Source organism: Urocitellus parryii, chromosome Y (assembly GCF_045843805.1).
Source record: "Urocitellus parryii isolate mUroPar1 chromosome Y, mUroPar1.hap1, whole genome shotgun sequence".
Taxonomy (NCBI): Eukaryota; Metazoa; Chordata; class Mammalia; order Rodentia; family Sciuridae; genus Urocitellus; species Urocitellus parryii.
The window spans coordinates 38387326-38459414 of record NC_135548.1 but is presented as its reverse complement, the minus strand read 5'-3'; positions in this window follow the sequence as shown (position 1 = coordinate 38459414).

Genomic DNA, 72089 nt, shown 5'->3' with positions numbered 1-72089 from the left:
TAGCGTGTCTACTGCACATCCATAGAAATTCTGCCAAGAACCCCTTTAGCTCCGTATTTACATACATGCAAAGCCTAACATTCCGAAGCTTTGGCATGACCCCCCAGGTGATCCGACCCCAAATTCCTACACCTAGTCATGCTAAGGAGGTTCTCTTCCCTGCCACCAGGAACACATCCCCTCCTACACATGTGACAAGTCACTGCCACCTCCTCTGCTCCAACTTCACTCATTGAGAATACCAAGTTCTAGGCACTGCAGCCTGCACCCTGGACATATCTCTGCCTTCATCTGTCCACAGCACTTCCGTCTGCACTTCTGGCCTGCAAAACCCACAATACACAGGCCCACTCACCACTGAAGCTGGGCATGCTGATGCTCTCCCTCCTCAGGTCAAGCCCTTAAGACGGACCTCTCTCTTCTTTATTTCCCACCATAGCCCTGGGGTTGGCTGTGTCTCCTGCCTTCCACTGTGTGGACACCCAGGAGGCAGCCCTGCTGTCGGGCTTACCGGGATGCGCTTTGTCTCCCTCAGGCTCTGTCCCTCTAGGAGGACGTGAACAACGCGGCTGTCTTCCACCTGCTCGCTGGAGTGAAGCAGTGAGGAGCTGCTACTCACAGCTGCTGGGGTCCTGGATGCCACTGCCACAGAAGGTTCCAAGAACTGTGGGGGATGACAACATCAGCAAAGCCCAGCAACTGCACCCCACCCAGCCTGGCAGTTGGCTCTGTGGGCATTCTACAACATCCATCCAGAACCTGAGGTTCTTGTCCCCTTGGAGGATGTGGAGTGGCACCAGGAGTAAAGACTGAAGAAGGTGGCTGTTTTGGGAACAAGAGATCCAGCACCTGCTGGGTGGGGATGAAATCCCAGGAGATTAACCCCATGTTGCTGCTGAAATGTAGGTTCCTCCCACAAATGACAGGCAGGAGCTCATTCCTAAGCTGGTCCTGCCTGTAAGGTTCAAGGCTCTGAACCCTGAAAGGCTCCTCCATGTTCTGATCATTTTCACCCTGGGTTGGGACCAAGAATGGTGGGTTCAAAATGGAAATGGTGACAAACAGAAAAATGACTTGTGCCAATACACTAGAGTCAAAGCACAATGGGACAGTTCCCATCAGTACAAACACACACACACACACACACACACACACACACACACACACACACAGAGTCAGAAGAGGAGTCCTGGGCCATTCATCAGGGATCAGACTAGAGGGCCTGCTGGGCTCACCTGCCCTGTGCTACTCACTGTAACTCTTGAGCTCCTCTGCGACAATCGCCAGAGGCTCTGTCGTCTAAGATGAATCCTCACCCAGTGTATCCACAAAAGGGCTAGTTGGCCCCCGTGAGATCCCTGGGAGCCTGAGGCTCGGCATTGTCTGCAACCACAGGAGAACATCCTTCTCCCTCCAGTGGCTCCAACCAAGTGAGCTCGGATGGCTTGGTCAGTGAAGTGGGTGCCTGGATACCAGGGTTCCATGTTCTGTTTGATCCATTGTCAAGGCAATGATGTCATTTCCTGTGCCCATACCTGAGCCTCTTTTCACATAAGACCACTTTCAACAGCCCTATGGGCTGCCGATTTCTCCTCCATGCCTACCCATCTCAGGTGCGCAGGTGTTCACCAACAACTACCCAAACATCCCCACCAGCATCTGCCCTGCTTGGTGCCACTAGAGTTCCAGCTTGGAGCCTTCAAAAATGCATTCACAACCAGTCCTTCCCTCTCAGCAGCTTTTGGACCCTGGTCCCATCATTGTGCAACTCATGGTGTGCCCAGTCTTTTCTGGAAAGTAGGGTAGCATCTAATCTCTAGGGTTTATTGTGTCTATTGGCCCATAACACCCTCTGTTCTCTCTGAAACCAGAGATGGGACTCACAGGTGGCTAAAGCACAAATGTAGAGATGGGATAATCACAAGAAAGGGAGAGACAAAGAATGCACCCTAACTCCATCAGGCCTGTGTCCCACACAGGGACATGGCCAATGTCCGTCCCATCGTGGCTGCAGTTCCCTCTCTACACCATGGCAAGTTGGAGGGGACTGAGATGCAGAGGCTGCTCCCCTCTGCCATACAACTTCCCAAGGCTTCTCCTAAGATTTCAAAAGGGCCAAGTGTGACTAGTGTTGGGGTCTCACAGAGACTCCGAGGTACCACAGCATCCTGCTGCCCAGAACCGGTTCACCCCTCACCTCAAGGGGGCTCAGCCTCTGGATTCATGGGAATTGAAGTGGGTACAGGTGATGGGATATCACCTCCAAGACTGAGTTATGCCAAGTCCATGACCCCTGTCTGCATCCCTGTCTCCAGCACCACTCCCCCCTCTCTCTTTCCTCCTCAGAGCCAACAAATCCATTTAGCAAGTGTGTCCTGTGATAAAGACATGACGGTCACCCATCCTCTCATTACAAAAACACTGAGGCTCAGCCAACATGGATCCTACAGGGAACACAGGCATAAACTCAGACTCCGATCCTCCCAGCCGAGCCTCAGTGGAGCCTGGACTCCCAGCCTCCTGAGTCAAGGAAACAGAGGTTCCTAGCCGAGCCACCTTGGATGCAGCCGCACACAAACTGAACTCATCAATGCCCCTTGCTCTCAGTTGTGAGTAAGAGGGGAAGTGGTGTTTCACAACCCTGGACATCAAGTGCAGTCTCCAGGCTTTGGGGTGTGCCCTGGCCTCTGTCTATCTGCCCAGGCTCTCCAACCCACACTGGCCTCTTACCCAACCTCCTCCTAGGGCCAAACTCAATCCTGCCTCTCAATTTCTGCTGCCTTCCCCAACACACTGCTCCCCAAAATGAGCAGGGCTGGCTCTCGGTTATCATGCTGGTGCCAGCAGCAATGCCACCCCACTGACATAATTCTGAGTCCCAACCTAGGCACTCCAGCTGTCTTTGCCACACCTGGCCTGTTTGGGCTCTGGCTCTTGCTCTTTTCTTTCATGTGCATGTGTTTTGAGGTTTTGAGTTTCTCCCACTGCAGAACTGCAGCTGTGGCAGGGTAGAGCTCATGAGGGTGACATTCTGAGCCACATCCAATCCCATCAGGACTGTTCACTGGGGTGACTGCTGGAACACAGTGATGAGTGAACACATGGGAGGTGGTTGGACCCACCTTGCCTCTGAGTGGCTTCCTTTCAAGACAGGAATGTAGGCATGGGAGCCCCTGGCGTGGGATGCTTTGCACAAGGCGTGACCATGGGCTCTCTTTCCTGGCAAAAATGGCTCCACTCAGCATGGAGAGCACTGTCATTCCTGGTGGCTAACAACAGCCCTGGACCCCAGAAAGGAACCCACACTCAAGATTAACGTCTGAGTGTGCGTGTCCTCGAGGAAATGAGGTCTCCTGATCCCAGGTGCAAAGGGGTAAGTCCTCTAACTCCAGGGGCCATGAAGGGACATCTGAGTTTCCCTCGTCCTTCTTTCCCTCTCTAACTAACCACAGTTATGACCCTGGCCTCATTCCCCAGTGAGGATCATTAGGCTCCATAAAGGACAGTCTCTAAGATGCTCAGTGGACCAACACCCTCTGCACAACCCATAACCCTATTCACCCAAGAGGCAAGAGGATTTCTATTCAGGAAAACCAGGAAAGGGAGAGCCTTTCTCAAGGACACAAGGACATTAATGAGTGAGGGAGTGATTAATGGATGGAGAACTATTTCCAACACCAACTTCCAGGAGCATATATGGCCCCCTGGAGAATTGTGCAGTGTGTTGGTGATTAAGGAGAACGTGTGAATTCAGGGGTCACTAGGTCCTCTCAGCCATAAGGAGGGAAACTGCCATAAAGGGACTAGGACAAGGGTGCGAGAAATGCTCACTGGTGGGAGATCGGAAGGAAGGAAAGTGTACTCATTAGAAAAGTGTCGCCTGAAAATTCTTAGCCAGCCAAAAGTCGTGCGAACTTGTGTGGGAAAAGAGTCTTTGCACAGTGATGAAACTAAGAGCTCACATGATGGAACACAGCATCAACTGGGACCAAATCCAATATCTGATATTCTTGTAGGAAGAGGAGAGTCTGGACCCAGATACCAGGGAGACTGGGGGATACCGGATATGTGAGGTTGGAGCCAGGGCGGGATGCCCATATGGGAACCACAGATCGTGGGCAGCAATAGGAGAGTGGGCAAGGGCTGGGAGAGTTGGGGAGACAGTCCCCTTGAAACCTGGGAGGGGTTATGGCACTGGGACAGCCCAACACCTACTGTGTTGAGCCTCTGGAGCTCAACGGAAGACACTTCCTCTGTTGTCGGCCACCCAGTTAACAGAGTTTGGTTGCAGCAGCCTAGGACCCAGCTGAAGGTCTGAGCATGTTGGCCATGCAGGTTGGATCTGGACCACAGACACCCTCATCAGAGATTGTAGGGTCTCAGCCCTGAGGCAAGACAGGCACTAAGTCAGGCCAGGTGGGGAAACGGATAGGCACACACTCTGGGGGCTGGTGCCTGTGTTACTGGGAACACTTCTGATCGCAATTCCCTGATCTGCTGCCAACACAGGCTACAGAGGAGGGTACAGAAACACAGACCACGGATCTGCCCCACTCAGTGGGCCCAGGCCAACACCACACCCAGCAGCCTCGTGCCATACCCAATGAGTCTCGAAGCGGCCCCCTCTTCCCATCCTGAGAGCTCTTCCCTTCCTCATGTGCCAATAGCTCCCTACTGTCACTGGCAATATCTACTCTGTGAGATGTCAACATCCGTGGGTACTGTTCTCTCATCCCAGGACAGTGTGGTCCCACACACCCTGGTGAAATGGGCCACCTGGAGGCTGGACCTGGAGGTTGTTGAGGCTGAATGGCAGCGGTGGTCCTCTGGCACTTAATATTATTTAAGTTAAAAACAAAAACAAAAACAAAAACAAAAAACGGGTCTTGGTGCTCAAAAATGTTTGATTTGCATATTCTCATCCCCTAACCCCAATATTTTCATTATTTCCTCACATATGAAATCTTACTAGCATAAAGGTAATTTCGTATTAAACAAAGTGGATTGAAATAACATTGGTAAAAATAATCAATCACCATACTTTCAATTTTTGTTCTGCTTTCCTATTAGAAACCACTTGGATACAAGAGAACAGAGGACAGACTCATGGAAATGCTTGAAATGACAAGAAGCTCCCACTCAAGCTCAGCATTCAGTCCTGGACAGGGTAAGACCAGGCCACTTTGACATCTGTGCCAAAGAGTCTACCAGACAGAATCCTCTGACTGATCCCTGACTGAGCCATAGGAACTGGCTAGAAAAGCCTTCACATCCTCAATACATTCTTCACGTCAGAATACTTGACAACCATTGATATCCATCTCTCGTTAACTTGCTCCCCAGCCAACCATTCTTCAACAAATTCAAAGGAGTAACTCATGCAAGCACACAGAAAGGGGTGTTCACTACACACATCCATGTGCGAAAAAGACAACTGGTATTTCTTGTTTGGGCTATTTCAAATGAAATCCCTTCTGCATGACCTCCACAAACCAAAGGAAAATATTTGTGAAATTCCCACGTAGAAGACAAGATACACTTGCCAAGGAGGCAGTGGCAAGAATTTTGACACTCCAAATGTAGAGTGTGTGTTTAGGAAGCAGTCACAGTTTCCATGAGAGAGTCCCATGAAATCAATTAGGAAGATCCATGCTCTAGTCCTACCATGCAAGTGATGTGACTTGAAAGAGTCACTTAGTCTTAGTAACCATCATCACTAACAAGTAAGTCAATGAATAAAGGTCCTCAGGTGCCAAGCTACAAAATGTGGGATGAGCATGGATGAGGATGGGTGGGAGAAGTCTCCAACTCTAACACAATTAGGGAAGGATGTGTTGACCTCAAGTGGCTGGGGGGGCTGGGATCCTGCCACAGAGGGGGATTCCAAACCTCACATCCCCTGACCCAGGCCAGAAGACCAGGTAGAGTCCAAGGACCCTGGGGTGGCCCAATGGCAATAAAGGTCAAAAGGAACTAGGGATCTGCCTGGTCCCTCAATCCCCTACTCTGAGCAGGGCTGCATGACGAGGCCAGAGGCCATCCACAGCAATCTGCCTTTACAGGAAAACAGGGACTGCAGGCTGCCTCTGGCTCACTGAATCAGGGTGGTGTTTTCATAAAGCAAGACCACTTCCTCACATTTGACCAGCAGCTCATGTGTTGACAGCACAATGACTGACTTGACTCAGGCCCTGATGAATGAAATAGAAAATTCATAGCAAACCCATCTTTAGCTCTTCCACATCATCAGGGGCTCTGATTCAATTCCGTCCAGAAAGGTGTCTGAAATGATTTCTAAACATGCTGGGGACTCACCTCTGTGTGGAACTTTTCAGGAAAAAGGGGATCAAATCTCATGAAGCAACTCTTCTCTCTTCTAGCCCATGGGCAATGCAAGGAACCTGCATGATACCAGAGGCTCACTTCTCTCTTCTCATGTCTTCTGGAAAGGATTCGTTAATGCTTCCTGCAAGGTGAAGCAGAAGCCTGCATCCCCAGCTGCACAGAAGTGTTTTAGGGCAGTGTCTCCCTTAAAACCCAAAAATAAAAAAACAGGTCATTCAACAGGCACATGGATTCGAGTACATGTTCAATGATCCCTCCTCCCTGGAGCCTTCCACATGCTCATCTTCCACATTCACAGAGCAATGCTTGGCCATTCTCAAGACCAGGAGACCATGATGCTCATCACCAGGAAGTCAATAAGGAACATGAAGAGAGCAGCATGGATTGCAGAAGGTGGCACATCAAGGATCTTCAGCTCTGCTGCTAGAACACAAGAGCTTAACTTCAGTATTGACTTTTTGCCAACTACCAAGTACGATAGCAGTGTCAAGCCCAATATGCAGATATGCAAGTAGTAGGTGACACCCCGCATCCATTCACAAAAGTGGGCAACATCTGCATCAGAACAAGGAAGTATCTTACCCTTACTCATAAAAATCATCAGAAACAAAATAAAATGGATGCAAGACTTCTCATTTCACTATTAGGTAGCTGTTGGAATTCCCTATTAAATAATACCTCCTCCAAAATAAAAAGTATCTCAGACATGTGTCAACTATTCAATGGATGACATTTTAAAAACTATGGACTTTACTTAATATTTATGTATGCTATATCCCTGCCTAAGGCTCTATGAGAAAGGAGCACATAGAATTGGATCTTTGAAAATCTCACATTTGCTGATAAATATTACTGCTGATCTCAGGCATGGCGAAGTGAAAAGTGGGACTTTGGATATTCCAAGAATGCTATGTTGTGGGATTGGTGTCCCTGATTCATACATAGCATATGGTTTCTATGAAATCCAGTGAGGGAGCAGGAGTAACGAAGCTGATTGCACAGATGACCTCAGGGAATACTGACAGATAGGCCAAATGAAAAATATGCTCCAGCTAACCATTGGTATTTGGGCTTCTGATCCCAGTCCTGTTTTTAAAAAAGGTGCAGACAGGCAGTGTTCATTAAAAACTGTCTACCATGTAAAAGTGGGTAATTTAAATGCCATCTAGTTACACATCTGATAGAATGGTCTGGCAACATATGAATTTCATTCTAACAACAACAACAACAACAAAACATAGAAAATGAGACATAAAGATAAAACCTTGTCTTCACCAGGATGCCTAAAAATAGGTTTTATTTGGCTCATGCCAATAAATATCTTTCAATAGAATTTCTGATTTCTGAATGAATCCATTCAACTTCATACTGCACAGATCACAAGGTTTTCTTTACAGAATATTCTCTTCTTCTTCTTAAAGCCTCACATAGAAAATGTCTCACAGGACATAGGAGGGCTAAAGTTTGAAGGCATCTAATTGTACTCTAAAACAATTATGAACCTATTTGATCCATTATTAATAAATATCACCACTTTACCACTTGAACCAAATCACAGAAAATTGGAAACAGATGATCATTGGCTTTGATACCTTTACTTCTGTTTCATTACTCAGAGTCGATCAACTCTATACTTCAAGTGACACAGATTTATTACAGAATGCCTAAGATCCTAAGGATCTATTTTAGCTCAGCCCATGGTATTGCTTCATTATTTTATTATTTTGTTAGTAATAAAAAATAACTTCATGTTGGATGATATATTCAAGCCATGAATATATCATCCAACATTGTTCTTCCCAAAATATTAGCCCAATTTCTGCGCGCGCTCACTTACTGTTCAGGAATTTTACTAATTGTTTGAAGGTTCTAGAGGACCTGTTAGACTCCTAATGGACAAACCATACAACATACTCCAGAGAACGGACGAGTGCCATAAGAAGAAAATAAGGTCAGCCTACAGCAATGGGCAGCTGCCTGCCCTCGGCTGGGAGGAGCCCTGGCCATGGCACCAGGGCTGCTGGGCAGCAGAAGCCTCCACAGCCCTGCAGGGAGCCTGGAGCACAGCTCTGCCTAACCATGCTCAGCCCTGGACAGATGCACATGAGTTCCCATCACAGGCTCGAGTGTGACAGTCCCAGGTGCATGCCTGTCATGCCAGCCACCAGGGAGGCTGAGGCAAGAGGAACGTTTGAGGTCAGCCTTGGCAACTTAGACCCCGAGGCAAGGGGAAATACTTTTACAGGGGTCTCTGAGGGTGTAGCTCAGGTAGGTCACTTGCCTCACAGGCTCAAGGCCCTGGGTTCAATCCCCAGAACCCACGTACACACAAAAAGTGAACTTGGAATATTGTTTAAAATGATGGGTCAGGTACACACAAGGACTTCAATATGACCTCTCAGAGGAGCTCAATTTGAGATCAGACTGAACAAAAGACCACCTGGACCATTGACTCAGTGTCTGAAACCCTCTATGAGCATGGGAAGCACTGCTGGCAAGACACCAGAGGGCCAAAGCACTTGTGCCCCCTGCAGGGGTGTCTCTTGTCTACCGCCAAAGACTGTTCCCCTCCTGGGGCAGCTGAGAGCAAGCTGGGCCTTGGAGCAAGGACTAGTGCTTTAGATATAGACTATGCAAGCAAGGGGCAATGTCTTTAATAAAACTAAAATTAAAAAGTCACATTGAAAAAATTTTAAAAAGAAGAAAATAAGGTCAAGTAGAGGAAGCCCATTTTCACAGGAAAAAATCCCCCAGTGAAAAGCATCAGAATAGATACCAAGAAAAATACCAACAAAAACAGTGTGCTCCCACTATGTATCGACTCAACCTGCAAAAGTTAGAAAGCTAGATAATACAATCCTGGCCACAGGTAGAGCTATGCAGAAGAGCCACCTGGCAGTGCTTAGTCAAAGAAGTAAACATGCACACTTTGACCTAGAAATTCCACCTGTGTGTAAACCAGGCGGTGCTTAAGCAGTTTCACAAGGGGACATGCACAGGGAAATTTATCCTCAGGTTCTTATAGAGTTGTCTGTGCTTACAGGGAGTTGATGGTTGTCAAGATGCCCACAGCTGCGAAAGTCAAAAGCTAAAAAAATAATAGATGCCAACCTGGATATATTAATAATCCCGTATCTATGATCACCTTCATAAGGTAGCTTCCCAACTTCTGTGTGGAAGTGTGTTTCTCCTTGGCCCTTACACTGTTGTGGAGACCACTAGGAGTTCAGCTTTGTGCAGGATCATCTGACCTGGACTTTTGGCAAGACCTGTACAGCCCTCACACATGCTCAGATGCTACAGGACTTTTCAGACCAGTCCAGACAACAGTAGGCATCCATTCATTGTCTGCACTCTACAGATTCCTAGATGCACGACATTCATTACCATCAAATGCAGAATTTTCATCAAAAACTAATATATATATCATTCCAATCTGAATCAAGAAAATCGGAAATATCCCCAAATCCAAAGAGTGGATCCCCATTGTGATGCTACAAGTTGAAAATTCCACAGCTGACCTCATGGGATGGTTCACAGTCAAAAGACAGCTGCATGAAAAATATTACATGACCTTCCTGCTATGTGAAAAGTGGCATGTGAAGTACACATGCATGTCTTCCTCAGACATGGGTTCATTTGCAAGACACCTTGTGCAATTGAAAATACTCCAAAAGGGGAGAAATCAGAACCATGTCTCCAAAGTATTTCAGCAGAGACCAACTCCATCTGTCTATCTATCTCTCAGTGAGTGTGTGTGCTCTTGTGTGTGTTTGTGTGTCTTTGTTTGTGTTTGTACCATCATAGCTGATACTTCATTGCCCCCATTGGAAAACTGACTCAGATAATGCCATCTGCCAAACTCCTAAAAACCAAAGTTCTTGCTGATAGAATGAAGCATTCCTTCCTGTTGGTTTGGATGTGTCCTTTAGGAATCACTGCTACATTTAGTATACTCAAATCATCACAGTAGATCAGGTAACAAAAACATATATATTTTAAAATAATAATAATATATTAATGGAAATAACAAATACAGGATAGAGTAACAACTGTGTTACTAAACAAGGTCAAGGACAATGGCAAACTATAGATTCAAACTTTGAAGAAAATAGTAATCAATGTAAATATTCCTGGGCTGCCTCAGCCCCGCCCAGGCACACAGCAACAGAATGGTTTTGCAAGCATCCTCAGGAGGGCAGGAGCCTTCTTTGCAGGACGAGAGGGAGGTTGAGGCTCGATCCACCCATCATTCTTTTGGGAGAGGCTCCTTTTCCTCAGCACAAAGTTGGATTTTTTGTGAGGATTCTTGGCATCAAATATGTTGGCCTCTGCTGGAATCCTCAGCTCTGGGGAGAAGGGGTGTACAAAAAGAAGGTGGCACTCAGGAGGTGCTCCCTAGGACACGCCAACATCTGAGAGCCTGTGCCAGAAAAGGCCAGAGCCACACACCTGAGAGCTCTCCAATTCAGCACCAATACCAACAAAGACAGCCTCCACAGTCCTCCCTGAGGAAGAACAAGGCAGAGCACTTCAACAGACCTAATGTCTGTTCCTACCTAAGGCTTTGGACTCCAGAATATCTCAGGTCCTCTTGCATCTGCCAAAGCACACCACTAGGGTTTGCATCTGAAATCTCCCACAAAAGGTTCCTGTGCCGAAGATTCAGTCCCCACATGAGCCATCTTCATAGGTGGGTTTGGAGGGAAGCACTGGATGGTGAGTGCTCTGATGTCAACATGAAATTCTCATTCAAGATGAATACACTACTGGGGGGTGGGAGGGACTGGAAGAAAGGTTGAGCATGGTTGGAGTAAGACCTAAACAGGGTTGTGCCCTGGGCAACAGTACCTTGTTCCTGTTGGCTCCACTGAATCCTCATTCTCCAAGGAGAGTTCCTCCCTCTCCATCTTTCTCTCTCTCCCTCTCTGCCAGCCTCGTTCTCTCTCTCCCAGTCTATGCCTTTGTGGCAAGGGCTGAGGAGCTCTCCACTGCCACACACTAGAGCTTTATGGATAGCCTCAGTGCACAACCAAAGAGAAAGCTATGAAACCCAGAGAAAAAAGGCCTAGGATTCCTCCTCTGAGTTATTTTCCTCAAGTATGGCCACAGTGAGGACAGGCTGACCAGCACGGATACCACGTTAGAGCCATGCTTCTGCATTGGTGGAGCCCGCCTCCATGTGAACCAGGCTTCTGAGAATGGAGGCCACATTCCAAATACTGCCCTACTGAGAACAATGGTTCCAAAGACCAGCAAAGGGACTGCTTCCCTCCAACATGGTGTATGGCCCAGTGGTGCCATGACCCCGAGTGGGGGAATACAACAGCCGCTTCTCCTTCCTCTGAACATGTGTTTCCTGTCGCCCTCCTCTAACCTAGAGCCTGTTCTCCATCCCTTCTGGGTTGGAATTGGAGATCTCTGCTATGAATTTCTTAGGCTACCAAGGCCCCAGACAGACTTCCTCTTCCATAGACTCTACTAACCTAACAGTAGGTTAAGATAGGAGACAAGTGATCCTAGAACTCATAGGGATGGTGGTCTTCAGGGTACATAGGCTGGGATAATGGCTGCTGTGGTGTTTGGCTCACAAAAACCAACCAACCAACCAACGAAAAAGCGCTGGCATTATTATCAGATGAGCTCTGTGGCTACGTGCTCAGGAAGCCCTCATCTGACTTTAGTTAGGGATCACAACCTGGCTATTGTGATCACTCCTTGCCTAGTGGACTCAGGTGCGTAAGACCATGGAATTTATGCAAAAACAGATGATTCAGGCTGTCTCCCAGGCTGTGTTTTCTTCCCAATTTCATCCTGTTACTGCTTGCTAGAATCCTGGCAATGCTCTGCCCAGGCAGTGGTTTTTTGGTCACACAGAAGGCTTTCAATAGTACTGCTTCAGTCCACAAAATGCCAGTTCCCTCCTTAGCCCATGCATTCCCATGTTCCTTTGAAACCACTCCTATCCCAGACCATGAAAACATACTGCTCCTGGAGAGAGGCTTTCCTCCTCACTCCTCAAAGATGTCAGCTTTGGATGCCTGTTCATGTCCAGGGGAGGGCACCTGGTGGGGAGCCGCAATATCCACCGGGGTATACCATTGGACCTCAAGACCTTCCACCAGCAGAAGTGCAGTTGGCTTTGTGCACGAACCCAACACACCTGTTGGAGTGTTCTTGGGGGTCAGAGACTACTCTTTGTTGCTAAGAGTTGACCTGAGTCCACATCCTGACCCTTGCTCTCTGCTATCTGATTGTCTCACTTACTCTGACGGCGAGAGATGATTTGGCCCAGCTCATAATCCTCTGGATTCTTCTCAGTAAGGAAGTGTAGGTCGAGGGCGCTGCGGATGACGACAGGAGCCCTATCGTGGCAGGTCACCTGGAGCAGCATGGGAGACAGGCCTTCAGGAAATGGGCCTTGAAGTGACTACTCAAGGACAGTGGGCAGGGGCATTCTGGAGGCACCTCCACTCTAAATGCAAGGGCAACATCCATGACCCTACTACCCGAGGCTGACCTCCTGCTCATCGTGTGCGCTCTTCCCACAGGCTACTAGCCCAATCCTTGTACATAGGACTTCCTGGGCCTGCCATTGCTCTTTGTGGAGCTGCACTCCTCTCGGAGTGAAAGGACCCCACTACCTGCATACAGATGCAATCTCATCCCACAAGTTGGGAGGAATGGGACAATAGCCTCCAAGATCCCAGGTCTGCCCGAGGATGCAGGCGGCATTGGGAATGGCCTAGGCACAAAACCTAGAGGCTTTGGTCTGGATTGCCACGGCCAAAAACAGACCCAGGAACATGACCACACACAGGAGAGCTGAAAGATAGCCACGAGAGCTCCTGGCCTCCAGAGGCTCAGTGCTGGCTGGGATGTAGGAGGCCACCTCATCCGGCAAGGGTGGTCATTGGGTTACCTGGACATTTAGTGTGCTTGCTCCACATCCATATCGACTCTGCAGAGAGACTCTCTCAGCTCCTTGTTCAAGGAACATGGAGAACCTCACACTGCTGTCCTCCTCCATAGACGTCAGCATCCCATACAAGGGAACCTGCAACCTAGTTCCTGTCCTATTCTCATCTGTCACCCATACCTGTCCCTGCCCTTCTGGACTGCATGCTGCCACCTGACACACAGACTCCCTCAGACATGGCAGTGGACAAGCTGCTGCACTCGCTCATCTCAGCTCCAGCCCTTCACACTGACCTCTCCCTTCTTGATTCCCATCTATCCTCCTGATCATCCAGAAGCTCCAAATTCAAGAGGGCATGAGTAGTCCATGGTATTGGACCAGTGTCTGCTCCCCACCCAGGTGTAAGCACCACGGGACACCCCTGCTCCCAGGCTTACCAGAACACTCTTGGCCATCTCTGGACTTTGTGTTTCTAAGTGGACACGAATTAAGCAGATGTCTCCCACCTGCTTGTGGGAAAGCGGCCTGGAGGACTTGCAGGTTGATTCTGAGAACTGTGGGGGATGGAACATCAGCAAACCCAGAAACAGAAAGCCACCCCAGACTGTCAGTTGGCTCTATGGGCTTCCAGCAAATATGTCCAGGTGCTGAGGCTTCTTATTTCCTCAGGTCTGAGTGGAATGGCAGCACATGCACAGCTTGAATAAGGTAGGTGTTTACCTCCTTTCCCTTGACCTGGGGGCGTTTCCTCACGATGAAAGATTGTATTCCCAGATTCATGGACAGACACACGAGTGAGTGGTCAGAGACCTTGATTTCTGCAGAGCGAAGTGGAGAGAATTGTTAGGTGGCACTCAAGGATTATACCACAAAACACCCACAACCCCTGAGAGTCTCCGCCAGGCCCATCACACTTTGGTATTTTGGGGCCAAGGCCCACTTTCTCTTGGCTGTCAGTTATCCTGAGCCCACTGTGGATCATGTCTCCCCACTGTCTGATTGTCCTCCTTACTCTCATCCTCAGACATCATATACAGCAGCTCAAAGTTGTCCACATCCTCATGCTGCAACAAATTTTGGTCCAAGGCCCTGCGGATGAGGCTTGTCACCGTCTCCTGAAAGGTCACCTGGATCAGGGTGGGACAAATGTCATCAGAGAATGGCTTTTAGAAGAGCTACCCAGAAGACTGTGGTCAAACATTCAGGAGAAATCTCAGCTACATATACAAGGGCACAATCTTGTTATCCTGCTACCTGAGTGTGTCCTCCATATACCACCTGGGTTCTTGCAATGTGCTACTAGAACAATCCTGGTACAAATATCTGCCTGTACCTGCCATCTCCCCTCCCCCTGGGGAGCCACATTCCACTCATGTCAAAGGACCAAACTGCCTATGCACAGACACACTCTCATCTCACTGAGATGAGAGCAATGGGCCAGGGATCTGGGAAGTGTGATCTGGGATGCAGGCTGCCTTTGGGGGTGGAAGAGGCAGATGCACTGAAAACTTGGGTCCTGACTGCCACGACACAAAACAGACTCAGATACAAGAGTGTGCACTTGAGTGCTTCATGATAGCTTTGAGAGGCCCTGGCCTCTGGAAGCTCGGTGCGGGTCTGGTTGTAATGATGTACTTGACTCAGCACTGGCAGTCACTGAACATGTCTCCTCTGCAGCTGGACACCTGCAGCATTAGCGTGTCTACTGCACATCCATAGAAATTCTGCCAAGAACCCCTTTAGCTCCGTATTTACATACATGCAAAGCCTAACATTCCGAAGCTTTGGCATGACCCCCCAGGTGATCCCGACCCCAAATTCCTACACCTAGTCATGCTAAGGAGGTTCTCTTCCCTGCCACCAGGAACACATCCCCTCCTACACATGTGACAAGTCACTGCCACCTCCTCTGCTCCAACTTCACTCATTGAGAATACCAAGTTCTAGGCACTGCAGCCTGCACCCTGGACATATCTCTGCCTTCATCTGTCCACAGCACTTCCGTCTGCACTTCTGGCCTGCAAAACCCACAATACACAGGCCCACTCACCACTGAAGCTGGGCATGCTGATGCTCTCCCTCCTCAGGTCAAGCCCTTAAGACGGACCTCTCTCTTCTTTATTTCCCACCATAGCCCTGGGGTTGGCTGTGTCTCCTGCCTTCCACTGTGTGGACACCCAGGAGGCAGCCCTGCTGTCGGGCTTACCGGGATGCGCTTTGTCTCCCTCAGGCTCTGTCCCTCTAGGAGGACGTGAACAACGCGGCTGTCTTCCACCTGCTCGCTGGAGTGAAGCAGTGAGGAGCTGCTACTCACAGCTGCTGGGGTCCTGGATGCCACTGCCACAGAAGGTTCCAAGAACTGTGGGGGATGACAACATCAGCAAAGCCCAGCAACTGCACCCCACCCAGCCTGGCAGTTGGCTCTGTGGGCATTCTACAACATCCATCCAGAACCTGAGGTTCTTGTCCCCTTGGAGGATGTGGAGTGGCACCAGGAGTAAAGACTGAAGAAGGTGGCTGTTTTGGGAACAAGAGATCCAGCACCTGCTGGGTGGGGATGAAATCCCAGGAGATTAACCCCATGTTGCTGCTGAAATGTAGGTTCCTCCCACAAATGACAGGCAGGAGCTCATTCCTAAGCTGGTCCTGCCTGTAAGGTTCAAGGCTCTGAACCCTGAAGGGCTCCTCCGTGTTCTGATCATTTTCACCCTGGGTTGGGACCAAGAATGGTGGGTTCAAAATGGAAATGGTGACAAACAGAAAAATGACTTGTGCCAATACACTAGAGTCAAAGCACAATGGGACAGTTCCCATCAGTACAAACACACACACACACACACACACACACACACACACAGAGTCAGAATAGGAGTCCTGGGCCATTCATCAGGGATCAGACTAGAGGGCCTGCTGGGCTCACCTGCCCTGTGCTACTCACTGTTACTCTTGAGCTCCTCTGCGACAATCGCCAGAGGCTCTGGCGTCTAAGATGAAGCCTCACCCAGTGTATCCACAAAAGGGCTAGTTGGCCCCCCTGAGATTCCTGGGAGCCTGAGGCTCGGCATTGTCTGCAACCACAGGAGAACATCCTTCTCCCTCCAGTGGCTCCAACCAAGTGAGCTCGGATGGCTTGGTCAGTGAAGTGGGTGCCTGGATACCAGGGTTCCATGTTCTGTTTGATCCATTGTCAAGGCAATGATGTCATTTCCTGTGCCCATACCTGAGCCTCTTTTCACATAAGACCACTTTCAACAGCCCTATGGGCTGCCGATTTCTCCTCCATGCCTACCCATCTCAGGTGCGCAGGTGTTCACCAACAACTACCCAAACATCCCCACCAGCATCTGCCCTGCTTGGTGCCACTAGAGTTCCAGCTTGGAGCCTTCAAAAATGCATTCACAACCAGTCCTTCCCTCTCAGCAGCTTTTGGACCCTGGTCCCATCATTGTGCAACTCATGGTGTGCCCAGTCTTTTCTGGAAAGTAGGGTAGCATCTAATCTCTAGGGTTTATTGTGTCTATTGGCCCATAACACCCTCTGTTCTCTCTGAAACCAGAGATGGGACTCACAGGTGGCTAAAGCACAAATGTAGAGATGGGATAATCACAAGAAAGGGAGAGACAAAGAATGCACCCTAACTCCATCAGGCCTGTGTCCCACACAGGGACATGGCCAATGTCCGTCCCATCGTGGCTGCAGTTCCCTCTCTACACCATGGCAAGTTGGAGGGGACTGAGATGCAGAGGCTGCTCCCCTCTGCCATACAACTTCCCAAGGCTTCTCCTAAGATTTCAAAAGGGCCAAGTGTGTCTAGTGTTGGGGTCTCACAGAGACTCCGAGGTACCACAGCATCCTGCTGCCCAGAACCGGTTCACCCCTCACCTCAAGGGGGCTCAGCCTCTGGATTCATGGGAATTGAAGTGGGTACAGGTGATGGGATATCACCTCCAAGACTGAGTTATGCCAAGTCCATGACCCCTGTCTGCATCCCTGTCTCCAGCACCACTCCCCCCTCTCTCTTTCCTCCTCAGAGCAAACAAATCCATTTAGCAAGTGTGTCCTGTGATAAAGACATGACGGTCACCCATCCTCTCATTACAAAAACACTGAGGCTCAGCCAACATGGATCCTACAGGGAACACAGGCATAAACTCAGACTCCGATCCTCCCAGCCGAGCCTCAGTGGAGCCTGGACTCCCAGCCTCCTGAGTCAAGGAAACAGAGGTTCCTAGCCGAGCCACCTTGGATGCAGCCGCACACAAACTGAACTCATCAATGCTCTCAGTTGTGAGTAAGAGGGGAAGTGGTGTTTCACAACCCTGGACATCAAGGGCAGTCTCCAGGCTTTGGGGTGTGCCCTGGCCTCTGTCTATCTGCCCAGGCTCTCCAACCCACACTGGCCTCTTACCCAACCTCCTCCTAGGGCCAAACTCAATCCTGCCTCTCAATTTCTGCTGCCTTCCCCAACACACTGCTCCCCAAAATGAGCAGGGCTGGCTCTCGGTTATCATGCTGGTGCCAGCAGCAATGCCACCCCACTGACATAATTCTGAGTCCCAACCTAGGCACTCCAGCTGTCTTTGCCACACCTGGCCTGTTTGGGCTCTGGCTCTTGCTCTTTTCTTTCATGTGCATGTGTTTTGAGGTTTTGAGTTTCTCCCACTGCAGAACTGCAGCTGTGGCAGGGTAGAGCTCATGAGGGTGACATTCTGAGCCACATCCAATCCCATCAGGACTGTTCACTGGGGTGACTGCTGGAACACAGTGATGAGTGAACACATGGGAGGTGGTTGGACCCACCTTGCCTCTGAGTGGCTTCCTTTCAGGACAGGAATGTAGGCATGGGAGCCCCTGGCGTGGGATGCTTTGCACAAGGCGTGACCATGGGCTCTCTTTCCTGGCAAAAATGGCTCCACTCAGCATGGAGAGCACTGTCATTCCTGGTGGCTAACAACAGCCCTGGACCCCAGAAAGGAACCCACACTCAAGATTAACGTCTGAGTGTGCGTGTCCTCGAGGAAATGAGGTCTCCTGATCCCAGGTGCAAAGGGGTAAGTCCTCTAACTCCAGGGGCCATGAAGGGACATCTGAGTTTCCCTCGTCCTTCTTTCCCTCTCTAACTAACCACAGTTAGGACCCTGGCCTCATTCCCCAGTGAGGATCATTAGGCTCCATAAAGGACAGTCTCTAAGATGCTCAGTGGACCAACACCCTCTGCACAACCCATAACCCTATTCACCCAAGAGGCAAGAGGATTTCTATTCAGGAAAACCAGGAAAGGGAGAGCCTTTCTCAAGGACACAAGGACATTAGTGAGTGAGGGAGTGATTAATGGATGGAGAACTATTTCCAACACCAACTTCCAGGAGCATATATGGCCCCCTGGAGAATTCTGCAGTGTGTTGGTGATTAAGGAGAACGTGTGAATTCAGGGGTCACTAGGTCCTCTCAGCCATAAGGAGGGAAACTGCCATAAAGGAACTAGGACAAGGGTGCGAGGAATGCTCACTGGTGGGAGATCGGAAGGAAGGAAAGTGTACTCATTAGAAAAGTGTCGCCTGAAAATTCTTAGCCAGCCAAAAGTCGTGCGAACTTGTGTGGGAAAAGAGTCTTTGCACAGTGATGAAGCTAAGAGCTCACATGATGGAACACAGCATCAACTGGGACCAAATCCAATATCTGATATTCTTGTAGGAAGAGGAGAGTCTGGACCCAGATACCAGGGAGACTGGGGGATACCGGATATGTGAGGTTGGAGCCAGGGCGGGATGCCCATATGGGAACCACAGATCGTGGGCAGCAATAGGAGAGTGGGCAAGGGCTGGGAGAGTTGGGGAGACAGTCCCCTTGAAACCTGGGAGGGGTTATGGCACTGGGACAGCCCAACACCTACTGTGTTGAGCCTCTGGAGCTCAACGGAAGACACTTCCTCTGTTGTCGGCCACCCAGTTAACAGAGTTTGGTTGCAGCAGCCTAGGACCCAGCTGAAGGTCTGAGCATGTTGGCCATGCAGGTTGGATCTGGACCACAGACACCCTCATCAGAGATTGTAGGGTCTCAGCCCTGAGGCAAGACAGGCACTAAGTCAGGCCAGGTGGGGAAACGGATAGGCACACACTCTGGGGGCTGGTGCCTGTGTTACTGGGAACACTTCTGATCGCAATTCCCTGATCTGCTGCCAACACAGGCTACAGAGGAGGGTACAGAAACACAGACCACGGATCTGCCCCACTCAGTGGGCCCAGGCCAACACCACACCCAGCAGCCTCGTGCCATACCCAATGAGTCTCGAAGCGGCCCCCTCTTCCCATCCTGAGAGCTCTTCCCTTCCTCATGTGCCAATAGCTCCCTACTGTCACTGGCAATATCTACTCTGTGAGATGTCAACATCCGTGGGTACTGTTCTCTCATCCCAGGACAGTGTGGTCCCACACACCCTGGTGAAATGGGCCACCTGGAGGCTGGACCTGGAGGTTGTTGAGGCTGAATGGCAGCGGTGGTCCTCTGGCACTTAATATTATTTAAGTTAAAAACAAAAACAAAAACAAAAACAAAAAACGGGTCTTGGTGCTCAAAAATGTTTGATTTGCATATTCTCATCCCCTAACCCCAATATTTTCATTATTTCCTCACATATGAAATCTTACTAGCATAAAGGTAATTTCGTATTAAACAAAGTGGATTGAAATAACATTGGTAAAAATAATCAATCACCATACTTTCAATTTTTGTTCTGCTTTCCTATTAGAAACCACTTGGATACAAGAGAACAGAGGACAGACTCATGGAAATGCTTGAAATGACAAGAAGCTCCCACTCAAGCTCAGCATTCAGTCCTGGACAGGGTAAGACCAGGCCACTTTGACATCTGTGCCAAAGAGTCTACCAGACAGAATCCTCTGACTGATCCCTGACTGAGCCATAGGAACTGGCTAGAAAAGCCTTCACATCCTCAATACATTCTTCACGTCAGAATACTTGACAACCATTGATATCCATCTCTCGTTAACTTGCTCCCCAGCCAACCATTCTTCAACAAATTCAAAGGAGTAACTCATGCAAGCACACAGAAAGGGGTGTTCACTACACACATCCATGTGCGAAAAAGACAACTGGTATTTCTTGTTTGGGCTATTTCAAATGAAATCCCTTCTGCATGACCTCCACAAACCAAAGGAAAATATTTGTGAAATTCCCACGTAGAAGACAAGATACACTTGCCAAGGAGGCAGTGGCAAGAATTTTGACACTCCAAATGTAGAGTGTGTGTTTAGGAAGCAGTCACAGTTTCCATGAGAGAGTCCCATGAAATCAATTAGGAAGATCCATGCTCTAGCCCTACCATGCAAGTGATGTGACTTGAAAGAGTCACTTAGTCTTAGTAACCATCATCACTAACAACTAAGTCAATGAATAAAGGTCCTCAGGTGCCAAGCTACAAAATGTGGGATGAGCATGGATGAGGATGGGTGGGAGAAGTCTCCAACTCTAACACAATTAGGGAAGGATGTGCTGACCTCAAGTGGCTGGGGGGGCTGGGATCCTGCCACAGAGGGGGATTCCAAACCTCACATCCCCTGACCCAGGCCAGAAGACCAGGTAGAGTCCAAGGACCCTGGGGTGGCCCAATGGCAATAAAGGTCAAAAGGAACTAGGGATCTGCCTGGTCCCTCAATCCCCTACTCTGAGCAGGGCTGCATGACGAGGCCAGAGGCCATCCACAGCAATCTGCCTTTACAGGAAAACAGGGACTGCAGGCTGCCTCTGGCTCACTGAATCAGGGTGGTGTTTTCATAAAGCAAGACCACTTCCTCACATTTGACCAGCAGCTCATGTGTTGACAGCACAATGACTGACTTGACTCAGGCCCTGATGAATGAAATAGAAAATTCATAGCAAACCCATCTTTAGCTCTTCCACATCATCAGGGGCTCTGATTCAATTCCGTCCAGAAAGGTGTCTGAAATGATTTCTAAACATGCTGGGGACTCACCTCTGTGTGGAACTTTTCAGGAAAAAGGGGATCAAATCTCATGAAGCAACTCTTCTCTCTTCTAGCCCATGGGCAATGCAAGGAACCTGCATGATACCAGAGGCTCACTTCTCTCTTCTCATGTCTTCTGGAAAGGATTCGTTAATGCTTCCTGCAAGGTGAAGCAGAAGCCTGCATCCCCAGCTGCACAGAAGTGTTTTAGGGCAGTGTCTCCCTTAAAACCCAAAAATAAAAAAAAACAGGTCATTCAACAGGCACATGGATTCGAGTACATGTTCAATGATCCCTCCTCCCTGGAGCCTTCCACATGCCCATCTTCCACATTCACAGAGCAATGCTTGGCCATTCTCAAGACCAGGAGACCATGATGCTCATCACCAGGAAGTCAATAAGGAACATGAAGAGAGCAGCATGGATTGCAGAAGGTGGCACATCAAGGATCTTCAGCTCTGCTGCTAGAACACAAGAGCTTAACTTCAGTATTGACTTTTTGCCAACTACCAAGTACGATAGCAGTGTCAAGCCCAATATGCAGATATGCAAGTAGTAGGTGACACCCCGCATCCATTCACAAAAGTGGGCAACATCTGCATCAGAACAAGGAAGTATCTTACCCTTACTCATAAAAATCATCAGAAACAAAATAAAATGGATGCAAGACTTCTCATTTCACTATTAGGTAGCTGTTGGAATTCCCTATTAAATAATACCTCCTCCAAAATAAAAAGTATCTCAGACATGTGTCAACTATTCAATGGATGACATTTTAAAAACTATGGACTTTACTTAATATTTATGTATGCTATATCCCTGCCTAAGGCTCTATGATAAAGGAGCACATAGAATTGGATCTTTGAAAATCTCACATTTGCTGATAAATATTACTGCTGATCTCAGGCATGGCGAAGTGAAAAGTGGGACTTTGGATATTCCAAGAATGCTATGTTGTGGGATTGGTGTCCCTGATTCATACATAGCATATGGTTTCTATGAAATCCAGTGAGGGAGCAGGAGTAACGAAGCTGATTGCACAGATGACCTCAGGGAATACTGACAGATAGGCCAAATGAAAAATATGCTCCAGCTAACCATTGGTATTTGGGCTTCTGATCCCAGTCCTGTTTTTAAAAAAGGTGCAGACAGGCAGTGTTCATTAAAAACTGTCTACCATGTAAAAGTGGGTAATTTAAATGGCATCTAGTTACACATCTGATAGAATGGTCTGGCAACATATGAATTTCATTCTAACAACAACAACAACAACAAAACATAGAAAATGAGACATAAAGATAAAACCTTGTCTTCACCAGGATGCCTAAAAATAGGTTTTATTTGGCTCATGCCAATAAATATCTTTCAATAGAATTTCTGATTTCTGAATGAATCCATTCAACTTCATACTGCACAGATCACAAGGTTTTCTTTACAGAATATTCTCTTCTTCTTCTTAAAGCCTCACATAGAAAATGTCTCACAGGACATAGGAGGGGAATGACCCAAAGGATGAGAGAATGGCTGGAACCGTTCTCAAATGTGCCCATGTAGCCTAAAGTTTGAAGGCATCTAATTGTACTCTAAAACAATTATGAACCTATTCGATCCATTATTAATAAATATCACCACTTTACCACTTGAACCAAATCACAGAAAATTGGAAACAGATGATCATTGGCTTTGATACCTTTACTTCTGTTTCATTACTCAGAGTCGATCAACTCTATACTTCAAGTGACACAGATTTATTACAGAATGCCTAAGATCCTAAGGATCTATTTTAGCTCAGCCCATGGTATTGCTTCATTATTTTATTATTTTGTAAGTAATAAAATATAACTTCATGTTGGATGACATATTCAAGCCATGAATATATCATCCAACATTGTTCTTCCCAAAATATTAGCCCAATTTCTGCGTGCGCTCACTTACTGTTCAGGAATTTTACTAATTGTTTGAAGGTTCTAGAGGACCTGTTAGACTCCTAATGGACAAACCATACAACATACTCCAGAGAACGGACGAGTGCCATAAGAAGAAAATAAGGTCAGCCTACAGCAATGGGCAGCTGCCTGCCCTCGGCTGGGAGGAGCCCTGGCCATGGCACCAGGGCTGCTGGGCAGCAGAAGCCTCCACAGCCCTGCAGGGAGCCTGGAGCACAGCTCTGCCTAACCATGCTCAGCCCTGGACAGATGCACATGAGTTCCCATCACAGGCTCGAGTGTGACAGTCCCAGGTGCATGCCTGTCATGCCAGCCACCAGGGAGGCTGAGGCAAGAGGAACGTTTGAGGTCAGCCTTGGCAACTTAGACCCCGAGGCAAGGGGAAATACTTTTACAGGGGTCTCTGAGGGTGTAGCTCAGGTAGGTCACTTGCCTCACAGGCTCAAGGCCCTGGGTTCAATCCCCAGAACCCACGTACACACAAAAAGTGAACTTGGAATATTGTTTAAAATGATGGATCAGGTACACACAAGGACTTCAATATGACCTCTCCGAGGAGCTCAATTTGAGATCAGACTGAACAAAAGACCACCTGGACCATTGACTCAGTGTCTGAAACCCTCTGTGAGCATGGGAAGCACTGCTGGCAAGACACCAGAGGGCCAAAGCACTTGTGCCCCCTGCAGGGGCGTCTCTTGTCTACCGCCAAAGACTGTTCCCCTCCTGGGGCAGCTGAGAGCAAGCTGGGCCTTGGAGCAAGGACTAGTGCTTTAGATATAGACTATGCAAGCAAGGGGCAATGTCTTTAATAAAACTAAAATTAAAAAGTCACATTGAAAAAATTTTAAAAAGAAGAAAATAAGGTCAAGTAGAGGAAGCCCATTTTCACAGGAAAAAATCCCCCAGTGAAAAGCATCAGAATAGATACCAAGAAAAATACCAACAAAAACAGTGTGCTCCCACTATGTATCTACTCAACATGCAAAAGTTAGAAAGCTAGATAATACAATCCTGGCCACAGGTAGAGCTATGCAGAAGAGCCACCTGGCAGTGCTTAGTCAAAGAAGTAAACATGCACACTTTGACCTAGAAATTCCACCTGTGTGTAAACCAGGCGGTGCTTAAGCAGTTTCACAAGGGGACATGCACAGGGAAATTTATCCTCAGGTTCTTATAGAGTTGTCTGTGCTTACAGGGAGTTGATGGTTGTCAAGATGCCCACAGCTGCGAAAGTCAAAAGCTAAAAAAATAATAGATGCCAACCTGTATATATTAATAATCCCGTATCTATGATCACCTTCATAAGGTAGCTTCCCAACTTCTGTGTGGAAGTGAGTTCCTCCTTGGCCCTTACACTTTTGTGGAGACCACTAGGAGTTCAGCTTTGTGCAGGATCATCTGACCTGGACTTTTGGCAAGACCTGTACAGCCCTCACACATGCTCAGATGCTACAGGACTTTTCAGACCAGTCCAGACAACACTAGGCATCCATTCATTGTCTGCACTCTACAGATTCCTAGATGCACGACATTCATTACCATCAAATGCAGAATTTTCATCAAAAACTAATATATATATCATTCCAATCTGAATCAAGAAAATCGGAAATATCCCCAAATCCAAAGAGTGGATCCCCATTGTGATGCTACAAGTTGAAAATTCCACAGCTGACCTCATGGGATGGTTCACAGTCAAAAGACAGCTGCATGAAAAATATTACATGACCTTCCTGCTATGTGAAAAGTGGCATGTGAAGTACACATGCATATCTTCCTCAGACATGGGTTCATTTGCAAGACACCTTGTGCAATTGAAAATACTCCAAAAGGGGAGAAATCAGAACCATGTCGCCAAAGTATTTCAGCAGAGACCAACTCCATCTGTCTATCTATCTCTCAGTGAGTGTGTGTGCTCTTGTGTGTGTTTGTGTGTCTTTGTTTGTGTTTGTACCATCATAGCTGATACTTCATTGCCCCCATTGGAAAACTGACTCAGATAATGCCATCTGCCAAACTCCTAAAAACCAAAGTTCTTGCTGATAGAATGAAACATTCCTTCCTGTTGGTTTGGATGTGTCCTTTAGGAATCACTGCTACATTTAGTATACTCAAATCATCACAGTAGATCAGGTAACAAAAACATATATATTTTAAAATAATAATAATATATTAATGGAAACAACAAATACAGGATAGAGTAACAACTGTGTTACTAAACAAGGTCAAGGACAATGGCAAACTATAGATTCAAACTTTGAAGAAAATAGTAATCAATGTAAATATTCCTGGGCTGCCTCAGCCCCGCCCAGGCACACAGCAACAGAATGGTTTTGCAAGCATCCTCAGGAGGGCAGGAGCCTTCTTTGCAGGACGAGAGGGAGGTTGAGGCTCGATCCACCCATCATTCTTTTGGGAGAGGCTCCTTTTCCTCAGCACAAAGTTGGATTTTTTGTGAGGATTCTTGGCATCAAATACGTTGGCCTCTGCTGGAATCCTCAGCTCTGGGGAGAGAGGGGTGTACAAAAAGAAGGTGGCACTCAGGAGGTGCTCCCTAGGACACGCCAACATCTGAGAGCCTGTGCCAGAAAAGGCCAGAGCCACACACCTGAGAGCTCTCCAATTCAGCACCAATACCAACAAAGACAGCCTCCACAGTCCTCCCTGAGGAAGAACTAGGCAGAGCACTTCAACAGACCTAATGTCTGTTCCTACCGAAGGCTTTGGACTCCAGAATATCTCAGGTCCTCTTGCATCTGCCAAAGCACACCACTAGGGTTTGCATCTGAAATCTCCCACAAAAGGCTCCTGTGCCGAAGATTCAGTCCCCACATGAGCCATCTTCATAGGTGGGTTTGGAGGGAAGCATTGGATGGTGAGTGCTCTGATGTCAACATGAAATTCTCATTCAAGATGAATACACTACTGGGGGGTGGGAGGGACTGGAAGAAAGGTTGAGCATGGTTGGAGTAAGACCTAAACAGGGTTGTGCCCTGGGCAACAGTACCTTGTTCCTGTTGGCTCCACTGAATCCTCATTCTCCAAGGAGAGGTCCTCCCTCTCCATCTTTCTCTCTCTCCCTCTCTGCCAGCCTCGTTCTCTCTCTCCCAGTCTATGCCTTTGTGGCAAGGGCTGAGGAGCTCTCCACTGCCACACACTAGAGCTTTATGGACAGCCTCAGTGCACAACCAAAGAGAAAGCTATGAAACCCAGAGAAAAAAGGCCTAGGATTCCTCCTCTGAGTTATTTTCCTCAAGTATGGCCACAGTGAGGACAGGCTGACCAGCGCGGATACCACGTTAGAGCCATGCTTCTGCGTTGGTGGAGCCCGCCTCCATGTGAACCAGGCTTCTGAGAATGGAGGCCACATTCCAAATACTGCCCTACTGAGAACAATGGTTCCAAAGACCAGCAAAGGGACTGCTTCCCTCCAACATGGTGTATGGCCCAGTGGTGCCATGACCCCGAGTGGGGGAATACAACAGCCGCTTCTCCTTCCTCTGAACATGTGTTTCCTGTCGCCCTCCTCTAACCTAGAGCCTGTTCTCCATCCCTTCTGGGTTGGATGTGGAGATCTCTGCTATGAATTTCTTAGGCTACCAAGGCCCCAGACAGACTTCCTCTTCCATAGACTCTACTAACCTAACAGTAGGTTAAGATAGGAGACAAGTGATCCCAAAACTCATAGGGATGGTGGTCTTCAGGGTACATAGGCTGGGATAATGGCTGCTGTGGTGTTTGGCTCACAAAAACCAACCAACCAACCAACGAAAAAGCGCTGGCATTATTATCAGATGAGCTCTGTGGCTACGTGCTCAGGAAGCCCTCATCTGACTTTAGTTAGGGATCACAACCTGGCTATTGTGATCACTCCTTGCCTAGTGGACTCAGGTGCGTAAGACCATGGAATTTATGCAAAAACAGATGATTCAGGCTGTCTCCCAGGCTGTGTTTTCTTCCCAATTTCATCCTGTTACTGCTTGCTAGAATCCTGGCAATGCTCTGCCCAGGCAGTGGTTTTTTGGTCACACCGAAGGCTTTCAATAGTACTGCTTCAGTCCACAAAATGCCAGTTCCCTCTTTAGCCCATGCATTCCCATGTTCCTTTGAAACCACTCCTATCCCAGACCATGAAAACATACTGCTCCTGGAGAGAGGCTTTCCTCCTCACTCCTCAAAGATGTCAGCTTTGGATGCCTGTTCATGTCCAGGGGAGGGCACCTGGTGGGGAGCCGCAATATCCACCGGGGTATACCATTGGACCTCAAGACCTTCCACCAGCAGAAGTGCAGTTGGCTTTGTGCACGAACCCAACACACCTGTTGGAGTGTTCTTGGGGGTCAGAGACTACTCTTTGTTGCTAAGAGTTGACCTGAGTCCACATCCTGACCCTTGCTCTCTGCTATCTGATTGTCTCACTTACTCTGACGGCGAGAGATGATTTGGCCCAGCTCATAATCCTCTGGATTCTCCTCAGTAAGGAAGTGTAGGTCGAGGGCGCTGCGGATGACGACAGGAGCCCTATCGTGGCAGGTCACCTGGAGCAGCATGGGAGACAGGCCTTCAGGAAATGGGCCTTGAAGTGACTACTCAAGGACAGTGGGCAGGGGCATTCTGGAGGCACCTCCACTCTAAATACAAGGGCAACATCCATGACCCTACTACCCGAGGCTGACCTCCTGCTCATCGTGTGGGCTCTTCCCACAGGCTACTAGCCCAATCCTTGTACATAGGACTTCCTGGGCCTGCCATTGCTCTTTGTGGAGCTGCACTCCTCTCGGAGTGAAAGGACCCCACTACCTGCATACAGATGCAATCTCATCCCACAAGTTGGGAGGAATGGGACAATAGCCTCCAAGATCCCAGGTCTGCCCGAGGATGCAGGCGGCATTGGGAATGGCCTAGGCACAAAACCTAGAGGCTTTGGTCTGGATTGCCACGGCCAAAAACAGACCCAGGAACATGACCACACACAGGAGAGCTGAAAGATAGCCACGAGAGCTCCTGGCCTCCAGAGGCTCAGTGCTGGCTGGGATGTAGGAGGCCACCTCATCCGGCAAGGGTGGTCATTGGGTTACCTGGACATTTAGTGTGCTTGCTCCACATCCATATCGACTCTGCAGAGAGACTCTCTCAGCTCCTTGTTCAAGGAACATGGAGAACCTCACACTGCTGTCCTCCTCCATAGACGTCAGCATCCCATACAAGGGAACCTGCAACCTAGTTCCTGTCCTATTCTCATCTGTCACCCATACCTGTCCCTGCCCTTCTGGACTGCATGCTGCCACCTGACACACAGACTCCCTCAGACATGGCAGTGGACAAGCTGCTGCACTCGCTCATCTCAGCTCCAGCCCTTCACACTGACCTCTCCCTTCTTGATTCCCATCTATCCTCCTGATCATCCAGAAGCTCCAAATTCAAGAGGGCATGAGTAGTCCATGGTATTGGACCAGTGTCTGCTCCCCACCCAGGTGTAAGCACCACGGGACACCCCTGCTCCCAGGCTTACCAGAACACTCTTGGCCATCTCTGGACTTTGTGTTTCTAAGTGGACACGAATTAAGCAGGTGTCTCCCACCTGCTTGTGGGAAAGCGGCCTGGAGGACTTGCAGGTTGATTCTGAGAACTGTGGGGGATGGAACATCAGCAAACCCAGAAACAGAAAGCCACCCCAGACTGTCAGTTGGCTCTATGGGCTTCCAGCAAATATGTCCAGGTGCTGAGGCTTCTTATTTCCTCAGGTCGGAGTGGAATGGCAGCACATGCACAGCTTGAATAAGGTAGGTGTTTACCTCCTTTCCCTTGACCTGGGGGCGTTTCCTCACCATGAAATATTGTATTCCCAGATTCATGGACAGACACACGAGTGAGTGGTCAGAGACCTTGATTTCTGCAGAGCGAAGTGGAGAGAATTGTTAGGTGGCACTCAAGGACTATACCACAAAACACCCACAACCCCTGAGAGTCTCCGCCAGGCCCATCACACTTTGGTATTTTGGGGCCAAGGCCCACTTTCTCTTGGCTGTCAGTTATCCTGAGCCCACTGTGGATCATGTCTCCCCACTGTCTGATTGTCCTACTTACTCTCATCCTCAGACATCATATACAGCAGCTCAAAGTTGTCCACATCCTCATGCTGCAACAAATTTTGGTCCAAGGCCCTGCGGATGAGGCTTGTCACCGTCTCCTGAAAGGTCACCTGGATCAGGGTGGGACAAATGTCATCAGAGAATGGCTTTTAGAAGAGCTACCCAGAAGACTGTGGTCAAACATTCAGGAGAAATCTCAGCTACATATACAAGGGCACAATCTTGTTATCCTGCTACCTGAGTGTGTCCTCCATATACCACCTGGGTTCTTGCAATGTGCTACTAGAACAATCCTGGTACAAATATCTGCCTGTACCTGCCATCTCCCCTCCCCCTGGGGAGCCACATTCCACTCATGTCAAAGGACCAAACTGCCTATGCACAGACACACTCTCATCTCACTGAGATGAGAGCAATGGGCCAGGGATCTGGGAAGTGTGATCTGGGATGCAGGCTGCCTTTGTGGGTGGAAGAGGCAGATGCACTGAAAACTTGGGTCCTGACTGCCACGACACAAAACAGACTCAGATACAAGAGTGTGCACTTGAGTGCTTCATGATAGCTTTGAGAGGCCCTGGCCTCTGGAAGCTCGGTGCGGGTCTGGTTGTCATGATGTACTTGACTCAGCACTGGCAGTCACTGAACATGTCTCCTCTGCAGCTGGACACCTGCAGCATTAGCGTGTCTACTGCACATCCATAGAAATTCTGCCAAGAACCCCTTTAGCTCCGTATTTACATACATGCAAAGCCTAACATTCCGAAGCTTCGGCATGACCCCCCAGGTGATCCCGACCCCAAATTCCTACACCTAGTCATGCTAAGGAGGTTCTCTTCCCTGCCACCAGGAACACATCCCCTCCTACACATGTGACAAGTCACTGCCACCTCCTCTGCTCCAACTTCACTCATTGAGAATACCAAGTTCTAGGCACTGCAGCCTGCACCCTGGACATATCTCTGCCTTCATCTGTCTACAGCACTTCCGTCTGCACTTCTGGCCTGCAAAACCCACAATACACAGGCCCACTCACCACTGAAGCTGGGCATGCTGATGCTCTCCCTCCTCAGGTCAAGCCCTTAAGACGGACCTCTCTCTTCTTTATTTCCCACCATAGCCCTGGGGTTGGCTGTGTCTCCTGCCTTCCACTGTGTGGACACCCAGGAGGCAGCCCTGCTGTCGGGCTTACCGGGATGCGCTTTGTCTCCCTCAGGCTCTGTCCCTCTAGGAGGACGTGAACAACGCGGCTGTCTTCCACCTGCTCGCTGGAGTGAAGCAGTGAGGAGCTGCTACTCACAGCTGCTGGGGTCCTGGATGCCACTGCCACAGAAGGTTCCAAGAACTGTGGGGGATGACAACATCAGCAAAGCCCAGCAACTGCACCCCACCCAGCCTGGCAGTTGGCTCTGTGGGCATTCTACAACATCCATCCAGAACCTGAGGTTCTTGTCCCCTTGGAGGATGTGGAGTGGCACCAGGAGTAAAGACTGAAGAAGGTGGCTGTTTTGGGAACAAGAGATCCAGCACCTGCTGGGTGGGGATGAAATCCCAGGAGATTAACCCCATGTTGCTGCTGAAATGTAGGTTCCTCCCACAAATGACAGGCAGGAGCTCATTCCTAAGCTGGTCCTGCCTGTAAGGTTCAAGGCTCTGAACCCTGAAGGGCTCCTCCGTGTTCTGATCATTTTCACCCTGGGTTGGGACCAAGAATGGTGGGTTCAAAATGGAAATGGTGACAAACAGAAAAATGACTTGTGCCAATACACTAGAGTCAAAGCACAATGGGACAGTTCCCATCAGTACAAACACACACACACACACACACACACACACACACACACACACAGAGTCAGAATAGGAGTCCTGGGCCATTCATCAGGGATCAGACTAGAGGGCCTGCTGGGCTCACCTGCCCTGTGCTACTCACTGTTACTCTTGAGCTCCTCTGCGACAATCGCCAGAGGCTCTGGCGTCTAAGATGAAGCCTCACCCAGTGTATCCACAAAAGGGCTAGTTGGCCCCCCTGAGATTCCTGGGAGCCTGAGGCTCGGCATTGTCTGCAACCACAGGAGAACATCCTTCTCCCTCCAGTGGCTCCAACCAAGTGAGCTCGGATGGCTTGGTCAGTGAAGTGGGTGCCTGGATACCAGGGTTCCATGTTCTGTTTGATCCATTGTCAAGGCAATGATGTCATTTCCTGTGCCCATACCTGAGCCTCTTTTCACATAAGACCACTTTCAACAGCCCTATGGGCTGCCGATTTCTCCTCCATGCCTACCCATCTCAGGTGCACAGGTGTTCACCAACAACTACCCAAACATCCCCACCAGCATCTGCCCTGCTTGGTGCCACTAGAGTTCCAGCTTGGAGCCTTCAAAAATGCATTCACAACCAGTCCTTCCCTCTCAGCAGCTTTTGGACCCTGGTCCCATCATTGTGCAACTCATGGTGTGCCCAGTCTTTTCTGGAAAGTAGGGTAGCATCTAATCTCTAGGGTTTATTGTGTCTATTGGCCCATAACACCCTCTGTTCTCTCTGAAACCAGAGATGGGACTCACAGGTGGCTAAAGCACAAATGTAGAGATGGGATAATCACAAGAAAGGGAGAGACAAAGAATGCACCCTAACTCAATCAGGCCTGTGTCCCACACAGGGACATGGCCAATGTCCGTCCCATCGTGGCTGCAGTTCCCTCTCTACACCATGGCAAGTTGGAGGGGACTGAGATGCAGAGGCTGCTCCCCTCTGCCATACAACTTCCCAAGGCTTCTCCTAAGATTTCAAAAGGGCCAAGTGTGTCTAGTGTTGGGGTCTCACAGAGACTCCGAGGTACCACAGCATCCTGCTGCCCAGAACCGGTTCACCCCTCACCTCAAGGGGGCTCAGCCTCTGGATTCATGGGAATTGAAGTGGGTACAGGTGATGGGATATCACCTCCAAGACTGAGTTATGCCAAGTCCATGACCCCTGTCTGCATCCCTGTCTCCAGCACCACTCCCCCCTCTCTCTTTCCTCCTCAGAGCAAACAAATCCATTTAGCAAGTGTGTCCTGTGATAAAGACATGACGGTCACCCATCCTCTCATTACAAAAACACTGAGGCTCAGCCAACATGGATCCTACAGGGAACACAGGCATAAACTCAGACTCCGATCCTCCCAGCCGAGCCTCAGTGGAGCCTGGACTCCCAGCCTCCTGAGTCAAGGAAACAGAGGTTCCTAGCCGAGCCACCTTGGATGCAGCCGCACACAAACTGAACTCATCAATGCCCCTTGCTCTCAGTTGTGAGTAAGAGGGGAAGTGGTGTTTCACAACCCTGGACATCAAGTGCAGTCTCCAGGCTTTGGGGTGTGCCCTGGCCTCTGTCTATCTGCCCAGGCTCTGCTACCCACACTGGCCTCTTACCCAACCTCCTCCTAGGGCCAAACTCAATCCTGCCTCTCAATTTCTTCTGCCTTCCCCAACACACTGCTCCCCAAAATGAGCAGGGCTGGCTCTCGGTTATCATGCTGGTGCCAGCAGCAATGCCACCCCACTGACATAATTCTGAGTCCCAACCTAGGCACTCCAGCTGTCTTTACCACACCTGGCCTGTTTGGGCTCTGGCTCTTGCTCTTTTCTTTCATGTGCATGTGTTTTGAGGTTTTGAGTTTCTCCCACTGCAGAACTGCAGCTGTGGCAGGGTAGAGCTCATGAGGGTGACATTCTGAGCCACATCCAATCCCATCAGGACTGTTCACTGGGGTGACTGCTGGAACACAGTGATGAGTGAACACATGGGAGGTGGTTGGACCCACCTTGCCTCTGAGTGGCTTCCTTTCAGGACAGGAATGTAGGCATGGGAGCCCCTGGCGTGGGATGCTTTGCACAAGGCGTGACCATGGGCTCTCTTTCCTGGCAAAAATGGCTCCACTCAGCATGGAGAGCTCTGTCATTCCTGGTGGCTAACAACAGCCCTGGACCCCAGAAAGGAACCCACACTCAAGATTAACGTCTGAGTGTGCGTGTCCTCGAGGAAATGAGGTCTCCTGATCCCAGGTGCAAAGGGGTAAGTCCTCTAACTCCAGGGGCCATGAAGGGACATCTGAGTTTCCCTTGTCCTTCTTTCCCTCTCTAACTAACCACAGTTAGGACCCTGGCCTCATTCCCCAGTGAGGATCATTAGGCTCCATAAAGGACAGTCTCTAAGATGCTCAGTGGACCAACTCCCTCTGCACAACCCATAACCCTATTCACCCAAGAGGCAAGAGGATTTCTATTCAGGAAAACCAGGAAAGGGAGAGCCTTTCTCAAGGACACAAGGACATTAGTGAGTGAGGGAGTGATTAATGGATGGAGAACTATTTCCAACACCAACTTCCAGGAGCATATATGGCCCCCTGGAGAATTCTGCAGTGTGTTGGTGATTAAGGAGAACGTGTGAATTCAGGGGTCACTAGGTCCTCTCAGCCATAAGGAGGGAAACTGCCATAAAGGAACTAGGACAAGGGTGCGAGGAATGCTCACTGGTGGGAGATCGGAAGGAAGGAAAGTGTACTCATTAGAAAAGTGTCGCCTGAAAATTCTTAGCCAGCCAAAAGTCGTGCGAACTTGTGTGGGAAAAGAGTCTTTGCACAGTGATGAAGCTAAGAGCTCACATGATGGAACACAGCATCAACTGGGACCAAATCCAATATCTGATATTCTTGTAGGAAGAGGAGAGTCTGGACCCAGATACCAGGGAGACTGGGGGATACCGGATATGTGAGGTTGGAGCCAGGGCGGGATGCCCATATGGGAACCACAGATCGTGGGCAGCAATAGGAGAGTGGGCAAGGGCTGGGAGAGTTGGGGAGACAGTCCGCTTGAAACCTGGGAGGGGTTATGGCACTGGGACAGCCCAACACCTACTGTGTTGAGCCTCTGGAGCTCAACGGAAGACACTTCCTCTGTTGTCGGCCACCCAGTTAACAGAGTTTGGTTGCAGCAGCCTAGGACCCAGCTGAAGGTCTGAGCATGTTGGCCATGCAGGTTGGATCTGGACCACAGACACCCTCATCAGAGATTGTAGGGTCTCAGCCCTGAGGCAAGACAGGCACTAAGTCAGGCCAGGTGGGGAAACGGATAGGCACACACTCTGGGGGCTGGTGCCTGTGTTACTGGGAGCACTTCTGATCGCAATTCCCTGATCTGCTGCCAACACAGGCTACAGAGGAGGGTACAGAAACACAGACCACGGATCTGCCCCACTCAGTGGGCCCAGGCCAACACCACACCCAGCAGCCTCGTGCCATACCCAATGAGTCTCGAAGCAGCCCCCTCTTCCCATCCTGAGAGCTCTTCCCTTCCTCATGTGCCAATAGCTCCCTACTGTCACTGGCAATATCTACTCTGTGAGATGTCAACATCCGTGGGTACTGTTCTCTCATCCCAGGACAGTGAGGTCCCACACACCCTGGTGAAATGGGCCACCTGGAGGCTGGACCTGGAGGTTGTTGAGGCTGAATGGCAGCGGTGGTCCTCTGGCACTTAATATTATTTAAGTTAAAAACAAAAACAAAAACAAAAACAAAAAACGGGTCTTGGTGCTCAAAAATGTTTGATTTGCATATTCTCATCCCCTAACCCCAATATTTTCATTATTTCCTCACATATGAAATCTTACTAGCATAAAGGTAATTTCGTATTAAACAAAGTGGATTGAAATAACATTGGTAAAAATAATCAATCACCATACTTTCAATTTTTGTTCTGCTTTCCTATTAGAAACCACTTGGATACAAGAGAACAGAGGACAGACTCATGGAAATGCTTGAAATGACAAGAAGCTCCCACTCAAGCTCAGCATTCAGTCCTGGACAGGGTAAGACCAGGCCACTTTGACATCTGTGCCAAAGAGTCTACCAGACAGAATCCTCTGACTGATCCCTGACTGAGCCATAGGAACTGGCTAGAAAAGCCTTCACATCCTCAATACATTCTTCACGTCAGAATACTTGACAACCATTGATATCCATCTCTCGTTAACTTGCTCCCCAGCCAACCATTCTTCAACAAATTCAAAGGAGTAACTCATGCAAGCACACAGAAAGGGGTGTTCACTACACACATCCATGTGCGAAAAAGACAACTGGTATTTCTTGTTTGGGCTATTTCAAATGAAATCCCTTCTGCATGACCTCCACAAACCAAAGGAAAATATTTGTGAAATTCCCACGTAGAAGACAAGATACACTTGCCAAGGAGGCAGTGGCAAGAATTTTGACACTCCAAATGTAGAGTGTGTGTTTAGGAAGCAGTCACAGTTTCCATGAGAGAGTCCCATGAAATCAATTAGGAAGATCCATGCTCTAGCCCTACCATGCAAGTGATGTGACTTGAAAGAGTCACTTAGTCTTAGTAACCATCATCACTAACAACTAAGTCAATGAATAAAGGTCCTCAGGTGCCAAGCTACAAAATGTGGGATGAGCATGGATGAGGATGGGTGGGAGAAGTCTCCAACTCTAACACAATTAGGGAAGGATGTGCTGACCTCAAGTGGCTGGGGGGGCTGGGATCCTGCCACAGAGGGGGATTCCAAACCTCACATCCCCTGACCCAGGCCAGAAGACCAGGTAGAGTCCAAGGACCCTGGGGTGGCCCAATGGCAATAAAGGTCAAAAGGAACTAGGGATCTGCCTGGTCCCTCAATCCCCTACTCTGAGCAGGGCTGCATGACGAGGCCAGAGGCCATCCACAGCAATCTGCCTTTACAGGAAAACAGGGACTGCAGGCTGCCTCTGGCTCACTGAATCAGGGTGGTGTTTTCATAAAGCAAGACCACTTCCTCACATTTGACCAGCAGCTCATGTGTTGACAGCACAATGACTGACTTGACTCAGGCCCTGATGAATGAAATAGAAAATTCATAGCAAACCCATCTTTAGCTCTTCCACATCATCAGGGGCTCTGATTCAATTCCGTCCAGAAAGGTGTCTGAAATGATTTCTAAACATGCTGGGGACTCACCTCTGTGTGGAACTTTTCAGGAAAAAGGGGATCAAATCTCATGAAGCAACTCTTCTCTCTTCTAGCCCATGGGCAATGCAAGGAACCTGCATGATACCAGAGGCTCACTTCTCTCTTCTCATGTCTTCTGGAAAGGATTCGTTAATGCTTCCTGCAAGGTGAAGCAGAAGCCTGCATCCCCAGCTGCACAGAAGTGTTTTAGGGCAGTGTCTCCCTTAAAACCCAAAAATAAAAAAAAACAGGTCATTCAACAGGCACATGGATTCGAGTACATGTTCAATGATCCCTCCTCCCTGGAGCCTTCCACATGCCCATCTTCCACATTCACAGAGCAATGCTTGGCCATTCTCAAGACCAGGAGACCATGATGCTCATCACCAGGAAGTCAATAAGGAACATGAAGAGAGCAGCATGGATTGCAGAAGGTGGCACATCAAGGATCTTCAGCTCTGCTGCTAGAACACAAGAGCTTAACTTCAGTATTGACTTTTTGCCAACTACCAAGTACGATAGCAGTGTCAAGCCCAATATGCAGATATGCAAGTAGTAGGTGACACCCCGCATCCATTCACAAAAGTGGGCAACATCTGCATCAGAACAAGGAAGTATCTTACCCTTACTCATAAAAATCATCAGAAACAAAATAAAATGGATGCAAGACTTCTCATTTCACTATTAGGTAGCTGTTGGAATTCCCTATTAAATAATACCTCCTCCAAAATAAAAAGTATCTCAGACATGTGTCAACTATTCAATGGATGACATTTTAAAAACTATGGACTTTACTTAATATTTATGTATGCTATATCCCTGCCTAAGGCTCTATGAGAAAGGAGCACATAGAATTGGATCTTTGAAAATCTCACATTTGCTGATAAATATTACTGCTGATCTCAGGCATGGCGAAGTGAAAAGTGGGACTTTGGATATTCCAAGAATGCTATGTTGTGGGATTGGTGTCCCTGATTCATACATAGCATATGGTTTCTATGAAATCCAGTGAGGGAGCAGGAGTAACGAAGCTGATTGCACAGATGACCTCAGGGAATACTGACAGATAGGCCAAATGAAAAATATGCTCCAGCTAACCATTGGTATTTGGGCTTCTGATCCCAGTCCTGTTTTTAAAAAAGGTGCAGACAGGCAGTGTTCATTAAAAACTGTCTACCATGTAAAAGTGGGTAATTTAAATGGCATCTAGTTACACATCTGATAGAATGGTCTGGCAACATATGAATTTCATTCTAACAACAACAACAACAACAAAACATAGAAAATGAGACATAAAGATAAAACCTTGTCTTCACCAGGATGCCTAAAAATAGGTTTTATTTGGCTCATGCAAATAAATATCTTTCAATAGAATTTCTGATTTCTGAATGAATCCATTCAACTTCATACTGCACAGATCACAAGGTTTTCTTTACAGAATATTCTCTTCTTCTTCTTAAAGCCTCACATAGAAAATGTCTCACAGGACATAGGAGGGGAATGACCCAAAGGATGAGAGAATGGCTGGAACCGTTCTCAAATGTGCCCATGTAGCCTAAAGTTTGAAGGCATCTAATTGTACTCTAAAACAATTATGAACCTATTCGATCCATTATTAATAAATATCACCACTTTACCACTTGAACCAAATCACAGAAAATTGGAAACAGATGATCATTGGCTTTGATACCTTTACTACTGTTTCATTACTCAGAGTCGATCAACTCTATACTTCAAGTGACACAGATTTATTACAGAATGCCTAAGATCCTAAGGATCTATTTTAGCTCAGCCCATGGTATTGCTTCATTATTTTATTATTTTGTAAGTAATAAAATATAACTTCATGTTGGATGACATATTCAAGCCATGAATATATCATCCAACATTGTTCTTCCCAAAATATTAGCCCAATTTCTGCGTGCGCTCACTTACTGTTCAGGAATTTTACTAATTGTTTGAAGGTTCTAGAGGACCTGTTAGACTCCTAATGGACAAACCATACAACATACTCCAGAGAACGGACGAGTGCCATAAGAAGAAAATAAGGTCAGCCTACAGCAATGGGCAGCTGCCTGCCCTCGGCTGGGAGGAGCCCTGGCCATGGCACCAGGGCTGCTGGGCAGCAGAAGCCTCCACAGCCCTGCAGGGAGCCTGGAGCACAGCTCTGCCTAACCATGCTCAGCCCTGGACAGATGCACATGAGTTCCCATCACAGGCTCGAGTGTGACAGTCCCAGGTGCATGCCTGTCATGCCAGCCACCAGGGAGGCTGAGGCAAGAGGAACGTTTGAGGTCAGCCTTGGCAACTTAGACCCCGAGGCAAGGGGAAATACTTTTACAGGGGTCTCTGAGGGTGTAGCTCAGGTAGGTCACTTGCCTCACAGGCTCAAGGCCCTGGGTTCAATCCCCAGAACCCACGTACACACAAAAAGTGAACTTGGAATATTGTTTAAAATGATGGATCAGGTACACACAAGGACTTCAATATGACCTCTCAGAGGAGCTCAATTTGAGATCAGACTGAACAAAAGACCACCTGGACCATTGACTCAGTGTCTGAAACCCTCTGTGAGCATGGGAAGCACTGCTGGCAAGACACCAGAGGGCCAAAGCACTTGTGCCCCCTGCAGGGGCGTCTCTTGTCTACCGCCAAAGACTGTTCCCCTCCTGGGGCAGCTGAGAGCAAGCTGGGCCTTGGAGCAAGGACTAGTGCTTTAGATATAGACTATGCAAGCAAGGGGCAATGTCTTTAATAAAACTAAAATTAAAAAGTCACATTGAAAAAATTTTAAAAAGAAGAAAATAAGGTCAAGTAGAGGAAGCCCATTTTCACAGGAAAAAATCCCCCAGTGAAAAGCATCAGAATAGATACCAAGAAAAATACCAACAAAAACAGTGTGCTCCCACTATGTATCTACTCGACATGCAAAAGTTAGAAAGCTAGATAATACAATCCTGGCCACAGGTAGAGCTATGCAGAAGAGCCACCTGGCAGTGCTTAGTCAAAGAAGTAAACATGCACACTTTGACCTAGAAATTCCACCTGTGTGTAAACCAGGCGGTGCTTAAGCAGTTTCACAAGGGGACATGCACAGGGAAATTTATCCTCAGGTTCTTATAGAGTTGTCTGTGCTTACAGGGAGTTGATGGTTGTCAAGATGCCCACAGCTGCGAAAGTCAAAAGCTAAAAAAATAATAGATGCCAACCTGGATATATTAATAATCCCGTATCTATGATCACCTTCATAAGGTAGCTTCCCAACTTCTGTGTGGAAGTGAGTTCCTCCTTGGCCCTTACACTGTTGTGGAGACCACTAGGAGTTCAGCTTTGTGCAGGATCATCTGACCTGGACTTTTGGCAAGACCTGTACAGCCCTCACACATGCTCAGATGCTACAGGACTTTTCAGACCAGTCCAGACAACACTAGGCATCCATTCATTGTCTGCACTCTACAGATTCCTAGATGCACGACATTCATTACCATCAAATGCAGAATTTTCATCAAAAACTAATATATATATCATTCCAATCTGAATCAAGAAAATCGGAAATATCCCCAAATCCAAAGAGTGGATCCCCATTGTGATGCTACAAGTTGAAAATTCCACAGCTGACCTCATGGGATGGTTCACAGTCAAAAGACAGCTGCATGAAAAATATTACATGACCTTCCTGCTATGTGAAAAGTGGCATGTGAAGTACACATGCATGTCTTCCTCAGACATGGGTTCATTTGCAAGACACCTTGTGCAATTGAAAATACTCCAAAAGGGGAGAAATCAGAACCATGTCGCCAAAGTATTTCAGCAGAGACCAACTCCATCTGTCTATCTATCTCTCAGTGAGTGTGTGTGCTCTTGTGTGTGTTTGTGTGTCTTTGTTTGTGTTTGTACCATCATAGCTGATACTTCATTGCCCCCATTGGAAAACTGACTCAGATAATGCCATCTGCCAAACTCCTAAAAACCAAAGTTCTTGCTGATAGAATGAAACATTCCTTCCTGTTGGTTTGGATGTGTCCTTTAGGAATCACTGCTACATTTAGTATACTCAAATCATCACAGTAGATCAGGTAACAAAAACATATATATTTTAAAATAATAATAATATATTAATGGAAACAACAAATACAGGATAGAGTAACAACTGTGTTACTAAACAAGGTCAAGGACAATGGCAAACTATAGATTCAAACTTTGAAGAAAATAGTAATCAATGTAAATATTCCTGGGCTGCCTCAGCCCCGCCCAGGCACACAGCAACAGAATGGTTTTGCAAGCATCCTCAGGAGGGCAGGAGCCTTCTTTGCAGGACGAGAGGGAGGTTGAGGCTCGATCCACCCATCATTCTTTTGGGAGAGGCTCCTTTTCCTCAGCACAAAGTTGGATTTTTTGTGAGGATTCTTGGCATCAAATACGTTGGCCTCTGCTGGAATCCTCAGCTCTGGGGAGAGAGGGGTGTACAAAAAGAAGGTGGCACTCAGGAGGTGCTCCCTAGGACACGCCAACATCTGAGAGCCTGTGCCAGAAAAGGCCAGAGCCACACACCTGAGAGCTCTCCAATTCAGCACCAATACCAACAAAGACAGCCTCCACAGTCCTCCCTGAGGAAGAACTAGGCAGAGCACTTCAACAGACCTAATGTCTGTTCCTACCGAAGGCTTTGGACTCCAGAATATCTCAGGTCCTCTTGCATCTGCCAAAGCACACCACTAGGGTTTGCATCTGAAATCTCCCACAAAAGGCTCCTGTGCCGAAGATTCAGTCCCCACATGAACCATCTTCATAGGTGGGTTTGGAGGGAAGCATTGGATGGTGAGTGCTCTGATGTCAACATGAAATTCTCATTCAAGATGAATACACTACTGGGGGGTGGGAGGGACTGGAAGAAAGGTTGAGCATGGTTGGAGTAAGACCTAAACAGGGTTGTGCCCTGGGCAACAGTACCTTGTTCCTGTTGGCTCCACTGAATCCTCATTCTCCAAGGAGAGGTCCTCCCTCTCCATCTTTCTCTCTCTCCCTCTCTGCCAGCCTCGTTCTCTCTCTCCCAGTCTATGCCTTTGTGGCAAGGGCTGAGGAGCTCTCCACTGCCACACACTAGAGCTTTATGGACAGCCTCAGTGCACAACCAAAGAGAAAGCTATGAAACCCAGAGAAAAAAGGCCTAGGATTCCTCCTCTGAGTTATTTTCCTCAAGTATGGCCACAGTGAGGACAGGCTGACCAGCGCGGATACCACGTTAGAGCCATGCTTCTGCCTTGGTGGAGCCCGCCTCCATGTGAACCAGGCTTCTGAGAATGGAGGCCACATTCCAAATACTGCCCTACTGAGAACAATGGTTCCAAAGACCAGCAAAGGGACTGCTTCCCTCCAACATGGTGTATGGCCCAGTGGTGCCATGACCCCGAGTGGGGGAATACAACAGCCGCTTCTCCTTCCTCTGAACATGTGTTTCCTGTCGCCCTCCTCTAACCTAGAGCCTGTTCTCCATCCCTTCTGGGTTGGATGTGGAGATCTCTGCTATGAATTTCTTAGGCTACCAAGGCCCCAGACAGACTTCCTCTTCCATAGACTCTACTAACCTAACAGTAGGTTAAGATAGGAGACAAGTGATCCTAGAACTCATAGGGATGGTGGTCTTCAGGGTACATAGGCTGGGATAATGGCTGCTGTGGTGTTTGGCTCACAAAATCCAACCAACCAACCAACGAAAAAGCGCTGGCATTATTATCAGATGAGCTCTGTGGCTACGTGCTCAGGAAGCCCTCATCTGACTTTAGTTAGGGATCACAACCTGGCTATTGTGATCACTCCTTGCCTAGTGGACTCAGGTGCGTAAGACCATGGAATTTATGCAAAAACAGATGATTCAGGCTGTCTCCCAGGCTGTGTTTTCTTCCCAATTTCATCCTGTTACTGCTTGCTAGAATCCTGGCAATGCTCTGCCCAGGCAGTGGTTTTTTGGTGACACCGAAGGCTTTCAATAGTACTGCTTCAGTCCACAAAATGCCAGTTCCCTCTTTAGCCCATGCATTCCCATGTTCCTTTGAAACCACTCCTATCCCAGACCATGAAAACATACTGCTCCTGGAGAGAGGCTTTCCTCCTCACTCCTCAAAGATGTCAGCTTTGGATGCCTGTTCATGTCCAGGGGAGGGCACCTGGTGGGGAGCCGCAATATCCACCGGGGTATACCATTGGACCTCAAGACCTTCCACCAGCAGAAGTGCAGTTGGCTTTGTGCACGAACCCAACACACCTGTTGGAGTGTTCTTGGGGGTCAGAGACTACTCTTTGTTGCTAAGAGTTGACCTGAGTCCACATCCTGACCCTTGCTCTCTGCTATCTGATTGTCTCACTTACTCTGACGGCGAGAGATGATTTGGCCCAGCTCATAATCCTCTGGATTCTCCTCAGTAAGGAAGTGTAGGTCGAGGGCGCTGCGGATGACGACAGGAGCCCTATCGTGGCAGGTCACCTGGAGCAGCATGGGAGACAGGCCTTCAGGAAATGGGCCTTGAAGTGACTACTCAAGGACAGTGGGCAGGGGCATTCTGGAGGCACCTCCACTCTAAATACAAGGGCAACATCCATGACCCTACTACCCGAGGCTGACCTCCTGCTCATCGTGTGGGCTCTTCCCACAGGCTACTAGCCCAATCCTTGTACATAGGACTTCCTGGGCCTGCCATTGCTCTTTGTGGAGCTGCACTCCTCTCGGAGTGAAAGGACCCCACTACCTGCATACAGATGCAATCTCATCCCACAAGTTGGGAGGAATGGGACAATAGCCTCCAAGATCCCAGGTCTGCCCGAGGATGCAGGCGGCATTGGGAATGGCCTAGGCACAAAACCTAGAGGCTTTGGTCTGGATTGCCAGGGCCAAAAACAGACCCAGGAACATGACCACACACAGGAGAGCTGAAAGATAGCCACGAGAGCTCCTGGCCTCCAGAGGCTCAGTGCTGGCTGGGATGTAGGAGGGCACCTCATCCGGCAAGGGTGGTCATTGGGTTACCTGGACATTTAGTGTGCTTGCTCCACATCCATATCGACTCTGCAGAGAGACTCTCTCAGCTCCTTGTTCAAGGAACATGGAGAACCTCACACTGCTGTCCTCCTCCATAGACGTCAGCATCCCATACAAGGGAACCTGCAACCTAGTTCCTGTCCTATTCTCATCTGTCACCCATACCTGTCCCTGCCCTTCTGGACTGCATGCTGCCACCTGACACACAGACTCCCTCAGACATGGCAGTGGACAAGCTGCTGCACTCGCTCATCTCAGCTCCAGCCCTTCACACTGACCTCTCCCTTCTTGATTCCCATCTATCCTCCTGATCATCCAGAAGCTCCAAATTCAAGAGGGCATGAGTAGTCCATGGTATTGGACCAGTGTCTGCTCCCCACCCAGGTGTAAGCACCACGGGACACCCCTGCTCCCAGGCTTACCAGAACACTCTTGGCCATCTCTGGACTTTGTGTTTCTAAGTGGACACGAATTAAGCAGGTGTCTCCCACCTGCTTGTGGGAAAGCGGCCTGGAGGACTTGCAGGTTGATTCTGAGAACTGTGGGGGATGGAACATCAGCAAACCCAGAAACAGAAAGCCACCCCAGACTGTCAGTTGGCTCTATGGGCTTCCAGCAAATATGTCCAGGTGCTGAGGCTTCTTATTTCCTCAGGTCGGAGTGGAATGGCAGCACATGCACAGCTTGAATAAGGTAGGTGTTTACCTCCTTTCCCTTGACCTGGGGGCGTTTCCTCACCATGAAATATTGTATTCCCAGATTCATGGACAGACACACGAGTGAGTGGTCAGAGACCTTGATTTCTGCAGAGCGAAGTGGAGAGAATTGTTAGGTGGCACTCAAGGACTATACCACAAAACACCCACAACCCCTGAGAGTCTCCGCCAGGCCCATCACACTTTGGTATTTTGGGGCCAAGGCCCACTTTCTCTTGGCTGTCAGTTATCCTGAGCCCACTGTGGATCATGTCTCCCCACTGTCTGATTGTCCTACTTACTCTCATCCTCAGACATCATATACAGCAGCTCAAAGTTGTCCACATCCTCATGCTGCAACAAATTTTGGTCCAAGGCCCTGCGGATGAGGCTTGTCACCGTCTCCTGAAAGGTCACCTGGATCAGGGTGGGACAAATGTCATCAGAGAATGGCTTTTAGAAGAGCTACCCAGAAGACTGTGGTCAAACATTCAGGAGAAATCTCAGCTACATATACAAGGGCACAATCTTGTTATCCTGCTACCTGAGTGTGTCCTCCATATACCACCTGGGTTCTTGCAATGTGCTACTAGAACAATCCTGGTACAAATATCTGCCTGTACCTGCCATCTCCCCTCCCCCTGGGGAGCCACATTCCACTCATGTCAAAGGACCAAACTGCCTATGCACAGACACACTCTCATCTCACTGAGATGAGAGCAATGGGCCAGGGATCTGGGAAGTGTGATCTGGGATGCAGGCTGCCTTTGTGGGTGGAAGAGGCAGATGCACTGAAAACTTGGGTCCTGACTGCCACGACACAAAACAGACTCAGATACAAGAGTGTGCACTTGAGTGCTTCATGATAGCTTTGAGAGGCCCTGGCCTCTGGAAGCTCGGTGCGGGTCTGGTTGTAATGATGTACTTGACTCAGCACTGGCAGTCACTGAACATGTCTCCTCTGCAGCTGGACACCTGCAGCATTAGCGTGTCTACTGCACATCCATAGAAATTCTGCCAAGAACCCCTTTAGCTCCGTATTTACATACATGCAAAGCCTAACATTCCGAAGCTTTGGCATGACCCCCCAGGTGATCCCGACCCCAAATTCCTACACCTAGTCATGCTAAGGAGGTTCTCTTCCCTGCCACCAGGAACACATCCCCTCCTACACATGTGACAAGTCACTGCCACCTCCTCTGCTCCAACTTCACTCATTGAGAATACCAAGTTCTAGGCACTGCAGCCTGCACCCTGGACATATCTCTGCCTTCATCTGTCCACAGCACTTCCGTCTGCACTTCTGGCCTGCAAAACCCACAATACACAGGCCCACTCACCACTGAAGCTGGGCATGCTGATGCTCTCCCTCCTCAGGTCAAGCCCTTAAGACGGACCTCTCTCTTCTTTATTTCCCACCATAGCCCTGGGGTTGGCTGTGTCTCCTGCCTTCCACTGTGTGGACACCCAGGAGGCAGCCCTGCTGTCGGGCTTACCGGGATGCGCTTTGTCTCCCTCAGGCTCTGTCCCTCTAGGAGGACGTGAACAACGCGGCTGTCTTCCACCTGCTCGCTGGAGTGAAGCAGTGAGGAGCTGCTACTCACAGCTGCTGGGGTCCTGGATGCCACTGCCACAGAAGGTTCCAAGAACTGTGGGGGATGACAACATCAGCAAAGCCCAGCAACTGCACCCCACCCAGCCTGGCAGTTGGCTCTGTGGGCATTCTACAACATCCATCCAGAACCTGAGGTTCTTGTCCCCTTGGAGGATGTGGAGTGGCACCAGGAGTAAAGACTGAAGAAGGTGGCTGTTTTGGGAACAAGAGATCCAGCACCTGCTGGGTGGGGATGAAATCCCAGGAGATTAACCCCATGTTGCTGCTGAAATGTAGGTTCCTCCCACAAATGACAGGCAGGAGCTCATTCCTAAGCTGGTCCTGCCTGTAAGGTTCAAGGCTCTGAACCCTGAAGGGCTCCTCCGTGTTCTGATCATTTTCACCCTGGGTTGGGACCAAGAATGGTGGGTTCAAAATGGAAATGGTGACAAACAGAAAAATGACTTGTGCCAATACACTAGAGTCAAAGCACAATGGGACAGTTCCCATCAGTACAAACACACACACACACACACACACACACACACACACACACACACACAGAGTCAGAATAGGAGTCCTGGGCCATTCATCAGGGATCAGACTAGAGGGCCTGCTGGGCTCACCTGCCCTGTGCTACTCACTGTTACTCTTGAGCTCCTCTGCGACAATCGCCAGAGGCTCTGGCGTCTAAGATGAAGCCTCACCCAGTGTATCCACAAAAGGGCTAGTTGGCCCCCCTGAGATTCCTGGGAGCCTGAGGCTCGGCATTGTCTGCAACCACAGGAGAACATCCTTCTCCCTCCAGTGGCTCCAACCAAGTGAGCTCGGATGGCTTGGTCAGTGAAGTGGGTGCCTGGATACCAGGGTTCCATGTTCTGTTTGATCCATTGTCAAGGCAATGATGTCATTTCCTGTGCCCATACCTGAGCCTCTTTTCACATAAGACCACTTTCAACAGCCCTATGGGCTGCCGATTTCTCCTCCATGCCTACCCATCTCAGGTGCGCAGGTGTTCACCAACAACTACCCAAACATCCCCACCAGCATCTGCCCTGCTTGGTGCCACTAGAGTTCCAGCTTGGAGCCTTCAAAAATGCATTCACAACCAGTCCTTCCCTCTCAGCAGCTTTTGGACCCTGGTCCCATCATTGTGCAACTCATGGTGTGCCCAGTCTTTTCTGGAAAGTAGGGTAGCATCTAATCTCTAGGGTTTATTGTGTCTATTGGCCCATAACACCCTCTGTTCTCTCTGAAACCAGAGATGGGACTCACAGGTGGCTAAAGCACAAATGTAGAGATGGGATAATCACAAGAAAGGGAGAGACAAAGAATGCACCCTAACTCAATCAGGCCTGTGTCCCACACAGGGACATGGCCAATGTCCGTCCCATCGTGGCTGCAGTTCCCTCTCTACACCATGGCAAGTTGGAGGGGACTGAGATGCAGAGGCTGCTCCCCTCTGCCATACAACTTCCCAAGGCTTCTCCTAAGATTTCAAAAGGGCCAAGTGTGTCTAGTGTTGGGGTCTCACAGAGACTCCGAGGTACCACAGCATCCTGCTGCCCAGAACCGGTTCACCCCTCACCTCAAGGGGGCTCAGCCTCTGGATTCATGGGAATTGAAGTGGGTACAGGTGATGGGATATCACCTCCAAGACTGAGTTATGCCAAGTCCATGACCCCTGTCTGCATCCCTGTCTCCAGCACCACTCCCCCCTCTCTCTTTCCTCCTCAGAGCAAACAAATCCATTTAGCAAGTGTGTCCTGTGATAAAGACATGACGGTCACCCATCCTCTCATTACAAAAACACTGAGGCTCAGCCAACATGGATCCTACAGGGAACACAGGCATAAACTCAGACTCCGATCCTCCCAGCCGAGCCTCAGTGGAGCCTGGACTCCCAGCCTCCTGAGTCAAGGAAACAGAGGTTCCTAGCCGAGCCACCTTGGATGCAGCCGCACACAAACTGAACTCATCAATGCCCCTTGCTCTCAGTTGTGAGTAAGAGGGGAAGTGGTGTTTCACAACCCTGGACATCAAGTGCAGTCTCCAGGCTTTGGGGTGTGCCCTGGCCTCTGTCTATCTGCCCAGGCTCTGCTACCCACACTGGCCTCTTACCCAACCTCCTCCTAGGGCCAAACTCAATCCTGCCTCTCAATTTCTTCTGCCTTCCCCAACACACTGCTCCCCAAAATGAGCAGGGCTGGCTCTCGGTTATCATGCTGGTGCCAGCAGCAATGCCACCCCACTGACATAATTCTGAGTCCCAACCTAGGCACTCCACCTGTCTTTACCACACCTGGCCTGTTTGGGCTCTGGCTCTTGCTCTTTTCTTTCATGTGCATGTGTTTTGAGGTTTTGAGTTTCTCCCACTGCAGAACTGCAGCTGTGGCAGGGTAGAGCTCATGAGGGTGACATTCTGAGCCACATCCAATCCCATCAGGACTGTTCACTGGGGTGACTGCTGGAACACAGTGATGAGTGAACACATGGGAGGTGGTTGGACCCACCTTGCCTCTGAGTGGCTTCCTTTCAGGACAGGAATGTAGGCATGGGAGCCCCTGGCGTGGGATGCTTTGCACAAGGCGTGACCATGGGCTCTCTTTCCTGGCAAAAATGGCTCCACTCAGCATGGAGAGCACTGTCATTCCTGGTGGCTAACAACAGCCCTGGACCCCAGAAAGGAACCCACACTCAAGATTAACGTCTGAGTGTGCGTGTCCTCGAGGAAATGAGGTCTCCTGATCCCAGGTGCAAAGGGGTAAGTCCTCTAACTCCAGGGGCCATGAAGGGACATCTGAGTTTCCCTCGTCCTTCTTTCCCTCTCTAACTAACCACAGTTAGGACCCTGGCCTCATTCCCCAGTGAGGATCATTAGGCTCCATAAAGGACAGTCTCTAAGATGCTCAGTGGACCAACACCCTCTGCACAACCCATAACCCTATTCACCCAAGAGGCAAGAGGATTTCTATTCAGGAAAACCAGGAAAGGGAGAGCCTTTCTCAAGGACACAAGGACATTAGTGAGTGAGGGAGTGATTAATGGATGGAGAACTATTTCCAACACCAACTTCCAGGAGCATATATGGCCCCCTGGAGAATTCTGCAGTGTGTTGGTGATTAAGGAGAACGTGTGAATTCAGGGGTCACTAGGTCCTCTCAGCCATAAGGAGGGAAACTGCCATAAAGGAACTAGGACAAGGGTGCGAGGAATGCTCACTGGTGGGAGATCGGAAGGAAGGAAAGTGTACTCATTAGAAAAGTGTCGCCTGAAAATTCTTAGCCAGCCAAAAGTCGTGCGAACTTGTGTGGGAAAAGAGTCTTTGCACAGTGATGAAGCTAAGAGCTCACATGATGGAACACAGCATCAACTGGGACCAAATCCAATATCTGATATTCTTGTAGGAAGAGGAGAGTCTGGACCCAGATACCAGGGAGACTGGGGGATACCGGATATGTGAGGTTGGAGCCAGGGCGGGATGCCCATATGGGAACCACAGATCGTGGGCAGCAATAGGAGAGTGGGCAAGGGCTGGGAGAGTTGGGGAGACAGTCCCCTTGAAACCTGGGAGGGGTTATGGCACTGGGACAGCCCAACACCTACTGTGTTGAGCCTCTGGAGCTCAACGGAAGACACTTCCTCTGTTGTCGGCCACCCAGTTAACAGAGTTTGGTTGCAGCAGCCTAGGACCCAGCTGAAGGTCTGAGCATGTTGGCCATGCAGGTTGGATCTGGACCACAGACACCCTCATCAGAGATTGTAGGGTCTCAGCCCTGAGGCAAGACAGGCACTAAGTCAGGCCAGGTGGGGAAACGGATAGGCACACACTCTGGGGGCTGGTGCCTGTGTTACTGGGAGCACTTCTGATCGCAATTCCCTGATCTGCTCCCAACACAGGCTACAGAGGAGGGTACAGAAACACAGACCACGGATCTGCCCCACTCAGTGGGCCCAGGCCAACACCACACCCAGCAGCCTCGTGCCATACCCAATGAGTCTCGAAGCGGCCCCCTCTTCCCATCCTGAGAGCTCTTCCCTTCCTCATGTGCCAATAGCTCCCTACTGTCACTGGCAATATCTACTCTGTGAGATGTCAACATCCGTGGGTACTGTTCTCTCATCCCAGGACAGTGTGGTCCCACACACCCTGGTGAAATGGGCCACCTGGAGGCTGGACCTGGAGGTTGTTGAGGCTGAATGGCAGCGGTGGTCCTCTGGCACTTAATATTATTTAAGTTAAAAAAAAAAACAAAAACAAAAACAAAAAACGGGTCTTGGTGCTCAAAAATGTTTGATTTGCATATTCTCATCCCCTAACCCCAATATTTTCATTATTTCCTCACATATGAAATCTTACTAGCATAAAGGTAATTTCGTATTAAACAAAGTGGATTGAAATAACATTGGTAAAAATAATCAATCACCATACTTTCAATTTTTGCTCTGCTTTCCTATTAGAAACCACTTGGATACAAGAGAACAGAGGACAGACTCATGGAAATGCTTGAAATGACAAGAAGCTCCCACTCAAGCTCAGCATTCAGTCCTGGACAGGGTAAGACCAGGCCACTTTGACATCTGTGCCAAAGAGTCTACCAGACAGAATCCTCTGACTGATCCCTGACTGAGCCATAGGAACTGGCTAGAAAAGCCTTCACATCCTCAATACATTCTTCACGTCAGAATACTTGACAACCATTGATATCCATCTCTCGTTAACTTGCTCCCCAGCCAACCATTCTTCAACAAATTCAAAGGAGTAACTCATGCAAGCACACAGAAAGGGGTGTTCACTACACACATCCATGTGCGAAAAAGACAACTGGTATTTCTTGTTTGGGCTATTTCAAATGAAATCCCTTCTGCATGACCTCCACAAACCAAAGGAAAACATTTGTGAAATTCCCACGTAGAAGACAAGATACACTTGCCAAGGAGGCAGTGGCAAGAATTTTGACACTCCAAATGTAGAGTGTGTGTTTAGGAAGCAGTCACAGTTTCCATGAGAGAGTCCCATGAAATCAATTAGGAAGATCCATGCTCTAGCCCAACCATGCAAGTGATGTGACTTGAAAGAGTCACTTAGTCTTAGTAACCATCATCACTAACAACTAAGTCAATGAATAAAGGTCCTCAGGTGCCAAGCTACAAAATGTGCAATGAGCATGGATGAGGATGGGTGGGAGAAGTCTCCAACTCTAACACAATTAGGGAAGGATGTGCTGACCTCAAGTTGCTGGGGGGCTGGGATCCTGCCACAGAGGGGGATTCCAAACCTCACAACCCCTGACCCAGGCCAGAAGACCAGGTAGAGTCCAAGGACCCTGGGGTGGCCCAATGGCAATAAAGGTCAAAAGGAACTAGGGATCTGCCTGGTCCCTCAATCCCCTACTCTGAGCAGGGCTGCATGACGAGGCCAGAGGCCATCCACAGCAATCTGCCTTTACAGGAAAACAGGGACTGCAGGCTGCCTCTGGCTCACTGAATCAGGGTGGTGTTTTCATAAAGCAAGACCACTTCCTCACATTTGACCAGCAGCTCATGTGTTGACAGCACAATGACTGACTTGACTCAGGCCCTGATGAATGAAATAGAAAATTCATAGCAAACCCATCTTTAGCTCTTCCACATCATCAGGGGCTCTGATTCAATTCCGTCCAGAAAGGTGTCTGAAATGATTTCTAAACATGCTGGGGACTCACCTCTGTGTGGAACTTTTCAGGAAAAAGGGGATCAAATCTCATGAAGCAACTCTTCTCTCTTCTAGCCCATGGGCAATGCAAGGAACCTGCATGATACCAGAGGCTCACTTCTCTCTTCTTGTGTCTTCTGGAAAGGATTCGTTAATGCTTCCTGCAAGGTGAAGCAGAAGCCTGCATCCCCAGCTGCACAGAAGTGTTTTAGGGCAGTGTCTCCCTTAAAACCCAAAAATAAAAAAACAGGTCATTCAACAGGCACATGGATTCGAGTACATGTTCAATGATCCCTCCTCCCTGGAGCCTTCCACATGCCCATCTTCCACATTCACAGAGCAATGCTTGGCCATTCTCAAGACCAGGAGACCATGATGCTCCTCACCAGGAAGTCAATAAGGAACATGAAGAGAGCAGCATGGATTGCAGAAGGTGGCACATCAAGGATCTTCAGCTCTGCTGCTAGAACACAAGAGCTTAACTTCAGTATTGACTTTTTGCCAACTACCAAGTACGATAGCAGTGTCAAGCCCAATATGCAGATATGCAAGTAGTAGGTGACACCCCGCATCCATTCACAAAAGTGGGCAACATCTGCATCAGAACAAGGAAGTATCTTACCCTTACTCATAAAAATCATCAGAAACAAAATAAAATGGATGCAAGACTTCTCATTTCACTATTAGGTAGCTGTTGGAATTCCCTATTAAATAATACCTCCTCCAAAATAAAAAGTATCTCAGACATGTGTCAACTATTCAATGGATGACATTTTAAAAACTATGGACTTTACTTAATATTTATGTATGCTATATCCCTGCCTAAGGCTCTATGAGAAAGGAGCACATAGAATTGGATCTTTGAAAATCTCACATTTGCTGATAAATATTACTGCTGATCTCAGGCATGGCAAAGTGAAAAGTGGGACTTTGGATATTCCAAGAATGCTATGTTGTGGGATTGGTGTCCCTGATTCATACATAGCATATGGTTTCTATGAAATCCAGTGAGGGAGCAGGAGTAACGAAGCTGATTGCACAGATGACCTCAGGGAATACTGACAGATAGGCCAAATGAAAAATATGCTCCAGCTAACCATTGGTATTTGGGCTTCTGATCCCAGTCCTGTTTTTAAAAAAGGTGCAGACAGGCAGTGTTCATTAAAAACTGTCTACCATGTAAAAGTGGGTAATTTAAATGGCATCTAGTTACACATCTGATAGAATGGTCTGGCAACATATGAATTTCATTCTAACAACAACAACAACAACAAAACATAGAAAATGAGACATAAAGATAAAACCTTGTCTTCACCAGGATGCCTAAAAATAGGTTTTATTTGGCTCATGCAAATAAATATCTTTCAATAGAATTTCTGATTTCTGAATGAATCCATTCAACTTCATACTGCACAGATCACAAGGTTTTCTTTACAGAATATTCTCTTCTTCTTCTTAAAGCCTCACATAGAAAATGTCTCACAAGACATAGGAGGGGAATGACCCAAAGGATGAGAGAATGGCTGGAACCGTTCTCAAATGTGCCCATGTAGCCTAAAGTTTGAAGGCATCTAATTGTACTCTAAAACAATTATGAACCTATTCGATCCATTATTAATAAATATCACCACTTTACCACTTGAACCAAATCACAGAAAATTGGAAACAGATGATCATTGGCTTTGATACCTTTACTTCTGTTTCATTACTCAGAGTCGATCAACTCTATACTTCAAGTGACACAGATTTATTACAGAATGCCTAAGATCCTAAGGATCTATTTTAGCTCAGCCCCTGGTATTGCTTCATTATTTTATTATTTTGTAAGTAATAAAATATAACTTCATGTTGGATGATATATTCAAGCCATGAATATATCATCCAACATTGTTCTTCCCAAAATATTAGCCCAATTTCTGCGTGCGCTCACTTACTGTTCAGGAATTTTACTAATTGTTTGAAGGTTCTAGAGGACCTGTTAGACTCCTAATGGACAAACCATACAACATACTCCAGAGAACGGACGAGTGCCATAAGAAGAAAATAAGGTCAGCCTACAGCAATGGGCAGCTGCCTGCCCTCGGCTGGGAGGAGCCCTGGCCATGGCAAGAGGGCTGCTGGGCAGCAGAAGCCTCCACAGCCCTGCAGGGAGCCTGGAGCACAGCTCTGCTTAACCATGCTCAGCCCTGGACAGATGCACATGAGTTCCCATCACAGGCTTGAGTGTGACAGTCCCAGGTGCATGCCTGTCATGCCAGCCACCAGGGAGGCTGAGGCAAGAGGAACTTTTGAGGTCAGCCTTGGCAACTTAGACCCCGAGGCAAAGGGGAAATACTTTTACAGGGGTCTCTGAGGGTGTAGCTCAGGTAGGTCACTTGCCTCACAGGCTCAAGGCCCTGGGTTCAATCCCCAGAACCCACGTACACACAAAAAGTGAACTTGGAATATTGTTTAAAATGATGGGTCAGGTACACACAAGGACTTCAATATGACCTCTCAGAGGAGCTCAATTTGAGATCAGACTGAACAAAAGACCACCTGGACCATTGACTCAGTGTCTGAAACCCTCTGTGAGCATGGGAAGCACTGCTGGCAAGAAACCAGAGGGCCAAAGCACTTGTGCCCCCTGCAGGGGCGTCTCTTGTCTACCGCCAAAGACTGTTCCCCTCCTGGGGCAGCTGAGAGCAAGCTGGGCCTTGGAGCAAGGACTAGTGCTTTAGATATAGACTATGCAAGCAAGGGGCAATGTCTTTAATAAAACTAAAATTAAAAAGTCACATTGAAAAAATTTTAAAAAGAAGAAAATAAGGTCAAGTAGAGGAAGCCCATTTTCACAGGAAAAAATCCCCCAGTGAAAAGCATCAGAATAGATACCAAGAAAAATACCAACAAAAACAGTGTGCTCCCACTATGTATCTACTCAACCTGCAAAAGTTAGAAAGCTAGATAATACAATCCTGGCCACAGGTAGAGCTATGCAGAAGAGCCACCTGGCAGTGCTTAGTCAAAGAAGTAAACATGCACACTTTGACCTAGAAATTCCACCTGTGTGTAAACCAGGCGGTGCTTAAGCAGTTTCACAAGGGGACATGCACAGGGAAATTTATCCTCAGGTTCTTATAGAGTTGTCTGTGCTTACAGGGAGTTGATGGTTGTCAAGATGCCCACAGCTGCGAAAGTCAAAAGCTAAAAAAATAATAGATGCCAACCTGGATATATTAATAATCCCGTATCTATGATCACCTTCATAAGGTAGCTTCCCAACTTCTGTGTGGAAGTGAGTTTCTCCTTGGCCCTTACACTGTTGTGGAGACCACTAGGAGTTCAGCTTTGTGCAGGATCATCTGACCTGGACTTTTGGCAAGACCTGTACAGCCCTCACACATGCTCAGATGCTACAGGACTTTTCAGACCAGTCCAGACAACAGTAGTCATCCATTCATTGTCTGCACTCTACAGATTCCTAGATGCACGACATTCATTACCATCAAATGCAGAATTTTTATCAAAAACTAATATATATATCATTCCAATCTGAATCAAGAAAATCGGAAATATCCCCAAATCCAAAGAGTGGATCCCCATTGTGATGCTACAAGTTGAAAATTCCACAGCTGACCTCATGGGATGGTTCACAGTCTAAAGACAGCTGCATGAAAAATATTACATGACCTTCCTGCTATGTGAAAAGTGGCATGTGAAGTACACATGCATATCTTCCTCAGACATGGGTTCATTTGCAAGACACCTTGTGCAATTGAAAATACTCCAAAAGGGGAGAAATCAGAACCATGTCTCCAAAGTATTTCAGCAGAGACCAACTCCATCTGTCTATCTATCTCTCAGTGAGTGTGTGTGCTCTTGTGTGTGTTTGTGTGTCTTTGTTTGTGTTTGTACCATCATAGCTGATACTTCATTGCCCCCATTGGAAAACTGACTCAGATAATGCCATCTGCCAAACTCCTAAAAACCAAAGTTCTTGCTGATAGAATGAAACATTCCTTCCTGTTGGTTTGGATGTGTCCTTTAGGAATCACTGCTACATTTAGTATACTCAAATCATCACAGTAGATCAGGTAACAAAAACATATATATTTTAAAATAATAATAATATATTAATGGAAACAACAAATACAGGATAGAGTAACAACTGTGTTACTAAACAAGGTCAAGGACAATGGCAAACTATAGATTCAAACTTTGAAGAAAATAGTAATCAATGTAAATATTCCTGGGCTGCCTCAGCCCCGCCCAGGCACACAGCAACAGAATGGTTTTGCAAGCATCCTCAGGAGGGCAGGAGCCTTCTTTGCAGGACGAGAGGGAGGTTGAGGCTCGATCCACCCATCATTCTTTTGGGAGAGGCTCCTTTTCCTCAGCACAAAGTTGGATTTTTTGTGAGGATTCTTGGCATAAAATACGTTGGCCTCTGCTGGAATCCTCAGCTCTGGAGAGAGAGGGGTGTACAAAAAGAAGGTGGCACTCAGGAGGTGCTCCCTAGGACACGCCAACATCTGAGAGCCTGTGCCAGAAAAGGCCAGAGCCACACACCTGAGAGCTCTCCAATTCAGCACCAATACCAACAAAGACAGCCTCCACAGTCCTCCCTGAGGAAGAACTAGGCAGAGCACTTCAACAGACCTAATGTCTGTTCCTACCGAAGGCTTTGGACTCCAGAATATCTCAGGTCCTCTTGCATCTGCCAAAGCACACCACTAGGGTTTGCATCTGAAATCTCCCACAAAAGGCTCCTGTGCCGAAGATTCAGTCCCCACATGAGCCATCTTCATAGGTGGGTTTGGAGGGAAGCATTGGATGGTGAGTGCTCTGATGTCAACATGAAATTCTCATTCAAGATGAATACACTACTGGGGGGTGGGAGGGACTGGAAGAAAGGTTGAGCATGGTTGGAGTAAGACCTAAACAGGGTTGTGCCCTGGGCAACAGTACCTTGTTCCTGTTGGCTCCACTGAATCCTCATTCTCCAAGGAGAGGTCCTCCCTCTCCATCTTTCTCTCTCTCCCTCTCTGCCAGCCTCGTTCTCTCTCTCCCAGTCTATGCCTTTGTGGCAAGGGCTGAGGAGCTCTCCACTGCCACACACTAGAGCTTTATGGACAGCCTCAGTGCACAACCAAAGAGAAAGCTATGAAACCCAGAGAAAAAAGGCCTAGGATTCCTCCTCTGAGTTATTTTCCTCAAGTATGGCCACAGTGAGGACAGGCTGACCAGCACGGATACCACGTTAGAGCCATGCTTCTGCGTTGGTGGAGCCCGCCTCCATGTGAACCAGGCTTCTGAGAATGGAGGCCACATTCCAAATACTGCCCTACTGAGAACAATGGTTCCAAAGACCAGCAAAGGGACTGCTTCCCTCCAACATGGTGTATGGCCCAGTGGTGCCATGACCCCGAGTGGGGGAATACAACAGCCACTTCTCCTTCCTCTGAACATGTGTTTCCTGTCGCCCTCCTCTAACCTAGAGCCTGTTCTCCATCCCTTCTGGGTTGGATGTGGAGATCTCTGCTATGAATTTCTTAGGCTACCAAGGCCCCAGACAGACTTCCTCTTCCATAGACTCTACTAACCTAACAGTAGGTTAAGATAGGAGACAAGTGATCCTAGAACTCATAGGGATGGTGGTCTTCAGGGTACATAGGCTGGGATAATGGCTGCTGTGGTGTTTGGCTCACAAAAACCAACCAACCAACCAACGAAAAAGCGCTGGCATTATTATCAGATGAGCTCTGTGGCTACGTGCTCAGGAAGCCCTCATCTGACTTTAGTTAGGGATCACAACCTGGCTATTGTGATCACTCCTTGCCTAGTGGACTCAGGTGCGTAAGACCATGGAATTTATGCAAAAACAGATGATTCAGGCTGTCTCCCAGGCTGTGTTTTCTTCCCAATTTCATCCTGTTACTGCTTGCTAGAATCCTGGCAGTGCTCTGCCCAGGCAGTGGTTTTTTGGTCACACAGAAGGCTTTCAATAGTACTGCTTCAGTCCACAAAATGCCAGTTCCCTCTTTAGCCCATGCATTCCCATGTTCCTTTGAAACCACTCCTATCCCAGACCATGAAAACATACTGCTCCTGGAGAGAGGCTTTCCTCCTCACTCCTCAAAGATGTCAGCTTTGGATGCCTGTTCATGTCCAGGGGAGGGCACCTGGTGGGGAGCCGCAATATCCACCGGGGTATACCATTGGACCTCAAGACCTTCCACCAGCAGAAGTGCAGTTGGCTTTGTGCACGAACCCAACACACCTGTTGGAGTGTTCTTGGGGGTCAGAGACTACTCTTTGTTGCTAAGAGTTGACCTGAGTCCACATCCTGACCCTTGCTCTCTGCTATCTGATTGTCTCACTTACTCTGACGGCGAGAGATGATTTGGCCCAGCTCATAATCCTCTGGATTCTCCTCAGTAAGGAAGTGTAGGTCGAGGGCGCTGCGGATGACGACAGGAGCCCTATCGTGGCAGGTCACCTGGAGCAGCATGGGAGACAGGCCTTCAGGAAGTGGGCCTTGAAGTGACTACTCAAGGACAGTGGGCAGGGGCATTCTGGAGGCACCTCCACTCTAAATACAAGGGCAACATCCATGACCCTACTACCCGAGGCTGACCTCCTGCTCATCGTGTGGGCTCTTCCCACAGGCTACTAGCCCAATCCTTGTACATAGGACTTCCTGGGCCTGCCATTGCTCTTTGTGGAGCTGCACTCCTCTCGGAGTGAAAGGACCCCACTACCTGCATACAGATGCAATCTCATCCCACAAGTTGGGAGGAATGGGACAATAGCCTCCAAGATCCCAGGTCTGCCCGAGGATGCAGGCGGCATTGGGAATGGCCTAGGCACAAAACCTAGAGGCTTTGGTCTGGATTGCCAGGGCCAAAAACAGACCCAGGAACATGACCACACACAGGAGAGCTGAAAGATAGCCACGAGAGCTCCTGGCCTCCAGAGGCTCAGTGCTGGCTGGGATGTAGGAGGGCACCTCATCCGGCAAGGGTGGTCATTGGGTTACCTGGACATTTAGTGTGCTTGCTCCACATCCATATCGACTCTGCAGAGAGACTCTCTCAGCTCCTTGTTCAAGGAACATGGAGAACCTCACACTGCTGTCCTCCTCCATAGACGTCAGCATCCCATACAAGGGAACCTGCAACCTAGTTCCTGTCCTATTCTCATCTGTCACCCATACCTGTCCCTGCCCTTCTGGACTGCATGCTGCCACCTGACACACAGACTCCCTCAGACATGGCAGTGGACAAGCTGCTGCACTCGCTCATCTCAGCTCCAGCCCTTCACACTGACCTCTCCCTTCTTGATTCCCATCTATCCTCCTGATCATCCAGAAGCTCCAAATTCAAGAGGGCATGAGTAGTCCATGGTATTGGACCAGTGTCTGCTCCCCACCCAGGTGTAAGCACCACGGGACACCCCTGCTCCCAGGCTTACCAGAACACTCTTGGCCATCTCTGGACTTTGTGTTTCTAAGTGGACACGAATTAAGCAGGTGTCTCCCACCTGCTTGTGGGAAAGCGGCCTGGAGGACTTGCAGGTTGATTCTGAGAACTGTGGGGGATGGAACATCAGCAAACCCAGAAACAGAAAGCCACCCCAGACTGTCAGTTGCCTCTATGGGCTTCCAGCAAATATGTCCAGGTGCTGAGGCTTCTTATTTCCTCAGGTCTGAGTGGAATGGCAGCACATGCACAGCTTGAATAAGGTAGGTGTTTACCTCCTTTCCCTTGACTTGGGGGCGTTTCCTCACCATGAAATATTGTATTCCCAGATTCATGGACAGACACACGAGTGAGTGGTCAGAGACCTTGATTTCTGCAGAGCGAAGTGGAGAGAATTGTTAGGTGGCACTCAAGGATTATACCACAAAACACCCACAACCCCTGAGAGTCTCCGCCAGGCCCATCACACTTTGGTATTTTGGGGCCAAGGCCCACTTTCTCTTGGCTGTCAGTTATCCTGAGCCCACTGTGGATCATGTCTCCCCACTGTCTGATTGTCCTACTTACTCTCATCCTCAGACATCATATACAGCAGCTCAAAGTTGTCCATATCAACATGCTGCAACAAATTTTGGTCCAAGGCCCTGCGGATGAGGCTTGTCACCGTCTCCTGAAAGGTCACCTGGATCAGGGTGGGACAAATGTTATCAGAGAATGGCTTTTAGAAGAGCTACCCAGAAGACTGTGGTCAAACATTCAGGAGAAATCTCAGCTACATATACAAGGGCACAATCTTGTTATCCTGCTACCTGAGTGTGTCCTCCATATACCACCTGGGTTCTTGCAATGTGCTACTAGAACAATCCTGGTACAAATATCTACCTGTACCTGCCATCTCCCCTCCCCCTGGGGAGCCACATTCCACTCATGTCAAAGGACCAAACTGCCTATGCACAGACACACTCTCATCTCACTGAGATGAGAGCAATGGGCCAGGGATCTGCGCACCAAGTGTGATCTGGGATGCAGGCTGCCTTTGTGGGTGGAAGAGGCAGATGCACTGAAAATTTGGGTCCTGACTGCCACGACACAAAACAGACTCAGATACAAGAGTGTGCACTTGAGTGCTTCATGATAGCTTTGAGAGGCCCTGGCCTCTGGAAGCTCGGTGCGGGTCTGGTTGTCATGATGTACTTGACTCAGCACTGGCAGTCACTGAACATGTCTCCTCTGCAGCTGGACACCTGCAGCATTAGCGTGTCTACTGCACATCCATAGAAATTCTGCCAAGAACCCCTTTAGCTCCGTATTTACATACATGCAAAGCCTAACATTCCGAAGCTTTGGCATGACCCCCCAGGTGATCCCGACCCCAAATTCCTACACCTAGTCATGCTAAGGAGGTTCTCTTCCCTGCCACCAGGAACACATCCCCTCCTACACATGTGACAAGTCACTGCCACCTCCTCTGCTCCAACTTCACTCATTGAGAATACCAAGTTCTAGGCACTGCAGCCTGCACCCTGGACATATCTCTGCCTTCATCTGTCCACAGCACTTCCGTCTGCACTTCTGGCCTGCAAAACCCACAATACACAGGCCCACTCACCACTGAAGCTGGGCATGCTGATGCTCTCCCTCCTCAGGTCAAGCCCTTAAGACGGACCTCTCTCTTCTTTATTTCCCACCATAGCCCTGGGGTTGGCTGTGTCTCCTGCCTTCCACTGTGTGGACACCCAGGAGGCAGCCCTGCTGTCGGGCTTACCGGGATGCGCTTTGTCTCCCTCAGGCTCTGTCCCTCTAGGAGGACATGAACAACGCGGCTGTCTTCCACCTGCTCGCTGGAGTGAAGCAGTGAGGAGCTGCTACTCACAGCTGCTGGGGTCCTGGATGCCACTGCCACAGAAGGTTCCAAGAACTGTGGGGGATGACAACATCAGCAAAGCCCAGCAACTGCACCCCACCCAGCCTGGCAGTTGGCTCTATGGGCATTCTACAACATCCATCCAGAACCTGAGGTTCTTGTCCCCTTGGAGGATGTGGAGTGGCACCAGGAGTAAAGACTGAAGAAGGTGGCTGTTTTGGGAACAAGAGATCCAGCACCTGCTGGGTGGGGATGAAATCCCAGGAGATTAACCCCATGTTGCTGCTGAAATGTAGGTTCCTCCCACAAATGACAGGCAGGAGCTCATTCCTAAGCTGGTCCTGCCTGTAAGGTTCAAGGCTCTGAACCCTGAAGGGCTCCTCCGTGTTCTGATCATTTTCACCCTGGGTTGGGACCAAGAATGGTGGGTTCAAAATGGAAATGGTGACAAACAGAAAAATGACTTGTGCCAATACACTAGAGTCAAAGCACAATGGGACAGTTCCCATCAGTACAAACACACACACACACACACACACACACACACACACACACACACACACAGAGTCAGAATAGGAGTCCTGGGCCATTCATCAGGGATCAGACTAGAGGGCCTGCTGGGCTCACCTGCCCTGTGCTACTCACTGTTACTCTTGAGCTCCTCTGCGACAATCGCCAGAGGCTCTGGCGTCTAAGATGAAGCCTCACCCAGTGTATCCACAAAAGGGCTAGTTGGCCCCCCTGAGATTCCTGGGAGCCTGAGGCTCGGCATTGTCTGCAACCACAGGAGAACATCCTTCTCCCTCCAGTGGCTCCAACCAAGTGAGCTCGGATGGCTTGGTCAGTGAAGTGGGTGCCTGGATACCAGGGTTCCATGTTCTGTTTGATCCATTGTCAAGGCAATGATGTCATTTCCTGTGCCCATACCTGAGCCTCTTTTCACATAAGACCACTTTCAACAGCCCTATGGGCTGCCGATTTCTCCTCCATGCCTACCCATCTCAGGTGCGCAGGTGTTCACCAACAACTACCCAAACATCCCCACCAGCATCTGCCCTGCTTGGTGCCACTAGAGTTCCAGCTTGGAGCCTTCAAAAATGCATTCACAACTAGTCCTTCCCTCTCAGCAGCTTTTGGACCCTGGTCCCATCATTGTGCAACTCATGGTGTGCCCAGTCTTTTCTGGAAAGAAGGGTAGCATCTAATCTCTAGGGTTTATTGTGTCTATTGGCCCATAACACCCTCTGTTCTCTCTGAAACCAGAGATGGGACTCACAGGTGGCTAAAGCACAAATGTAGAGATGGGATAATCACAAGAAAGGGAGAGACAAAGAATGCACCCTAACTCAATCAGGCCTGTGTCCCACACAGGGACATGGCCAATGTCCGTCCCATCGTGGCTGCAGTTCCCTCTCTACACCATGGCAAGTTGGAGGGGACTGAGATGCAGAGGCTGCTCCCCTCTGCCATACAACTTCCCAAGGCTTCTCCTAAGATTTCAAAAGGGCCAAGTGTGTCTAGTGTTGGGGTCTCACAGAGACTCCGAGGTACCACAGCATCCTGCTGCCCAGAACCGGTTCACCCCTCACCTCAAGGGGGCTCAGCCTCTGGATTCATGGGAATTGAAGTGGGTACAGGTGATGGGATATCACCTCCAAGACTGAGTTATGCCAAGTCCATGACCCCTGTCTGCATCCCTGTCTCCAGCACCACTCCCCCCTCTCTCTTTCCTCCTCAGAGCAAACAAATCCATTTAGCAAGTGTGTCCTGTGATAAAGACATGACGGTCACCCATCCTCTCATTACAAAAACACTGAGGCTCAGCCAACATGGATCCTACAGGGAACACAGGCATAAACTCAGACTCCGATCCTCCCAGCCAAGCCTCAGTGGAGCCTGGACTCCCAGCCTCCTGAGTCAAGGAAACAGAGGTTCCTAGCCGAGCCACCTTGGATGCAGCCGCACACAAACTGAACTCATCAATGCCCCTTGCTCTCAGTTGTGAGTAAGAGGGGAAGTGGTGTTTCACAACCCTGGACATCAAGTGCAGTCTCCAGGCTTTGGGGTGTGCCCTGGCCTCTGTCTATCTGCCCAGGCTCTCCAACCCACACTGGCCTCTTACCCAACCTCCTCCTAGGGCCAAACTCAATCCTGCCTCTCAATTTCTGCTGCCTTCCCCAACACACTGCTCCCCAAAATGAGCAGGGCTGGCTCTCGGTTATCATGCTGGTGCCAGCAGCAATGCCACCCCACTGACATAATTCTGAGTCCCAACCTAGGCACTCCAGCTGTCTTTGCCACACCTGGCCTGTTTGGGCTCTGGCTCTTGCTCTTTTCTTTCATGTGCATGTGTTTTGAGGTTTTGAGTTTCTCCCACTGCAGAACTGCAGCTGTGGCAGGGTAGAGCTCATGAGGGTGACATTCTGAGCCACATCCAATCCCATCAGGACTGTTCACTGGGGTGACTGCTGGAACACAGTGATGAGTGAACACATGGGAGGTGGTTGGACCCACCTTGCCTCTGAGTGGCTTCCTTTCAGGACAGGAATGTAGGCATGGGAGCCCCTGGCGTGGGATGCGTTGCACAAGGCGTGACCATGGGCTCTCTTTCCTGGCAAAAATGGCTCCACTCAGCATGGAGAGCACTGTCATTCCTGGTGGCTAACAACAGCCCTGGACCCCAGAAAGGAACCCACACTCAAGATTAACGTCTGAGTGTGCGTGTCCTCGAGGAAATGAGGTCTCCTGATCCCAGGTGCAAAGGGGTAAGTCCTCTAACTCCAGGGGCCATGAAGGGACATCTGAGTTTCCCTCGTCCTTCTTTCCCTCTCTAACTAACCACAGTTAGGACCCTGGCCTCATTCCCCAGTGAGGATCATTAGGCTCCATAAAGGACAGTCTCTAAGATGCTCAGTGGACCAACACCCTCTGCACAACCCATAACCCTATTCACCCAAGAGGCAAGAGGATTTCTATTCAGGAAAACCAGGAAAGGGAGAGCCTTTCTCAAGGACACAAGGACATTAGTGAGTGAGGGAGTGATTAATGGATGGAGAACTATTTCCAACACCAACTTCCAGGAGCATATATGGCCCCCTGGAGAATTCTGCAGTGTGTTGGTGATTAAGGAGAACGTGTGAATTCAGGGGTCACTAGGTCCTCTCAGCCATAAGGAGGGAAACTGCCATAAAGGAACTAGGACAAGGGTGCGAGGAATGCTCACTGGTGGGAGATCGGAAGGAAGGAAAGTGTACTCATTAGAAAAGTGTCGCCTGAAAATTCTTAGCCAGCCAAAAGTCGTGCGAACTTGTGTGGGAAAAGAGTCTTTGCACAGTGATGAAGCTAAGAGCTCACATGATGGAACACAGCATCAACTGGGACCAAATCCAATATCTGATATTCTTGTAGGAAGAGGAGAGTCTGGACCCAGATACCAGGGAGACTGGGGGATACCGGATATGTGAGGTTGGAGCCAGGGCGGGATGCCCATATGGGAACCACAGATCGTGGGCAGCAATAGGAGAGTGGGCAAGGGCTGGGAGAGTTGGGGAGACAGTCCCCTTGAAACCTGGGAGGGGTTATGGCACTGGGACAGCCCAACACCTACTGTGTTGAGCCTCTGGAGCTCAACGGAAGACACTTCCTCTGTTGTCGGCCACCCAGTTAACAGAGTTTGGTTGCAGCAGCCTAGGACCCAGCTGAAGGTCTGAGCATGTTGGCCATGCAGGTTGGATCTGGACCACAGACACCCTCATCAGAGATTGTATCTCAGCCCTGAGGCAAGACAGGCACTAAGTCAGGCCAGGTGGGGAAACGGATAGGCACACACTCTGGGGGCTGGTGCCTGTGTTACTGGGAGCACTTCTGATCGCAATTCCCTGATCTGCTGCCAACACAGGCTACAGAGGAGGGTACAGAAACACAGACCACGGATCTGCCCCACTCAGTGGGCCCAGGCCAACACCACACCCAGCAGCCTCGTGCCATACCCAATGAGTCTCGAAGCGGCCCCCTCTTCCCATCCTGAGAGCTCTTCCCTTCCTCATGTGCCAATAGCTCCCTACTGTCACTGGCAATATCTACTCTGTGAGATGTCAACATCCGTGGGTACTGTTCTCTCATCCCAGGACAGTGTGGTCCCACACACCCTGGTGAAATGGGCCACCTGGAGGCTGGACCTGGAGGTTGTTGAGGCTGAATGGCAGCGGTGGTCCTCTGGCACTTAATATTATTTAAGTTAAACAAAAACAAAAACAAAAACAAAAAACGGGTCTTGGTGCTCAAAAATGTTTGATTTGCATATTCTCATCCCCTAACCCCAATATTTTCATTATTTCCTCACATATGAAATCTTACTAGCATAAAGGTAATTTCGTATTAAACAAAGTGGATTGAAATAACATTGGTAAAAATAATCAATCACCATACTTTCAATTTTTGTTCTGCTTTCCTATTAGAAACCACTTGGATACAAGAGAACAGAGGACAGACTCATGGAAATGCTTGAAATGACAAGAAGCTCCCACTCAAGCTCAGCATTCAGTCCTGGACAGGGTAAGACCAGGCCACTTTGACATCTGTGCCAAAGAGTCTACCAGACAGAATCCTCTGACTAATCCCTGACTGAGCCATAGGAACTGGCTAGAAAAGCCTTCACATCCTCAATACATTCTTCACGTCAGAATACTTGACAACCATTGATATCCATCTCTCGTTAACTTGCTCCCCAGCCAACGATTCTTCAACAAATTCAAAGGAGTAACTCATGCAAGCACACAGAAAGGGGTGTTCACTACACACATCCATGTGCGAAAAAGACAACTGGTATTTCTTGTTTGGGCTATTTCAAATGAAATCCCTTCTGCATGACCTCCACAAACCAAAGGAAAATATTTGTGAAATTCCCACGTAGAAGACAAGATACACTTGCCAAGGAGGCAGTGGCAAGAATTTTGACACTCCAAATGTAGAGTGTGTGTTTAGGAAGCAGTCACAGTTTCCATGAGAGAGTCCCATGAAATCAATTAGGAAGATCCATGCTCTAGCCCTACCATGCAAGTGATGTGACTTGAAAGAGTCACTTAGTCTTAGTAACCATCATCACTAACAACTAAGTCAATGAATAAAGGTCCTCAGGTGCCAAGCTACAAAATGTGGGATGAGCATGGATGAGGATGGGTGGGAGAAGTCTCCAACTCTAACACAATTAGGGAAGGATGTGCTGACCTCAAGTGGCTGGGGGGCTGGGATCCTGCCACAGAGGGGGATTCCAAACCTCACATCCCCTGACCCAGGCCAGAAGACCAGGTAGAGTCCAAGGACCCTGGGGTGGCCCAATGGCAATAAAGGTCAAAAGGAACTAGGGATCTGCCTGGTCCCTCAATCCCCTACTCTGAGCAGGGCTGCATGACGAGGCCAGAGGCCATCCACAGCAATCTGCCTTTACAGGAAAACAGGGACTGCAGGCTGCCTCTGGCTCACTGAATCAGGGTGGTGTTTTCATAAAGCAAGACCACTTCCTCACACTTGACCAGCAGCTCATGTGTTGACAGCACAATGACTGACTTGACTCAGGCCCTGATGAATGAAATAGAAAATTCATAGCAAACCCATCTTTAGCTCTTCCACATCATCAGGGGCTCTGATTCAATTCCGTCCAGAAAGGTGTCTGAAATGATTTCTAAACATGCTGGGGACTCACCTCTGTGTGGAACTTTTCAGGAAAAAGGGGATCAAATCTCATGAAGCAACTCTTCTCTCTTCTAGCCCATGGGCAATGCAAGGAACCTGCATGATACCAGAGGCTCACTTCTCTCTTCTCATGTCTTCTGGAAAGGATTCGTTAATGCTTCCTGCAAGGTGAAGCAGAAGCCTGCATCCCCAGCTGCACAGAAGTGTTTTAGGGCAGTGTCTCCCTTAAAACCCAAAAATAAAAAAACAGGTCATTCAACAGGCACATGGATTCGAGTACATGTTCAATGATCCCTCCTCCCTGGAGCCTTCCACATGCCCATCTTCCACATTCACAGAGCAATGCTTGGCCATTCTCAAGACCAGGAGACCATGATGCTCATCACCAGGAAGTCAATAAGGAACATGAAGAGAGCAGCATGGATTGCAGAAGGTGGCACATCAAGGATCTTCAGCTCTGCTGCTAGAACACAAGAGCTTAACTTCAGTATTGACTTTTTGCCAACTACCAAGTACGATAGCAGTGTCAAGCCCAATATGCAGATATGCAAGTAGTAGGTGACACCCCGCATCCATTCACAAAAGTGGGCAACATCTGCATCAGAACAAGGAAGTATCTTACCCTTACTCATAAAAAATCATCAGAAACAAAATAAAATGGATGCAAGACTTCTCATTTCACTATTAGGTAGCTGTTGGAATTCCCTATTAAATAATACCTCCTCCAAAATAAAAAGTATCTCAGACCTGTGTCAACTATTCAATGGATGACATTTTAAAAACTATGGACTTTACTTAATATTTATGTATGCTATATCCCTGCTAAGGCTCTATGAGAAAGGAGCACATAGAATTGGATCTTTGAAAATCTCACATTTGCTGATAAATATTACTGCTGATCTCAGGCATGGCGAAGTGAAAAGTGGGACTTTGGATATTCCAAGAATGCTATGTTGTGGGCTTGGTGTCCCTGATTCATACATAGCATATGGTTTCTATGAAATCCAATGAGGGAGCAGGAGTAACGAAGCTGATTGCACAGATGACCTCAGGGAATACTGACAGATAGGCCAAATGAAAAATATGCTCCAGCTAACCATTGGTATTTGGGCTTCTGATCCCAGTCCTGTTTTTAAAAAAGGTGCAGACAGGCAGTGTTCATTAAAAACTGTCTACCATGTAAAAGTGGGTAATTTAAATGGCATCTAGTTACACATCTGATACAATGGTCTGGCAACATATGAATTTCATTCTAACAACAACAACAACAACAAAACATAGAAAATGAGACATAAAGATAAAACCTTGTCTTCACCAGGATGCCTAAAAATAGGTTTTATTTGGCTCATGCAAATAAATATCTTTCAATAGAATTTCTGATTTCTGAATGAATCCATTCAACTTCATACTGCACAGATCACAAGGTTTTCTTTACAGAATATTCTCTTCTTCTTCTTAAAGCCTCACATAGAAAATGTCTCACAGGACATAGGAGGGGAATGACCCAAAGGATGAGAGAATGGCTGGAACCGTTCTCAAATGTGCCCATGTAGCCTAAAGTTTGAAGGCATCTAATTGTACTCTAAAACAATTGTGAACCTATTCGATCCATTATTAATAAATATCACCACTTTACCACTTGAACCAAATCACAGAAAATTGGAAACAGATGATCATTGGCTTTGATACCTTTACTTCTGTTTCATTACTCAGAGTCGATCAACTCTATACTTCAAGTGACACAGATTTATTACAGAATGCCTAAGATCCTAAGGATCTATTTTAGCTCAGCCCATGGTATTGCTTCATTATTTTATTATTTTGTAAGTAATAAAATATAACTTCATGTTGGATGATATATTCAAGCCATGAATATATCATCCAACATTGTTCTTCCCAAAATATTAGCCCAATTTCTGCGCGCGCTCACTTACTGTTCAGGAATTTTACTAATTGTTTGAAGGTTCTAGAGGACCTGTTAGACTCCTAATGGACAAACCATACAACATACTCCAGAGAACGGACGAGTGCCATAAGAAGAAAATAAGGTCAGCCTACAGCAATGGGCAGCTGCCTGCCCTCGGCTGGGAGGAGCCCTGGCCATGGCACCAGGGCTGCTGGGCAGCAGAAGCCTCCACAGCCCTGCAGGGAGCCTGGAGCACAGCTCTGCCTAACCATGCTCAGCCCTGGACAGATGCACATGAGTTCCCATCACAGGCTCGAGTGTGACAGTCCCAGGTGCATGCCTGTCATGCCAGCCACCAGGGAGGCTGAGGCAAGAGGAACGTTTGAGGTCAGCCTTGGCAACTTAGACCCCGAGGCAAAGGGGAAATACTTTTACAGGGGTCTCTGAGGGTGTAGCTCAGGTAGGTCACTTGCCTCACAGGCTCAAGGCCCTGGGTTCAATCCCCAGAACCCACGTACACACAAAAAGTGAACTTGGAATATTGTTTAAAATGATGGATCAGGTACACACAAGGACTTCAATATGACCTCTCAGAGGAGCTCAATTTGAGATCAGACTGAACAAAAGACCACCTGGACCATTGACTCAGTGTCTGAAACCCTCTGTGAGCATGGGAAGCACTGCTGGCAAGACACCAGAGGGCCAAAGCACTTGTGCCCCCTGCAGGGGCGTCTCTTGTCTACCGCCAAAGACTGTTCCCCTCCTGGGGCAGCTGAGAGCAAGCTGGGCCTTGGAGCAAGGACTAGTGCTTTAGATATAGACTATGCAAGCAAGGGGCAATGTCTTTAATAAAACTAAAATTAAAAAGTCACATTGAAAAAATTTTAAAAAGAAGAAAATAAGGTCAAGTAGAGGAAGCCCATTTTCACAGGAAAAAATCCCCCAGTGAAAAGCATCAGAATAGATACCAAGAAAAATACCAACAAAAACAGTGTGCTCCCACTATGTATCTACTCAACATGCAAAAGTTAGAAAGCTAGATAATACAATCCTGGCCACAGGTAGAGCTATGCAGAAGAGCCACCTGGCAGTGCTTAGTCAAAGAAGTAAACATGCACACTTTGACCTAGAAATTCCACCTGTGTGTAAACCAGGCGGTGCTTAAGCAGTTTCACAAGGGGACATGCACAGGGAAATTTATCCTCAGGTTCTTATAGACTTGTCTGTGCTTACAGGGAGTTGATGGTTGTCAAGATGCCCACAGCTGCGAAAGTCAAAAGCTAAAAAAATAATAGATGCCAACCTGGATATATTAATAATCCCGTACCTATGATCACCTTCATAAGGTAGCTTCCCAACTTCTGTGTGGAAGTGAGTTCCTCCTTGGCCCTTACACTGTTGTGGAGACCACTAGGAGTTCAGCTTTGTGCAGGATCATCTGACCTGGACTTTTGGCAAGACCTGTACAGCCCTCACACATGCTCAGATGCTACAGGACTTTTCAGACCAGTCCAGACAACAGTAGGCATCCATTCATTGTCTGCACTCTACAGATTCCTAGATGCACGACATTCATTACCATCAAATGCAGAATTTTCATCAAAAACTAATATATATATCATTCCAATCTGAATCAAGAAAATCGGAAATATCCCCAAATCCAAAGAGTGGATCCCCATTGTGATGCTACAAGTTGAAAATTCCACAGCTGACCTCATGGGATGGTTCACAGTCAAAAGACAGCTGCATGAAAAATATTACATGACCTTCCTGCTATGTGAAAAGTGGCATGTGAAGTACACATGCATGTCTTCCTCAGACATGGGTTCATTTGCAAGACACCTTGTGCAATTGAAAATACTCCAAAAGGGGAGAAATCAGAACCATGTCTCCAAAGTATTTCAGCAGAGACCAACTCCATCTGTCTATCTATCTCTCAGTGAGTGTGTGTGCTCTTGTGTGTGTTTGTGTGTCTTTGTTTGTGTTTGTACCATCATAGCTGATACTTCATTGCCCCCATTGGAAAACTGACTCAGATAATGCCATCTGCCAAACTCCTAAAAACCAAAGTTCTTGCTGATAGAATGAAACATTCCTTCCTGTTGGTTTGGATGTGTCCTTTAGGAATCACTGCTACATTTAGTATACTCAAATCATCACAGTAGATCAGGTAACAAAAACATATATATTTTAAAATAATAATAATATATTAATGGAAACAACAAATACAGGATAGAGTAACAACTGTGTTACTAAACAAGGTCAAGGACAATGGCAAACTATAGATTCAAACTTTGAAGAAAATAGTAATCAATGTAAATATTCCTGGGCTGCCTCAGCCCCGCCCAGGCACACAGCAACAGAATGGTTTTGCAAGCATCCTCAGGAGGGCAGGAGCCTTCTTTGCAGGACGAGAGGGAGGTTGAGGCTCGATCCACCCATCATTCTTTTGGGAGAGGCTCCTTTTCCTCAGCACAAAGTTGGATTTTTTGTGAGGATTCTTGGCATCAAATACGTTGGTCTCTGCTGGAATCCTCAGCTCTGGGGAGAGAGGGGTGTACAAAAAGAAGGTGGCACTCAGGAGGTGATCCCTAGGACACGCCAACATCTGAGAGCCTGTGCCAGAAAAGGCCAGAGCCACACACCTGAGAGCTCTCCAATTCAGCACCAATACCAACAAAGACAGCCTCCACAGTCCTCCCTGAGGAAGAACTAGGCAGAGCACTTCAACAGACCTAATGTCTGTTCCTACCGAAGGCTTTGGACTCCAGAATATCTCAGGTCCTCTTGCATCTGCCAAAGCACACCACTAGGGTTTGCATCTGAAATCTCCCACAAAAGGCTCCTGTGCCGAAGATTCAGTCCCCACATGAGCCATCTTCATAGGTGGGTTTGGAGGGAAGCACTGGATGGTGAGTGCTCTGATGTCAACATGAAATTCTCATTCAAGATGAATACACTACTGGGGGGTGGGAGGGACTGGAAGAAAGGTTGAGCATGGTTGGAGTAAGACCTAAACAAGGTTGTGCCCTGGGCAACAGTACCTTGTTCCTGTTGGCTCCACTGAATCCTCATTCTCCAAGGAGAGGTCCTCCCTCTCCATCTTTCTCTCTCTCCCTCTCTGCCAGCCTCGTTCTCTCTCTCCCAGTCTATGCCTTTGTGGCAAGGGCTGAGGAGCTCTCCACTGCCACACACTAGAGCTTTATGGACAGCCTCAGTGCACAACCAAAGAGAAAGCTATGAAACCCAGAGAAAAAAGGCCTAGGATTCCTCCTCTGAGTTATTTTCCTCAAGTATGGCCACAGTGAGGACAGGCTGACCAGCGCGGATACCACGTTAGAGCCATGCTTCTGCCTTGGTGGAGCCCGCCTCCATGTGAACCAGGCTTCTGAGAATGGAGGCCACATTCCAAATACTGCCCTACTGAGAACAATGGTTCCAAAGACCAGCAAAGGGACTGCTTCCCTCCAACATGGTGTATGGCCCAGTGGTGCCATGACCCCGAGTGGGGGAATACAACAGCCGCTTCTCCTTCCTCTGAACATGTGTTTCCTGTCGCCCTCCTCTAACCTAGAGCCTGTTCTCCATCCCTTCTGGGTTGGATGTGGAGATCTCTGCTATGAATTTCTTAGGCTACCAAGGCCCCAGACAGACTTCCTCTTCCATAGACTCTACTAACCTAACAGTAGGTTAAGATAGGAGACAAGTGATCCTAGAACTCATAGGGATGGTGGTCTTCAGGGTACATAGGCTGGGATAATGGCTGCTGTGGTGTTTGGCTCACAAAAACCAACCAACCAACCAACGAAAAAGCGCTGGCATTATTATCAGATGAGCTCTGTGGCTACGTGCTCAGGAAGCCCTCATCTGACTTTAGTTAGGGAT